This window comes from Castanea sativa, chromosome 9 (assembly GCF_040712315.1).
Source record: "Castanea sativa cultivar Marrone di Chiusa Pesio chromosome 9, ASM4071231v1".
NCBI lineage: Eukaryota > Viridiplantae > Streptophyta > Magnoliopsida > Fagales > Fagaceae > Castanea > Castanea sativa.
Genome location: NC_134021.1, coordinates 12,114,144 through 12,186,072, shown reverse-complemented (window position 1 = coordinate 12,186,072; position 71,929 = coordinate 12,114,144). Strand labels below are relative to the sequence as shown.

The window sequence follows — 71,929 nt, the reverse complement described above, 5'->3', positions numbered from 1 at the left end:
TAAACTTCTTGAATTGCCTTGTGACGTAGGACTTCATCATGGAATTTCATCATCAGAGGACTCATTTGTATCACTGCTTTTGGCCTTTAATGCCATGCTCTTACTCTTGCTTGATTTCCCGTCAAACACAATTCATAGGTTTGCAAGTTGCCAACCAGCTCTGTCAAAATTTTTTTGTCAATTTCCTTTTATTTCTCAATAGCGGTGATCTTGGCATGAAATCTCTTAGGTAGAGATTTGAGTACCTTTCTTACAACGTTGGGTTCGACAATAGTTTCCCCAAGATTAAAAGCAGAGTTAACTATGTCTTTCCACTTGGCATAGAACTCATCAAATGACTCATCGTCCTCCATCTTAGTTTCTTCAAAGCTCGTAGTAAGCCTTTGAAGATTTGAATCCTTGACAACTTTAGTTCCTTCATAGGTTATCTGGAGGATGGTCCATGCTTCCTTAGCAATTTCGTTCGAGGATATTTTCTTGAACTTCTCATTGGTGACCACACTGAATAAGGCATTCAATGTTCTGCTATTAAATTTTGGCACTTTGATCTTGGCATCATCCTAATCAGTCGGTGCTTCCTTTGACTTAGTCTAGCCAATCTCCAAAACTTGTCACACTTTCTCATCTACAGACTACAAGAAAGCTCTCATGTATTTTTTTTAGTATGCATAGTTAGTGTCATCAAATAAAGGAGGTATAATAAGAGATTGTCCTCTATCCATGACAAACAAGGGTTAATGGATCACACAGTAAAGATTAATTTTAATCAGAGTGTGTCTGCTTTGATACCACTTAATAGGCTAAGAATGTATTGACCTCTTTGATAAATTAATCAATTAATTAGCCAAGTTGATTAATTAGATTTAATTACACATGCAATAAGCGTGGTAGCATAAACAAATCACCAACTAAAGTAAATGCAGCAAAAAATAAGTTTGACACAAGTGATTTATTTATGAATGGACAAAACCATCGAGATAAAACCCCACCGGGTGAATTTAAGGTCACTACTCTCAAAAATTCACTATTATCAAAACAAGCGGTTACAAGTAAAGGAATCACAGTACCTTATACCAACCTACAGTTGAATCCTTACCCCAATACACAATTAGACTTATAATGTAGTAACAATCTCTCCTTTTAATGCACGGCTCCAAGTATGTGACTAATCGATTGATGTACAAATCTAAGTATGTGACTAACACACCGACTTAAGAAAGATGTTGGCTATAAAGTTCTTTAGTTCATTCAAACGATGAAGATCAAGAAACTCCTTGGTTACAAAACCCTCGACACAAAGACGCAGTAGCTTCTTCAATGAAAAGAGAAACTAGGGTAAATTGTCTCCGGTCACAATATGCATGAATAATGACTTTGCATCTGCTTGCATCATCTAAGATGGCCCTTAAAATAATCCTTATATAGTCTATGGTTTTGAGAAAAGAAACCCTACACAAATACACTTGGATATGCGTGAAAAACTGAAAAACAAATTTGAAAATCTGAATTTCGTAATTCTCAATAGATATTGTTCTTGTCGAGCAACTGTCGAGATTCGTCATTAAACTTTGATAGATATCTATCTTAGGAATGGCAACGGGTCAGGTTCGGGCCGGGTTTTTACATACCAAAACCCGACTTGCAAGCCAAGACCCACAGCCTGAACCCGGCCCATTTATTAAATGGATTTTTTCCCTGGGGCCTAGACTCGCCCCACCGGGCCCCGCCCAGCCAGCCAGCCAGCCCAATCTTTAGCCCCAAACAGTGGTCCAATCCGTGGAACAATAAAAAAAAAAATTATGTTTTTCTGAGGAAAAAAGAATCACAACAGCATAAACAACAAATCCAAGTAAATCTCAAATCAAATCCACCATACCCATTCAAATTTCCTATTCACAGAAACCAAATACATTTGAAATCAAACTATTTTTTTGTTTTTTTGGGTTAAAAACGACGATATTATTAAACTAAACAACTACATCCAAATTAGTACAAAGTCTTAACAACCAAATCTAAATCTACCATCCAAGAATCAAAATCAAAATTTCAAGATGATGAATGAGCATCACCACCACCGTGACAAAGCCGAAGCCGACAAGGCACAAACCCTAGCCTCCTCACTGTCCAAGCTCTTCGCCTCCTCTCGCGGCGTACCCTCCTGTAAATACTTTAACTTCTCCAACAACTTCGACGACTTCAAGAACCCCATCCGGGAAATCTCCAACAAATCAACGTCGATGCTTCACACTATAAACGATAATGCTTAGGTTTGGAGACAACAAGAAGGACCGCCCAAAGTTGCTACGGCTTTCCCTGAAACTGACATGGACGACGCCTACGATTGGGAAAGGAGAGTGAGCGAGAGTGGGAGGGGCGGCTGGATAGTTGGCTGAGTGAGATAAGACATTAAGTTAGGGTTTATAAGTTTATATATATAGTAGAGTATTTTTTGGTAATTTTAGTTTTAAGCAAGTCAGGCCGAGTCCAGGTTCGGGCTGGGTTATTGTAAAAACCCGAACCCAACTTGGATCCGCTTCGGGTTTTTTTTTTTAAAAAACCCAAACCCGACCCTATTTTTAATTGGACCGGGTAAAACCCGGTCCATTAGGGTCGGGTCGGACCGAGTATCCGCAGGTCGGGTAAAAATTGTCATTCTTAATCTATCTATCAAGCTATCTGTCGAGTTTTAATGAACAACACTTCTTCACTTGTTTCTTGAACAGATTTGCATGGCTTCAATACTAAACTTGAACTCTTATTCTTTAAAGTACTAAATTCATCCTAGATTTACCCAATTACAAGTAAAGTGTGTTTTGTTAAAAGGTTAGCCAATTTACATAACATATGTTCTAACAAGTTCCACATATGTCCTAATAAATATGTGTATAATCTATACATACATACATATATATATATTAAATATATAATAATTTATAAAATAAAAAAAAATTGTAGTTGACCTTGGTACATGTGTGTATATATGTATTCCCATAAATTAAATTTATATTAATATATAAAATAAAAAATGTTTAACTTTTAGTTGACCTTAATAATTAAATTTTCTTTAAATAGTTGAGCATAATTTCATTTACAAATACAATCAAAATAAATTTCATTTAAATTCCCATTATGATTTAATAAAAAAATTTTCCCATTAAGAGATGATGATGCCAAAATCGTCAGTTGGGTCCAATCCAATTCGAAGCATTAAACGATCGTGTAGGACCTACAAGATAAAGGAGAGATAAATCGAAGAGACTATCGAGTTGTGCTCGGTGGGGGAGTCTTCGATTTTTAAATTAGTATCAACCCATATCATTCGCATATAGATAGTGTTTTGTAGTAGTTTTTGACGTACCTTCACAAGTGAGACAGATTTTCCCCTTTATAGGTGATTTGGATAGCTGTTCTACATAATTGGAGGTGATTATTACCCATGTGTAATAGTTATCGTATTGATGGGCATTTAAGACCAATGAGTAATGGTCGCCATTAATGTGTTGAATGTTCTTGAGTGGTTACATCTTTTGGTCTGCTAATGATGCAAAGTCGTCCAATTAATGGATGACCTTAATGGTATTCTAGACTCATCAATTGCCCCTATTCCCAAGTCTGATTTTGTGTTGGTCAGGCTCAGGGAATTTCCTTGAATTGTTTAGATTTAGACTTCTTTGTCTTTCAATCAATTTCTTCTTCAGGATGGTAGTTTATTTATGACGACTTCTTAGTGTCTGCCTTTTGAAGGTCCTTTTGGATGTTTGAATGATCATTGCTTGATCTTGTGAGAAAGCTAATTTCTTTGGATGACTATTTTTTATTACTGCTGAAGAGCAAGATGATTTCTTGGACAACCATTTTTTATCACTATGGAAGAGCAAGCTAAATTTTTTTTTTTTTTTACAACCATTTTTTTATCACCATTGAAGAGTAAGATGATTTTTTTGGACGACCATTTTTTATCACTGCTAAAGAGCAAGGTGATTTATTTGGACGACATTCTGGATGCCCTCTATTGAAGATGACGATTATGTGGATCAATTATTTCGTTGCATGATCCCTTGCCATCAAAATTATTCTTGTATAAAGAATTTTATCCTTATTGTTTTGGACAATTTAATTCTTGCACAAAGAATTTACCGTTGAACACTTTTACTCTTGCATGAAGAATTCATCATTGAACAATTTTACTCTTGCATGAAGAGTTTATCGTTGAATGATTTGATTCTTATATGAAGATTTTTATCATTATTATTTTGGACGATTTAATTCTTGCACAAAGAATTTATCGTTTAACGATTTTACTCTTACATGAAGAATTTATCGTCGAACGATTTTATTCTTATATGAAGAATTTTATTGTTGAATTTTTTGGGATAGTTACTTCTTGAGTAGACTGACAATCACGTGGATCGGTCTTGTAGCTTCTTCAAAAAATTTGTAGCTTTAGGCCTCCTTGAGATAATGCCGCTTTGGATCTTGTTGAGGTCATGCTATTGTCTATAGTAAGTACCATATGCGCTTGCCACAAATTTTTTAAACAAGAATTTCATAACAATCCATACATGAATAATGAGCTACCAATGGCCTAGTTGGCCATTTTTCTTATTGTGCTAATGTTCTTATTGGACCAAATATTCTCTTGTAATCCTATAGCTTTACCTCTTTTGTAATTTGTCTAGTTGTACATACATTTTTGCATGAAACCTTATGACATTTCCAAAAATAAGCTTTGTGACTATAATATTTCATGTGAATGGTTAGCTGTAAAATGATAGGGAGTAAGAGTTACACAGTTGCTAATCGTAGTGCATAAATATAATCAAGAGAATAATTAGCACACTATAATACGTTTCCTCTTGTTGCTTCCCATTTAATTCATTCAAAACTGGACTTCTTGACAATTAATTCTAATCGTCATTATTCCAAGAATATTGATAATCTTAAATATTCCGGTATAGCATTCATCACAATTGTTGTGCTTTATGCATTTGGTGGGTTTTCTGAAAATTTCATGAATTTTGTAAACCCAAAAAACTATATACCTTTTCTATTTATTTATGCAAGATTGGTTTGTACTCAATTTTAATAAGATAATCATTTGCATTTCTAATTGGCATAAATGCATTTTTAGTTTCTACATTTGACCCGATTTTTATTTTGGTCCCTACATTTTATTTTTACCACTTTAAGTCCCTAAACCAATCAACGCGTGACATTTAAGTCCTTACCGTCACTCAACTAACAGAAAATACTGACGTGGCTGACGGCATAGTAAAATAATAATTAAAAAAATCTATTTTAGCATTAAAAAATTTCCATGTCAGCATTTAGATTAATTTTAATTAAATAAAAAAATTAAAAACAAAAAATTACAGATCTAAGAACAAGAACTTGTTCTTCAATGTTCTTCTTAAATCAAGAAATAAACCAGCAATCAAAGAGCATACCTAGATTGAATATCAAAGACATCAAACCCGGCAAACCCAACATGGTCCTTGAACTCGCTTAAGCAAATGGCACCACTGCTATTAGTCTCACTACGTTCATGCCACTACTATCACCACCCTTCATTCTCACTCTCGCTCTCTTGCTCTCACTCAGCTCTCAAAACACTCTCTTCCTTTCTCGTCTCCACAAAACCCTTCTCTTCCGAAAACCCTAGCCTCACAATGTCTAAGCCCCCTTATGCTTTTGACACACTCATGTCCAACGCAGGCACTGCTGCCTCTAAGAAAAAGCCCCAATCTTCTCCCAACAAGCGCAAAACCCTAGATTCCAACCCTCCCCAAAACCACCAAAATCCCCAATTCTTCGCCGCTTGGTAACACCGTTTCCGACGCGAAACCCAAAGAGTCTAGCGGGACCAAGTAGGTTAAAGAGAATGGAAGCTGTGTTCAAGATCCTAATTTGTATGGGTCGAAAAACAAGACAAAGGTGATCGGCATGGAGGAGAGAGTTGCGCAATTGAAGAGCAAAATGCCGGAATTGAAGAAGAAAGCGGGGGATTTTGATCCAAGATCAGTGGCGAGCTAGGGCGAGGGCGAGCGTGTTCCGTTCATGTTTCTTTGTTTGGTTTTCGACATGATTTCGAACGAGTTAGGGCGGATTTTGATTACAGATATTATGTGTAATATGCTGAGGACTGTGATGGTTACAACCCCAGCTGGGTTTGATGTCTTTAGGTTTGCTCTTTGATTCTGGGTTTGATGTCCTAGGTTTATTTCTTGATTGAATAAGAACATTGAAGAACAAGTTCTTAGGTTCTTAGATCTGTAATTTGTTGTTTTTAATTTTAATTAAAATTAATTTAAATGCTGACTACTAAAATAGATTTTTTAATTATTATTTTACTGTGTCGTCAGTCACGTCAGCATTTTCTGTTAGTTGAGTGACGGTAAGGACTTAAATGTCACATGTTAATTGGTTTAGGGACTAAAAGTGATAAAAATAAAATGTAGAGATCAAAATAGAAATTGGGTTAAAATGTAGGGACTAAAAGTGCATTTACACATTTCTAACTAGGTGCACACAAATAAATAAATGTGCTACCTTATGCATCACCAAAGTGTGCATATAGAATCTAGCTCTCTCTTTTGGTTGAGAACAAGTTGATGATTATAACTCATGATCGTTTCCCTTTTTCTTTTACGTCCTAAGGACTTTAAGATATAGGACAAAACGTCATTTTATCAAGTAGAAAACCACTACTGGAAGAGTCAAGCGATTAGATATACCTGAGTGGAAATAGTTAACGGGCGGATTAGTGGGATGAGCCATGTGGACTGCATCCATGGCTTTTTGTCCGTGTGCTTGACTTTTTCATTGAGTGAATTTACCTTTGCTCTTGATTCCTCTTCTAAACCAAGGTTCTTTTTGGCTAAATCAATAAGCACTAGTTCAAGTCCTCGGCAAAATGAACCATATATATCCAGATCGCCGACCCTTGGTAGCATGACAAAATTTTGGCCAAATTTCGTCAAGATGATTCGAATTGGCTTCCAAATCTATTGTGCATGTTCTTTGGAGAAGGGAGAGTCACTGCCAAGACCGCTTCTATGAACCCAAAAACTAAGCTTTTTTTATATGTGAATTGAGAAGATTTTAAACTCATGAGTATTTTGTGAACACAATCATTTAGCATTTTAAGTCTAGGAGACTCAATCGATCTTCTCATATTCATGATAATGAAACATATGCTACCAATAATATAGCCATATTAGCTGTGATAATTGTAACAATATTTTCAACATGTTCTATATATACACATTCGTAATAATCATGCAAGCTTGATATGTATTTAGTTCCAATAAAGAAAGAAAGAAATGAGTTATCTTGATAGAAAACCTTAAATCTTGATGCTATTTTGTACATACCTCAATTTTTTCATTGTTGTAGTCTTCTTGATGGGCTCTCTCTCTTTTAAGATCTCTTTTGCTAGGCTTAACATGTTTGAGGCCTAGATCGTTTTTGTTTTTTTGTTTTTTTTTGTAGGTGCAAGAATTAGGCCACATTGTTGCCCCTATTTAAACATGAAAGGTGCAATTCCTGTTTGTTGACGACTAGAGGAATGACCTTTCATGGATTGAACCTGTTTGCCTTGAGGGCTTTTTCTATAAATTAAATATCCAAGCCCACCTTTGCAAGGACTCTATAACAAGTATGCTTGGTTTAGAACCACTTTGCTCACATGACGAGTGATTTAGATATATGTGTGGTACTTTTGGTACCCTTCTAAGTTGATTTCTTTTCAACAAGCTCTTCTTTGTTGGTTTCAAAGCTACTGGGGCTTGACTCACCATTTGTAATGTCAAAGGAGTTTTCATAACCATTGGTTGTATTCCCCTTTTCCACTTAAGAGTTTTTCATCCCTTTCTTGGCTGGTTCTTCTTGACAAGTTCTTATTCTAAAGTTTATAATCTTAAGAATATAGGTATAGTCAAGCTAGTCTAGTTACACTAGTGAATAGTTTAGTACTTTTCCCGTGTGAAGTGTTAGACTTGGAGTGGCATTGTCAAGTAAGAAATTAATAACCACAAATGTATAAAATTTGTTGTAGCTTATGGGCGGTGGATGCATCCATAAACATAGTCTTTAGCGTAGTATACCTTAGCATGTTTGCATAACACAAATATGTACGTGCATAACATAAAGAATATGTAATTTATTTTATACTGAGCACTAAAATAATGGCTCAATTTGTGAAAGTATGATGCTCAAATATATAGAGACCAGTTTTCATGAAACCATGTGGTGGATTTGTGGAACAATTTTCATGCTCCAAGTCTCAAAGACCGTCTAAGGTTAACACTTTGAAAATTATTATCTTTGCAAGGCCGAATATGCCATCCTTGTATTTTATCTCCAAAGCTTTCTTTATTTTGGATTTTTTAAGCTTAACACGATAGTTTTCACAAAAGCATGTGTAGCAAAAATTAGAATTTTCATTATTCTCAGCTTCCAGCTACCTAATTCTGATTAGACTTGGTCGAGCTTATTGGACTTTCTCCTTTATCCAAATTTAGTGTTTCTAAATTTGGTAAGACAATAAAATTTGACTCTAGCATTTTTAGTGTCTAAACTCTAAAATTATGATATAATTTTGGCAAGACAAAAATATCTTGGCTTCAACTCTCTCTAATGCTGAAAATTAAGATTTATAATCTTTGGTAATCCTAGCAAGATGCATTAGGAGAAAGTAGTGAAATAAAAGCCACAATTAATGGCATAATGCATGAATATCAACCAGGATGCTATAAGTATACCAATTATTTAATACTATAAAGAGACACAAATGATCTCCTCGTGTTATAATAGGAAATGTAGTGAAGGTTTAAAACCCTTTTTATGGCTATAATCAGGATATCAATTAGGCCATAATATATAATTACATTTTGCTTTAATGACCTCAAAGTGACCGGTTTGACTTCTTACTCACTTATCTTCTTTGAAGTGTGCAGCTTATAACAATCAAGGTATTCATTACCTTTTCTTTTTTAATGCCTATATTTAAGATCATAATTTTGGTAAGGCAATTATGTCCTATTGAAGTTTGGTTCCACCTTTCATGCAAACTAAAACAATGGGGAACTGGTGAAACTAAGAATGGAAAGTTCTCATATGGTAATTTCTTTATATTTGACTTGGGTGGCCGGAAATTACATGACCACCTCCAATCATCTCGATATTTTCAACAAAAGGATTTTTAACAGAGTAAACTCCTTTTTATGTTTATATAGCATAAGATGAGGTTATTGTGTTTTTAGACTTCTAGGTCATTTAACAACATGTGATAAAACCATTTAACAGGATGAGAAATGATTCATCTTACCTCAAGACCCAAGAGTTGGGTCATGTTGCTGAGGTTTTTCTTGGTCATCCAAAGTTTGTGTTTGTCTCATGTTCATCTTGAGCCTCACAGTGAGCCACCTTTGGGTGATTTGACGAAAACTTTGAAGTTTTGTTCTTTGAAGATGAAATTGCTAAATGGATTCACTTTATTGGATCTTGAAATAAAGAAGGCTTAGCCTTCTGATCTCCTTTTCACTGCAAATCCAATTGTATACTTCGTTTCTCTTGGAGTCAAGTATTTGCATCATCGTCTATGAGTTTGAACTGAGTGACCCTTTGTTGTAGAGAGAGCTTAATGGCAAATCGGTTCCCTACAAATGGCGCCAAACTGATGATACCAAAATCGTCAGTTGGGTCATTCGTCCAATCCGGAGTATTAAATGATCTTGTAAGACCTGCAAGATAAATGAGAGATAGATCAAAGAGACTACCAGGTTGTGCCTGGTGGGAGAGCCTATGATGCTTAAGTTAGTATCAACTCATATCTTTCGTATATGGATAGTGTTTTGTAGTAGTTTTTGACGTACCTTCACAAGTGAGATGGATTGTCCCTTTTATAGGTGATTTGGATAGCTGTTGTACATAATTGGAAGTTATTATTACCCATGTGTAATGGTTATCGTATTGATGGGTGTTTAAGACTTTGAATAATGGTTGCCATTAATGTGTTGAATGTTCTTGAGCAGTTACATCTTTTAGTCTGCTAATGATGCAATGTCATCCAATTAATGGATGACCTTAATGGTTTTTCTGAATTTATCAGAAGAGTTTGCTGATTTCCTTTTAAAAAGATGAGCCTTTGCGCCAGGTGGTACCATAATCTTTTTTAAGGGAGTCAAGTTAAATATATTGTATATGTTTCTTCTTTTTTATTTTTTCTTTTTACTATAGGGAGCCATTAGTATTTAGTAATATTATACATTTTTGTGAAAATTATAAGAGAGGAGGGAATTTTTAAAAGTCAGGGGGCACCCCCTCATTGTGATCACTCTCTTGACTTGGGAAATTCAATTTTTATTTAAAGTGACAATCATATATATCCTCATTTTTATACCCTTTGACAAACTGAAATATAGGCTTTTCTAGTAAAGTGCTTTGGGCTATGTATTTAATTATTTTCATTTTTTTTTTTATAAAAAATTACGAATTTTTCTACCTGAATTTTTTTTATTTAGAATTTTTTTTACTCATTGAAGAAAGTAATAGATTTTGATTGATAAGGTATGATGTGGTGGAAAATTTTAAAAAAACTAAAAAGAAATCATTATTTTTAATATTGAAGTAAGACTGTTAATGGAAGACTATTAATTTAATATATTGACTAAATTCAAGCTTAATATTATTTTAATTGATTTGTAGAAAGCTACATAAATGTGATGGACATATATTTTACATTGTATTTATAAGCCTAAGAAGCTTTTGGAAGAATAAATAATTTCAATAAAATTTCTAGAAATAAACCAAACATATGAATCTTACATCCTCGAGAATCTTATAAGGTTTTAATCAAACAAAATGAGGATGTTAGATTTTATGAAAAAATTAAGAAATATAAAGAGAAGAAAAAGAATGCAAGAATTACATGGTTTGACTTAAGGACCTACATATACAAGATAAAACTCTGACAGCTATATTTTCATTATATTCTCAAGTTTAATATACCTTAAGCAAAGTATATATAGGAATTGGGAGATAATTTTAGGTATACATCAGTTTAACACTCTGTTTATTTCGATAATGATGTTTTCTAGAAAACAAGTCATTTTCCAATAATTATTTTTTATAAAACTATCTTATTTTTCAATGTTGGGTAATAACTTTAAATGAATTGAAAAGTAACCTCTTAACTTCCCTTGTTGTATATGTTTTTCAAAAAAATGAAGTGGAAAACAATCTCTAAAAATAAGGCATTTTTTATGTTAACCAAAAATAATTTTCCATTGACTTATATTTTTTTATGCTACCTAATACTGAAAAATATAATAAACTATCTTTATATAAGATTTTCTATTGAAACAAAAGAAGCATAACAATATAATTGGGTCTATGAGGCAATACACAAAAATAATAATATGAAAATAACTATATTTTGCATATAAGTTTAATTAAATACCTATAATTTAGATTAATTTACATGAAAAAAACGAGGAAAAGGGGGGCAAAACTGAGAGAGTCTTTTTAAATTATTTTTATTTATACATCCTAGATTTGAAAAGTATGTATGCACAGAATTGCACGATATGGGTTTGAAAAGCGGTTGTCCTCCAAATGACAGTTTACACGTGAACTGCATGGCTAATAAAGGAGACAAACGATGAAAGACATCAAATTATACTTATATTATTCTAAATGATATACGTTAGTCTTTTTTTTTTTTTTATAGAAACACACACACACTTATATATATATATATATATATATATATATATATATATATATATAGAGAGAGAGAGAGAGAGAGAGAGAGAGAGAGAGAGAGAGAGAGAGAGGGGGGGGGGGGGGGAGGGGGAGGAGATATACGTTAGTCTTTGTTTAATGAAAGATTGATATGAGTTAGCTATAAAGATTTTAGATGTGACACTAGATAAAAGTAGTTAATGGTCTTTTCTCAACAACAAAAAATAGTAGTTAATGGTCTTGCAGTATAAAATCTTCTTACTGATCGCATCTTTAATTTCCTACTATACCTCGAGATACATTCCCTCTTTAAATTATATATATTTTGAGATGTTATCTAAAAACCCAAATCTAATCGAGGTATGGCAATATATAAAATAAAAAATCTTGGTCATGTTTATGTTTAACCAGTGCCAGGTCCAACCTTTAAGTCATTTAGGCAATGACTTAGAGCCACCCAGTAGAAGAAGACCTTTTATAAACTATAATATGATATATTTATATGTCTTATATATAGTATGCTCAAAAAATAATAATTTTTTAAAAAAAAGTAAGGGCCCTTATATTAGCTAATAGACTATATTGTTTGTGTTTTACAATGTAAATTTTTTAATAAAGACCCGATAAAATTTATTGAATAAAATTTATTTTTAAATATTTATTATCTTTTTGAATGTTTTGCACTCTATTAATAACTAGTATGCAACCCATGTTACCGCACGGGAATGGATATAATTTAATAAAATAATGAAACAAAATTACATTTTATTATTTAAGTGATACTATTGCTTTTGTTTCATTTATTTATTAATCATGAATTTATTCATGTTTAAAAGGCTTAGTTAAGTCTAAATTCATGTTTAAATATTAAACGGGAATGGATCTCATTTAATAAAACAAAGAAAAAATATTGCATTTTATTATTTAAGTGATACTATTGGTTTTGTTTTTATTTATTTATTTATTAATCATGAGTTTATTTATGTTTAAAAGGCTTAGTTAAGTCCAAATTCATATTATTAACCAGAAAATTTCATTAGCAAAACTTAGCATTATGTAATTTTTTAACAATTGCATGGATATACTTAAAAAATACACCTTAAGATGCATAGTATAATTCTTATATATATAATGTAAATACTATTGATAAATAGTCATTCTTATATTTTGTTAAGTCTTTAAAAAATGTTGTAAGGATATTATTAGGTAGATTTATTCATGTTTAAAAGGCTTAGTTAAGTCTAAATTTATATTATTAACCAGAACATTTTGATTAACAAAACTTTGCATTATGTAATTTTTTTTACAATTGTATGGATATACTGAAAAATACACATTAAGATGCATAGTATAATTCTTATATATATAATTTAAATACTATTGATAACCACATAGGAAAATGGTTAATTGTAGTGATAGTATTGGTCTTTTTTTTCTTTTCTTTTTTTGTCTTTTTGGGTTTATCACAAAGAGGATAGAATTAAATAAAAAATTAAAAATATATATATTGCATTTAATTACAAATTTTTGATAATCACAAGGATAAGGTTTATTACAATTTGAATTTTCCACAATCGATAATTATTGATTTTGGCAAACCACTAAGGAAATCATAATTGTAAAACTTTTGCAAAGCTTAACAAACAATTAACAATGGAACAGGATATTGCATTTTTTGCACGTCACTACAAATTCTTCATAACCGTAAGGATAAAGTTCATCTCGGTTCCAATGTCCCATTCCAATTTTATGGTATGCTTGAAAGTTTGGAATTTTATACATGTCGGTTATTGCAGTAAGTAGTCAAAGCATTTTTCGGCATTTGACAAGTCAATGCTTCCCATGTTCATCATTTAAAATTTCCAAAAGGTTATCAATGCCTTCATTATTTGACTCACAAAGTAGCATGATTCCATAAATATAAGGTGCAATAAAATTGCCACATGGAAGAGTTTTTTCAATTAATTTTTTTCCGACAACAACTTCTTCATTCAAAAAATATTGGTAGCTTTCCACTATCAGTAGCGCATAAGGATTTTCTGCTTCATAACATGAAAATATTAAACTTTTTTCTTTGTCATGTAGTAGAGCTGGATGATTGAAATAGGGAGTCAGCTCAATTTGTTAGAGAACTAATTTCTTTTCTGTTAACTCCTTGAAGCGTTTGCAACTAACTAAGACAAAGAAAAAAATTAAATTAATAGACTGAATTATTTATATAGAGGGAAATGAATAAGTAGATACAAATTGAAGAAATAGTTTTTTTATCTTAACTTAATGTTTCCTTAAGAGTGTTGCCGAATCTTTGCCCACTTTTGAAAAGATTTCAACCCATATGTCATTAGGAAGGTTTTTTAAAGTTTTCATATTGTTGTTTTGTTTGAAATAGTGTTATAACATTTCATCTACTGTTTATAATAAAATCATTTTTTAAGGTTCATAGTATGATATTAAATAACAATACATAATAATCACGTGTTTAAGAATTTTGAAATGATTATACATGAATTTGATGGTGAAATGGTTCAATTCGTATAGAATTTTGTATTGCAGTTGGTTCTTAAGGAATTTCATTGTTTCTATCCGTTAATATTAATACTTTACAGTTAATGTTAGTGGTTAATTAGGTTCATTGAATTGTTGTTTTAGTCCCCTAACGATTCACAGTATTAGAAAGTGGGCAATGATTCGGATCTCAGGAATATAACACAAACCAGTTCAATGAATCAACAAAAATGAAAATCAATATAAAACATAAAGGAATTAAATTTGCTTAGAAGGAAGGGAAAAAAATCGTAACATAGAGAAGAAAATTGATCAAACTTATTAATTATTATTTATTGAATCGTACAATGAGAAGAATCTAGAAACAACTATAAAGATAGATTCAGAATTGGGTTATTGCTTTTTTCAAATTTATATTCAAATATTGGTAAATTATTAAAGAGTGACAAGAAATGTGATTCATTTAAATCACTCAACATATTATGTATTCAATTTTAATTAGTATATATCTAGTCATTATGAGTTTAGTCATGGATGTTTATGTATGATCTTATTATTATATGTTTAAAGTGACAAAAAAAAAGACAATAAATACGAGTTATTATCATGTGATATGGTAAAACCTCCCATCGAAAGTGACTCTTGTCATAGTTTATAGTTTGGAAAAAAAATTATCAAAGACTTTTGGGGTTACTGTTGAATGTGACATGAATTATTAATTGATATGATATAATTCTTGTCATGTATAAGTCAGTATAACCTTGTTAGTTTCTGTTCAAAGTGACAAAAATGAAATGAAAGAAAATAAGAAATCTAGCTTTTTACAATGCAACGTGGCAAACCTAATTAACTACTATGTAACCATGTCATGGTCTAACTTAAAATATAACTACGAAAAAAATGGTGGAGTTATTACTTGATTTGTAATGTTATAGTCCAACATGAAATAGAAAAAAATAAATAAACTGAAAAAGTTGTTTAGTTACCCACTTTATTTAAGGTTATCAGCAAATATAACAAATTAAGTTACGGTTACCTTTTTACTAATTAACTATTTAAATATAATATAATTGGAATATATAATATTTACTTTATAATGATTATTTTTTATCATTAGACCAAGATATTAATGAATAAAAATTATTTATTTATTTATTTAATCGGGGCTTTCATGCACTAAGAAAAATCATAGAAGTACTATCTAATAATGCTACAATTTTATAATTGAAGAATAGGTTTAAACTAACCATTCTTTAAGGTCAATATTTGACCTAACTTAACTCCATTTCATATTTCAAATGAGGAAAAAAATCCATATCATCCTTTTTAAAATGAGGGATCCGTTTGATTCCTCTTCCTCGAATACATAGGAATCCAAACCTTTTTTCCTTACCGTATTTTTTTTTACTCAAGATATCTTTTGCTATACGAAGAGATTTTTTGAAGTAAGGGCTCTCGTCTTACTTTTGGGAGATATCTTGATAGATCTTTAAAAAATCTTGGGCTGAGGAAGCGCCCAAGAGTCCCATAATTCTAAAATATTTGTTCTTCTCCTTTTTCTCCGTTTGCTTTACTCCATCTCAGTTTGTTCATCCATCTTCACTTTCTCTTAGTAATTGAGTTTGATTGAACTTGGGTAGAGGCTCTGTATTCAGGAGTTCCAAAAGCTAAGGTTTTTTTTAAGGATTATGGGAGCAAAGATGTGGATTATGAATGTAGAGGACACTGATGATTATTTTTTTGACTGTTCATTGTTTTTTTTTTTCTTTCATTTTTTGAAATGAGAGGTTCGTTGGTTTTGGCCTCTTTGATTTTAGCAAGAAATCAATTGGCCTCTCTCTCTCTCTCTCTCTCTCTCTCTTAGAGTCTAATTTAATTAAAATATGATCTAGATCTAATGCAATTTCACTCCAACATGGGTTATATTTTAATCATAAAAGAAAATAATCTTTCTACACATAGATCTTTTCCACAATTTTTTTTAAAAATATAACCCATTAAAACAAAAATGTTTAAGGCTCTAACGAAAAGCGTATCAACAGTAAGTCATATAATTTATCGACAATTTAACAACACTATCAGTAAAAAAGTAGCTAACTTTTTTCACAAGAATAAGCAATTATTTATACATTATCAGGGTTAAATACTAACCATATTTTTTTGTAATCACAACATAAATAGGGGGAAAAAAAACTGACCTTTGTTAACAAAATAAGCAAATATTATGGAACATCACAGCTAAATACTTTTCATATTTTTTAATAATTTGTTAATAGATTCAAGGGATAATAGGAAGTTTTGGTACAATTGTGACTACCGTTCAAATAAAAACATCAAAAGCTTTAATAAATAGAAGGACAAAGTTTAGCTACAAAATTAGTTGTAGCTTAAGGCTACAAACTTACCCAATATCTTTTTATTGGAAGTGAATTTTGAGAAATCTACCATTGGATTACATCTTCTTCTTATATCGTCCATGCTTGCAAAATTTCTAAAAAATTAAAAATCAACAGCTATGTCATCAATAAATTATCTAATTTGCAAGTTTTTGTAGTTTAAAATTATGCATAATATATAAACATATAGATCATATAGTAAATAATATCCAATTGACACAAAATTTGGCATGTGTAATAAGAGCATGTAAAACATGCAATTCAACGGTTAAATTTTCAAAATATGAAGTAACATTTATTTTATTGAGTAAAGTTGTAATCTTAGGCTACAATAAGTTTTGTAACTAAACTTTGTCCTAAATAGAATATCAACAGCCTATCAAATAATTCACCAATAATAATAACAATATAAACAATAAAAACAGAGTTGACCTTTGGTAAGGAAATCAGTAGTTTTAAAGCCTCAGTTCGTTGGCAACAAAGTTTCCAATATTATGACAATCTCCTGTGGGGGGAAAAAAGCACAACAAATTAGGACATAAACAGTGAAAACATAAACGACATTTGTCAAGACAATAAACTGTTTACAACATATACTATTACACAATCAAGGGAAACCTGAATAACATAGGCAAACAAAAAAAAATTATGAAACTTGAAATAGGAAATAAACATGTAACATCAAACATAGACAAACAAAAAAACTTTCATAATTAAAGAATAAAAATTGTTCACAAAAAGGACTGAAACAATAGGCAGATGAAAAAAATGAGTAATCAAACCTTAGGAATGGTTGGAATTTGTTTTGCAGACCATAAACCAGGACCATTAAAATTCTGAGTTTCCTTACAACTTGTTATGAAACAGAAAATAAACATGCAACATCAATGATAGGAAAATAAAGAAATTTTATAATTAAACAATAATAATTATTCGCAAAAACAAACGAAAGTATAGGCAGATGAAAGAAAGAAGTAATCAAACCTTAGGAAGCATAAATTAGGACCATGAAAATTGTGAGTAAAATCCGAATCTATGGAAAACCTCTTCTTATATAAGATACAGAAATACCCAAATACATGCATCATTGATAGGAGAGGAAGGTTTTACATTTTGATTATTGGAGAAGGGGAGATAAACCTTGAAATACACAGGTGTGGGAAGATGAACCTTGAAATATGCAGGTGTGGAAAAAAAGAAAAGAAAAAAAGGAGCACACCGGAATTACAACTGATTCACTTAAATTTAGACAAATGGAACCACATGAATCTTGACACATGGCACAAAATTAGGATTCTAATTTAGAATTGCAATTGGAGTTTCTCTCTACTTCACCTATTATATATATAATTATATCACCTATGCATGCACGATAATGCGATCCGGTAGAGGTGAATGTGTCATTAATTGGGACATTTAGCATGATAGACAAGGAAAGAGTGTCGTTATCACGAATTTGGCAAAGAATTGTGTTACCTATCGATGCTGATGAAAGACTCAATGTACGTAAGTGTGGTGGCCGAGCCCCTTTTGAATCAAGCCAAAAAAGGTCTTCCATCAAAGATCTTGAGCACAATGTTCCTAAAGTGCAGGCCCTCATCTCTCTCCACACACACACACACATATATATATTGTGTGTAGTATAAATTCTACAATTAATTTCAAATATATAGTTTCTATAGGGAGCTGAGAGAGGCACCTTTGCCAAAACAGGCTTGAAGAGTGACCGGGCCCAATCCATCATCAAACTAGACCTGGTCCAACCGAGGCACTCAACATGTCTGACAAATCAGAATACCCAAGGAGTATGCCCTATCCGAGGAGGCCCCATAAAGGGTATCTCGTGGGAGACGAGGAGGAAGTCACTCGAACTGAAAGATATATATAGAATTGAAGAAGGCCATAGTGACAAAGGCAGGCGAGAGGGAGAGGAAACTTCCATGTAAAACAACTATCATTTCTACATTAAATACACTACAACAACTCAATCTACCGCATTAATAGTAGAATGACATCTGAACAGTGTTCACACAACCTATATCCTACTCTCCCATTGCCAGCCAAGCAAGGATGAAACAAGTATTTATGAGAAGATTGGTAGCCCTCCAAGTGGAAGACTAAGATGAAAATCAAATGGTTATAAAAGCGGAAAGATCCCACATGAACAGAGATCGGGAGAAAAAGAGAAAAAGGCTTAGAATAGAAATTGTAAAGCTTACTCTAGTATAAAAGTAATCCTTAGCCAGCTCAATGAGAAAGATAAATAATAAATTATGCTTTCATTTAAACTTCATTACTGTTGAGCACATCTTGAACTATTCCTTTCACTTCATTCAACGAGCTACTAGCCTAAGAAGCCCAAGTGTTGACCCGCACACTCATTTCTATAAATTAATTGTATTGGGACCAAGATCCAGCCCAAGCCCATCAATAGAGCTCATATTGGTTTTTGCGTCCCTACAGTTTTGTTAAATTTAATTGTCCTTGAAAAAAATATTATTTGTATCATTGGTTAATGCAACTATATGTTTGAATGCAATTGGAGAGTTTAATGTATTTCACATAAGAAACTATATCGAAATTTTGTTTGTTTATTAGTTTATTTGTTTGTTAAAAGTAAACAAAATAGAATTGCACCTATTACATACAAAAGTGATAATTTTAAAATATTGTACACAATAAATTCAGCTAAATAAAAAATATTTGTTTTTATTTTTAAAACAACTAAACCAAACGGATATGTATCATATATGCAATAAACACAGAAAAAAGGTTTATTTTAAAATTGGGTAAAATACTATTTTGGTTTCTAAACTTTAACAAATGTTTATTTTTCATGCCTAAACTTTAAAAAGTTTTTTTTTCATCCTTAAACTTTGTAAAAAGTTTTTTTTAATAGTTTAGAGACAAAAATAGGGATGAAAAAGGAATTTTTTTCAATAGTTTAGGATAAAAAACAAATTTTTAGTAAAGTTAAAGAACATAAATAAAAAATTTTCAATAGTTTATGGATGAAAGATGAACTTTTTAATAGTTTAAGGACAAAAAATGAACCTCTTAAAATTTAGGGATGGAAAACAAACTTTTAGTAAAACCAAAATAGTATTTTATCCAAAAATTTAAAATCTATTAATCTGTAGCACAATCCATGGTGCCTATGACCATGATAAAAACTTATGACAAAGAAAGGTTTCTCCTCACTTACATAATTTGGTGGGCATTTTTTGTATTTTCTGGGCTAGATTGCTTCCTGCCACGCTGTGGCCCAATAGTTCTGAGGTAAGAGAGTTGGGACTAACTCAATTGAAACTCACCTTAAGCCAACTTGTGCGCAAGCTAGGACCCTCTTGCTAAGATCTTGGTCACGTGCCCACGGCAGAGGATGCTGTCGCAAAAATGTTATAGCAGGAGGAAAATAATATAATAGGATAAAAAAGACATGTTTGTTGTTAACCAAAGATAATATTTAAACCACTTTCTCAATAAGAAAACACAGTAATGCGAATACGGCATAAATATGTTAGCGATAAAAAATAAAAAAAAGGAATAATGTTAATGCTTGATCAATCAACAAAAGGGGGGAGGGGGGGGAGATTAGTTTGCTATGCTTGGTTCCTTAGCAAATGAAGTCCAAGAGAGGAACCAATCTCCAATTGGGGGAATCTCACAAGGAAATCCTGTCATGGAAATTGCCTACTTTGAAAGAATGGACCTAAATGGCTTAATCTCAAGTCCTTTAACTTGTTAGAGAGTAAGCTATTGAGAGGGAGAGAAGGGAGTAGCCTATGCCTTATCACACTTTTATTTCCTCACTTTACTTTTTATCCTCTTTGTTTCTCACTGCCTTCTATTTTCTTTCTTGTTTCTATATTTCCTCTATCCTTCCTTATTTTTTCGTCATTTTCTTTCTTGTTATTTTTCTCACTTGTTCCTCCTTACTCCTCACTACCCTTTACTGTGCATAGCTAAGACCTTTTTATGCTGCCTGTCGTGATAAGTTTTACTGTTTTACCCCTTAACTACTTTTGGCCTGGTGTGGGTGTCCTTCCTAGGCCACCGACTACTCTGCTGGCTGTTCAGCCATCACCACTACCCTGTACTGGCTGCGCTACATGCCATTCCTAGACAAAAGAATTTTGTTTTATTTTCTTGTGCTTCGTGGCATTCCCATCCAGATGAGGGTTGGGTATTCTCTCTTACTAACTCCTATGGCATGCACCTAGTGATTCTAACTCAGCTTTCCCTTTTTTGGATAGTATGTCATCCCAGCATTCCCTTTTTTGGGTAGTATGTCATCGTAGCAGGACATTTCCCTCAAAAGAGCTTGAGTATGAATCCCAAAATAGACTTTTCCCTTCTCTCCACCGCCAGACCATACCTTCTCTTATCTCTGACCTATGGCCCACCGCACCTGTGTTGGCTGGGTACAAGTGGGTAGTGTTTGAGCCTTATGTGTGCTCTACTCCCATTTAAGTCCATGGCTTGTCTGCTGTTTATGCGTTTACCTTTGCCTGTGGATTTGTCTAGTCTTACTGCACGTTCTGTTGCTCATTTTTAACCATTTGTGACGTGAATGAGTCACTGGGTCTTCATTCTTTGCATCTTGCTTCTTCTTCGGGCTGAATATTGCTAGGGTTTGGGCCTTTTCTTCTTTAATTCAACCCCCGTATCCTTTTACTCCTAGTTTGTGGGTCAATTGGTATTCCTACCACGCCACTCCATTGCTTCTGCCATGTTATCACTTGACTTGTGCTTGCTTAGTCTCCTTTGGGCTTGTCATGTACTTTTTCTTTATTTAGTTGACGTTGCCTAGTATTTCTACTGAGTTAATTCTTATACTATCTTGGGCTTCCTTTTGCTAAATCTTTCAGGCTTCCCCAACCCAATTACCATATCCTTTACTTTCAAGGTTTGTTGGCCTTTACACCAACCCCATTTACTAATTCATTTCTTTGAGCTCATCCAACCCATTTTTGTTTGCTTTTCATTTCTTGATTCTCATGAGCTTACTACTTCCTTCTCTGGGCTCCCTTGAGCCCATTTTCTTTCTTTGGAGCCTTTTTACCATTTTATAGGCTTATGGACCATTATTCTTGCCATTCGGGCTTAATTTTTTTTTTCTTACTTTGCTAATTTTTCTTCCTTCTCCCCTTCTATATTGTTGGCTTCTTCTTGTTATTGGGCCTTTTTTGCCAAAGTAGGCATCAACACATAACCGATTCATGATCCGATGCAAGTGATTTTTGGGCTTCATAGCCTTCACTATCTATATTTTAGGTCTTCTACTATTTTAGCATACCTCATGTAAATGCTCTAATGCTATAGACAATGCTTTTCTTAATATTCAGTTTACAATAATTTATAATCAATCATTTATATGAGGAAGCAGTGTCTTGGACACAATAGTTAAGTTGAAAGTTTTTACTGTGATTCACATTTGAGTCTATCACTAACATTATTGTATTATCTATCATTAATAACTTAACACATTATCAAATATGATATATTTTGTATTCTAAAAAAAGAAGATATGTTTTGTGAAAATTATTGTTATTCTAGAGTTACTATGCAATTTATTACCATGATATTTTGTTTGGTATATTTGTTTTCCCAATTTATTTAGTTTATATATATAACATTTAAAATTTTTACATATTTGAATATGTTTATATTTGGAAAAAAAAAATAGATACAATAACTTAGATGTAATGCATTAAGTTTCTCAATTGAATTCAAACATTTGGCTAGATTGACCAATAAGAATAGTATATATTTTTCAAGAATAATTAAATTCAAAACAATAAATGCTTACCTTTATATTAGAACTCATTTCTGTTCAAATTTTTAGGAAGAAGTTTCACACACATATACATTTTTTTTATATATAGAAAATACACATATACAATTATTTTTTTGAGAATCCACGTATATACAATTAGATTAGGTTAGAGTAAAATTTCTACCTTGCATAAAAAATAACAAAAAAGGTCAAAGGTATTTATATAAGTTTTACCCTTTATATTTTTACCTGGCTTATTATTTAATACAAATAAACCAATAAAAATAAAGCAAACCAAAAACACATGGTTAAATGAAATATATTCCAACCGTGGGATGTGGGAACACAATTAATAATTGTCCACAGACCCACTTTCGTCACAAACAACACCATGTTTTCTAACTTTCCATAATCTAAAATAAATTAATATACATTCAACCAAGTGTATCATTTTTTTATTTTTTTATTTTTGGTAATACAAGTGTATCATATTATCCTACATAAAAAAGAAAGTGTAGCATATAACTTACTTGGCCAAGGAGTTAACAAGTCTTGAAAGTGGGTTTGAGAGGATTTTTTTTTTTTTATATATTTAAACAAATACCCACTTTGTTCTCATTCTCAACCTTCCTCCCTTGTTCAAGGAGATCATTATATTCCGAGAGAGAGAGAGAGAGATATGGAAGAGACAAAGTCCAGATTCAATAGGATTTGTGTGTTCTGTGGGAGTAGTTCAGGGAAGAAAGCCAGTTACCAAGAAGCTGCTGTGGAACTTGGAAAGGAACTGGTAACGTTAAAATCTCTCCACCCTCTCTCTCTCTCTCTCTCTCTCTCCCATGGATTTCGCTAAGAGTTTTTCCCAGAAAGATCAGTACTTTATGGAAGTACATGCGTTTATCAACACATTTTTGAACTTCTATTTCTTCTCTGATCCCTTGCTGATTCAAAATGCCATCCGGGTTTTCTATCTCTATCTTCTTTCCTTGTTTTGGTAAATTAGATTCAATGAAGGTGCATTGTCTTGGGACCAAAAAAAGAAAAAAGTTGTTCATCAAGTTGGTGCAATTTCATGGCTTTCTGTCTTCCTGTATATTTGTGTGAATTAGCTTCACATTAATTTTACCTCTTAGTGCATTTATTTCTCTAACCATTTAATTCTTCCCCACAAATTCTTTATTCCCAAGTGAGTGTACTGTATACTATCCAATTCTCCTTATAGAGAGGACTTGGCTTCGAATCCTCTTTCCCTCATTTATTGCAAGAAAAAAAAGTTGGTGTGTTGAAGAAACAATCTTGCCAACGTGGGCTCATGATTGTTGAGGAATTAGGGGAAGGTTTAGGGTTTATGTTTGGCGTGAGAGAGAGAGGTTGAGATTGCTAGCTGTAACCTCACTGTCAGTTGAGCAGCCTTCTTGCATGAATGATCTCTCTCTCTCTCTAGAGTCTCTATGAGTATTATGGTTTTTTATTTTTTATTTAAACCTTGTTAAAATAATAATCTCCTGCTTTTTCCGGGGGAACCAAACGTGCTCCCTTGGTATCATGACTCTTTAAGCGTGTCACAAACCTTGGGTACCTCCACAAGCTTCAATGACCAAAAACCTCCATGATTTTTGTTTATGGGGGGTTTCCTTCAATTATAGTATTTATTATTTTATTTCACTTACACTAGGCTCGGTTTACATTTCAACCGAGGCTTATTATCACTGCTATTATTATTATCTTTTTTATTTTTTCTACTCCTATCTCACTTAGTACCACATAAAAAAAAAAATCTCACTTAGTACTAAATTAATGTTTGTTTTGATGATGGGTTTTGTGACATGTGTTAATGGGTCTGGTTTTCGATGTGTTTTGCAGGTGGAGAGAAGGATTGATTTGGTCTATGGAGGTGGGAGCGTGGGATTGATGGGTCTTGTTTCTCAGGCAGTTCATGATGGTGGGCGCCATGTTCTAGGGTTTGTCTCCCTCTCTCTCTCTCTCTCTCTCTCTCTCTCTCTTGTCTTGGCGTTCCAATGTCAAGTAAGCAGGAATAGGGAGTTTCAAAGCACGGGCACAGACACGGGAATAACTTGGTATTATAATGTCAAATAAATAGGATTAAGGAGTTTAATCCTAAGAAGCACAAAAACGAATACGGCATGAGTAATTATTTGGAAAATTATAACATAAAACCTTTTAAAGCTTAAACATAATAAGGAGAAAACCAAGACACTTGATATATAAATATAACAGAACAGTACTTGAAATGGTTTTTATTGTCAAAAGATGGACATTATTTCTCTTCCCATGACTGCCACTCTTTGTTTTCTTTGCAAGCTATTTGCTTTCTCTCAAATTCTTAAAAGCATGCACGTTTTCCCAATTTACTATGAATTGGGTTCTCCAACCATCTTGAGGCAGACATTATGGGATCAAATGCTGGGCCAGATAATAAAATGGACATTCACTTTTCTTGTCTTTTCTTTTCCTTTGAACAAACTGGCCACATTTTGGAGGGTTGTATAACATAATAATACCCTGACCAAATGAAAATCATAGTTTCAATGCACAGAATGCTAGTTTGTCTTAAGTGTACACAGCAGAATCTAAAAGTGTGCGTTTTTACTAATGTTTCGGAGGCTTTTTGAACAGCTTTGATCAGTTGTATAAAGTTGTATGCCTTTTAGTCCTTGCAGTGTCAGCACACTCGGACTTAAAGTTAAAAAGATTGAGATAGAAAGGTATTAGAAAGTATGAGAAGTTGAGAACTTTTGGACACATTGATTTGAGAATTGCTTTTGTTTCCTTTTAATAAAAGTATCAGTAACTGTCTCTAATGGACCGTCCTGCTCATCTCAGTATCATTGGCCTATGTTATTCTTTATTTTTAAGGGGTGCACAGATCAGTCTGAGTTTTCAAGTTGTTCCAAAATAATATTTAGGGTAGTGGTTATTTAATAATAATAATAATAATAATAATAATGAGAAATGCTATGTTGGAATGGTACTGATTTATGTTGTGGGTTTCTTTTTTCTTTTTTTTTGCAGAGTTATTCCAAGGAGTCTAATGCCTAGGGAGGTACATTAATACACTCCTAGCAAATCTTTACATATGCAATTTCTTCGTTCTTGATAGTAAATACAGCTTTGTCATTTATGGCAACAAAATTTAATTGGACAATGCCTGATGTGACTAACAAATCAAATGCTATCTTCATTTTCTATCATTCTTTAAAATCCAAGGCTTATGACGACACTAGTGGCTACTGAGGTGTAATTGCGCATTGTGTGTTAATTACTACCTTGGTATTGTGTTATTTTTTTCATTTAATTCCAAGCAATACTATTTTTAAATTGGTTTGACGTTTATTGGTTCTTATTCAAATATATTCTTGTTGACATTGTTATTCAAAAATATATTTTTTCCTCTAATAGAGAAAAATATAAATTAATTTAAATATATCTCTTGTGGGCTTTAGGTCCAAGATCGAATACTCCTACTTTTTTTAATTTGATAATCTTATTATCAGTGGGGAAAATGGATTCGAACTGTGGCTCTCTTTCTTAAGGAGATCAACCAATGTTGTTTAGTTACAAAACTCTAGAAAATACCCATACTTTCTCTATAAAAAAAAAGTGATATTCAGCATCTTAAGTTGGTGATATTGTGATATTAATATTACATGTTATCAATTGTTGCAGATAACTGGTGAAACAGTTGGAGAAGTGAGAGCTGTATCTGATATGCACCAAAGGAAAGCTGAGATGGCTCGTCAAGCTGATGCATTCATTGCCCTCCCTGGTATGTATGATTTTCTATTCATTTTTTTAATGGAATCCCATGGTATGAATTGATCCTCAAATCAGTGTGTGTAACCTATTTGGAATATAATAGATAGTCTCAGTCACATGCTATATCTTATGTTAGAAGATTGATCGTGTATATCACATAATCTCAGGTGGATACGGCACAATGGAAGAGTTGCTGGAAGTCATTACGTGGGCTCAACTTGGAATTCACCACAAACCCGTAAGAAAAGTTTCCTTCCGTTCCTCGTGTTATTAAAGGTCAAGATTTTTACAAAACAACTTTGACCAGAGAATTTTCACCACAAAAGTATAATGAAGATATTGAGTAAAATATATAATATAAAGCTAATACAATTGCGGTCAAGTTAATATTGAAACAAATACGTCTTTTATATATATTGTTTGCATTAAATAGCTCTTGTTGCTGCCTTCACATGATAACATGCTTTATGACTAACTTATTAATTTTCTAGATTCACATCAAAATAGTTTTTATTTGTCCCCACGTTTTATGGTCCTATTATGCAAGCATGATTTGTTATGTTTCTTGAGTACACGACTCTTTATGGTGTGGCAAAGTTGAATTTGATATTGGACAATTCAATAAGAGATCTCTTATTGAATCAATGGCGATGGATATATAAGAAAAAAGCTAGTTTACAAAATGAGAATCAATGCATGTGGTACTTAATTTGGATTCACATGGAAAAGATAGCACAAGATTTGGCATTTAGAAGAGTCATGGTTCTTCATGATTTGGAAATTTTAGTGGGGGAAGAGGATCTCCGTTTGAATGGGAAAAAAGGTTCTCTCATATAGTATAAAAATAATAAATAGAGAGAAAAAAAAATTAAAGAACGATAGAATTGTTGGTCAAAAGAAGTTGTTTGTCTATGTTTTTGGTCACAAAATAAAATATTGTTAATATTAGAGATGTTTCGAGTTTGATATTATAATCTATTCTCTCTCACTAATTTTAAGACAATATATTTGCAGGTGGGGCTTTTAAATGTGGATGGGTTCTATAATTCCTTGTTGTCTTTCATAGACAAGGCCGTTGATGAAGGCTTTATCTCGCCAACCGCACGTCGCATTATCGTGTCTGCACCGACTGCCAAACAATTGGTCATAGCACTTGAGGTAAATATAGCTGCTCTTCTCAACATTGTATGACTTAAACATCAGCAAAAATGCCAAAAAGTGACTCCTTTGAAGACTGAACAAAGCTTTCACACCTTGCGGACTAGTTACACGGAAGGGACACGGCTCGGGTCTGGTGCCTCTGCACAGGACACGTGTCCAGTGCACTGATGCGCTGGACACAAGCTCCACCCATGCGGAAAATAGATTGAAATCTAATGCAACAATCTTTCAAGGACTGAGTTTGATCTCAGCTCTTAAGTCAAATATTTTATATAAAAAATATATATATTGCAAGGAATTTTCAGAAAAATAATAATGCTTTTGGGTTTTTATGGATGTATCATTTTTTTTTTTTTTCTTTTGTACCAGGAATATGTTCCAGAACATGATGAGATAACATCGAAGCTGGTTTGGGAAGGAGTGGATAGACTAAATTATGTGCCTGAATCAGGGGTTGCTACGTGATATCTGTTTGAATCAGAATCTTACCAGGCTTTTTTGAGTTACGCAAACCTAGTATATACGGTTATACGGTTTACAAAACCGTACAAGCACGCATCTTTTGGGGGTGTCTTTTTTTTTTTTTTTTTTGGCATATATACAAGTTTGAAGGGAAAGCGAAAATACTGTAACTCTTTTGTGGAACTCAAAGAATCAAATTAATTAAGGCCTTTTTTGCTTCTTATCTCATATAGTAGCCTGTATTTCTAGTACTATTTTTTTTTTCATCACATTTTTTTTTTATGGTTTTTGGTCTATATGTATTTAGTTACTTTAATATTTTTAGGAACCCAAATGGTACGACACGAATATACCTTCTCTTAGATCAGTTAAAAAATATATTTTAAATTATAATAAAATATTTTATATATTTTATATATATATATATATATATATATTTTTTATCTGTTACCTATGGGGCAAATCATAATGCTTCTGAGATAGAACTGAACGACTTGTATTTGGAGTTTTCTTGCTGTGTATGGAAGCTGAAGTGTATATTGTTTATGAGAATCCATTTGATATTCACCTATTTAATTACATGAGATCGAGCTAGCGAGCTTGTACTTAGAGCATTCACAATAGAAAAAATAAAGTTTATTTGTGATATGGATACTGTTCAAACTTATTTGGCAAAATGAGGAGAGAATGTAAATGTCATCTTATTTCATTTTACCATCTTTAAAAGCTATTTTATTAATTGTACCATATCATTTTACAATATACTCAACATCTCAAAATTTTATTATTTTATCATTTTATTAAAATATTATCTTTTAATAGTATCTGTGAGCTAATGGAATGGGAGTCGGTTGGCTAAATATTATAAAAAAAATAAAATTTATTTGTGATATGGGTACTGTTCAAACTTATTTGACAAAATGAGGAGAGAAGTGAATTTTGGCAACATCAATGCCAAAATTTTGAGAAAAAGTAGGAGAGAGAGGAGAGAAATGATGTGACAGATGGGGAGAGAGAAAAAAGAATTTCGGCAATGATATTGTTTTTTTACAAAAACTTTCATAAATTGTTGATGTAACGAGTGATTATTGGTAAATAAAAAAGTGATGTTGGTAGGCACTAATGAGAACCAGTAAAAAATTGGCCGTAACAACAATTTGTAAAAAATATGGTAAAATAGCACGTATCCATAACAGTACTTTGCCACAATTCAATTTTCTTTTCTTTTCTTTTTTTTCTTTTTTTTTAATCTTCCAATTTCGGCAACATCATTGCCGGAATTCTTTTTTCTCTCTCCCCATCCATCACATCATTTCTCTCTCCTCTCTCCTACTTTTTCTCAAAATTCACTTCTCTACTCATTTTTCCAAATAAGTTTGAACAATACCCATATCACAAATAAACTTCATTTTTTACAATATTCAGCCGAAAGACTCAATGGAATAGGCCCTATCGAAAGTGGAGAAGAAAAGAGTGAATTCTGAACATACTGCTGCCATGGACTTTATCGATCAGTGTGAACCCTTAAATTTTTTTTTTTTTTTTGGCATAGTGCTATAGTACCATCATACATTTACGATGGTATTGTAGCACTATGCCAAAAAAATTTACATTTTTCTATGTTTAGTCTTTCGGTTGTTGAGACAAATTGGGCTTGAGTGCTAAATTTTGGTTACATTTGACATATCCCTGACCCATCGTGAATCCTCTTACACTATAGAATTTAAAAGTGCTTATATAATGTGTTAAATTTAATATGACGTGTTACGTTGACGAAAACAAGTAACAACTGAGGTTGATGAGAACGTTTTAACAACAAAGAAGGTTCACATCATCTTTTACTTGTAAGAAAATTGACAAGAAAGTTGACACGCAAAAGTTAAAAAAAAAAGAAAAAAAAAACATTATTTAGCTTAGGTTGGGCAAAGGGAGAGAGAGAGAGAGAGAGAGAGAGAGGGTGAGAGAGTAGGGAACACAATAATAATGAAGAATGGACTTTAACGAAGACCGGGTGCATTTTACATTGTGTTTTTGTTGAACAATAGGCAAAGCAATTTCTTGGTTTCCATGCAAAAGTTTATATTACATTTAACATGTAATATAATTATTAATTATCTAAAAAGAATAGTCCTTTTTTTTTCTTTTTTTTTTGCGTGTATCACTTACAAAATTTCTAACAAAACCAATAGTTTTTTTCCTGCAAAAAGAAAATTTTCAAAATTAAAATTTATAAAATTTTGCATAATATCAATCATTTTCACAAGAAAATTAATTGGATTAGCTATTATCATTTAGAAATATGTATTAATAAAACTTGAAAACAACAACTTAATTAGTAAATTTGCATCTAAGCAAGAACAATTTTTAAACACACACACATATATATAGAGTTAAATAAATATTTTATTTATTTGATATTTAAATATTAAGAAAACCCCACTTAAAATTATCATATTAGGACTCATATTGTATTCAATCGACCCTGCACAAATGACAAATTGTATTATTATAAACAAACTCAATAGTCAGATTTTCAGTCACTCTTACTTTATTCTACTCTCCTTCCGACTCATGTTATGGTTTCAATTCTCACTCCAATCACCTACAAGATTTACAGCTTTTAAGAAAATTCTAAGCTCGCAAATGACTTTAATGTAATGTTAGAGAAAGACCTCTTTATCCGGATAAATAGCTGTAAAAAAAAAAAAAAAAAAGTCTATGGTTGTAAATTGGTGTTAGACCAAAATAACAACAGATTAAAGCTAATGCTTATGTCTCCCGCATTTCAAAAAGACTTTTTGGTAAAGCTTTTGGTGGAAACATTTGAAAGATTACTTTGATTGTGGATTATAGAGACTAATAAAAGTCTCCTTTCCCTCAAAGCTGTTCGGTGCAAACTACAAACCCCACTTTGATATCATCATCTTATTTTCAATTCCTTTTTTACTTAAAAGAATTATAATACAAGTTTCAAAATCAAAGTAGAAACATAATTTTGGTTTTGTATTTTGTCTAGTAGCTGGCAATATGTGTATAAAGTGTGCATGACAATAATCCGGTCGTTGCGGCCCTGTTGATTCGTGGGCCTCTCAATTTACCATTTCGAATCTTAGCTGATGCTGATGCTGAGCCCACCTGCCGGGATTGGGCATTTTGTGTACTACAAAGTGAACACCTTTTTCCTTTAAGTTTGAGATTTGTCGAAGTACTACTAGGCTTAATCCTAAATGTATGAACTTTTAACAAGTTTTTGAAAATTTGGCCCAAAAACTATGTAAACATGAGGTCAGCTACTATGCACTCCTAATTCTCTCTTCTTCTTCTTTTTATTTTTTTATTTTTTAATTTTAAACTTTAAATTGTAACTCTCACACACACACAAAGTCAATTATATGATATAAATCAAACGAACTTTGACCTTCGCCTGATAGGCAGTTTGTCGAACCATGTAAATTTTTTGTGTTATTTGTGTATGCTTGTTATTTATTTCTACTTTTATTGTTATTAATTTGAGTCTTAGGGTGTTATTTGTACAATGACAAAATTTAGCTACAAAATTGGTTGTAACCTTATACTACAACCTTATTCAATATTTTTTTATTGGAGATGGATTTTGACAAGTTTAAATTGCAAGTTTTTATAGTTTAAAATTATGCATAAAATATAAACTTATAAATCATATAGTAAATAATATTCGACTAACACAAAATTTGACATGTGTATTAATAGCGTAAAGAAAATGCAATTTAACAGTTAGACTTTTAAAATATGTAGTAATATTTATTTTATTGAGTAAGATTGCAGTTTTAGATTACAACATATTTTGTAGTTAAACTTTGTCTTTCGCACAACAAGAAGAAATGTGGTTAACATAACCTCAACCCTATAGATAAGAAATTTCACATTTCTCTAATTGCTCTTCCTATTCATGATTGAGGTTTGGGATTTTTTTTTTTTTTTGGCGGGATTCAATAAAGTCCTATTTGTAGCAAATGCAAGACTTGCTTAACGGTCTTTCATTTATTTATTTTAAGAGTTGGTCACCTGTAAGTGCTATTTTAGATTATTATGCTTTGGCATACCAAATCCTGATCTGCTTGTTCAAGTCCTCATTTACCTGATAAGGATAGAATGCATGTGGTTGTTTATCTTCAGGGTTTACCCTAACCCCCTAGCTCCATCAAAGGTGTTCCCTTTATATTTGTGTTTATTATGAAAAAGTGTAGTTTCCTTGAAAAATGAGGTACTTCATAAAATGGAATTTAGGTTGAACCAAAGATGTATTCATATGGTGGGTTCCAGTTAACTCAATTAGTAAAGTCTTTATGGTTGAATAAGAGATCTGAGGTTCAATCCCTACCTACACTAAAAACCGATTGGTGTTTTGGTCTAATGATAAAGTGCATTATTAGGAGTAGACGCCATATGTTGAAACTTTCTTTAAAAAAAAAGTATTCATATGATATTATTATCAACATCTTAGACTTAAATGAATTATTGTTTTGCGGTTCTATTATTCGGTGAATTAAACATATATAAGTAATGGAGTTAATGTATGCTTATATATACAGTGTTCAATCAATCTTATTAATTTATTCACAATCTTCTGCAGAATAATATGTTTGCAACCAGAAATTTCAAACACTATTTCTTTAGTCTTGGAACATGATCTATGTAGAGGTCATGTGAGTAGGTTGAGGATTTTAACTTCTAAATCAAGATAAGGCTATCATATAGTCTCACGGAAACACATTGACCGAGCAATTCCAAGGGAGTGAAGGAATTCATTTTGAGTTTTGGTCTCTTTTTATATGTCATTGAACTATAGCATGAACATAATATAGTACAATTCCACATTCCAAATGCTTCTTTTTCTTTGTTACCCATTAAGGGGGAAGAGAAAAAAAAAACAAAAACAAGTACATCATAAAATATGAAATAATGCCGGCAAGGAATTTTAACTTTTAAGGTATCAAAATGATTCGATAGTTGTCGTGTGATGCTTCCAAAACTTTTTGTAGTTGATAAAATAAGTTTATATATAGGAGTATAATAGATGCAAGATTCCTCAGAAATAGGATTGGATCGTAGAAAAAGAAGCATATATGTTTCTTGTTTTTCAAACTATTATTATGATCATCACAATAATTATTAGAACGTGGTTCTTTATTCATTCTTCAAGGAGAATTGATTGCTTTGCTCGCCACCAGTTACGAGTCCACGGGATATTGTGGGAGATACATGTTACGCACATGATTCGTTTGTAAATGTTCAACTGCATTTGATTATGTAGATCTCATTCGATCCATGATTCCATATATACAAGGCCTAGTAGTCAATAATGTTTCACTACATTTGACTAGATAGATATCATGCGATTCTTTTACGGATTGAGATCGGATGCAATACTCACTGGTGCAATTATCCTTTTTAACTCACAATTTTTTTTTACTCCTAATTCACTTTTTGTTTTTTTTTCTCTCGCTCTATTTATTTAATAGTTGAGATTAAAATTCTTTTTTCCACCCTTTATCTGAGATATTACATCAAGTGCAATCCCCTGATAATGTTTTGACTGCATTTAATTGGATAGACCTCATGTGATCCATATAGGCTGCATAGTAGTCAATCACCCGTATGTCTTAGTCACTTGATTTTATCCATGAGTAATACAATAAAGGCAAAACTTAGGTACAGTACTTAGGTGTTGTTCCATAGGTTCCTTCGTTAAGATTCTGCCGTGTGAATTTTTTCTCATAGGATAGAAGTGTATTTTTTAGTTAAGTAGGTACATAACTGAATCTTAAGAAAAGAATCTAAAGAATAGCACCTAAGGTACAATATTTAAGTTTTGTCCGTACAAAAATAGGAGATTCTAACAACTGACTGGTTTATTATTTCCTATATTGGCATGCTTATTACTATTCGGATCAAATCATTAAAGGCCACCTTACCAAAAGAATATAAGAAGTCTAATATGGACTATCTTCTATTATATGAGAAAAAATAAAATTTTAATACCATATTAAAAAAGGTGTGACATAACTAAGATAGAATGATGAAGTATATGAAAAAATATGAAAAATAAAATAAAGAAGGCAAAGAGAGAAAGTAGAAGAATATAGGAAATAAACGTGATTCGACCTTAAAGACCTATATTCACAATAGAAATTTTTTGATAATTACATATTTACTACTAAATCCTATATTACAATGAACTCATTGAAGGATATTTTTAGTAGTCTAAACCCTAAATAAACCATGTTTACAATACTTGAACTACAAATAGGATTATGATTACTTTATTTGCAATCTAAATAAGGTTAAAATTACTTTACTTATAGGATTAGTTTGTTTTCACTCCAAGTAGGACTTTAAGATTAGATACAATGAACATAGACAATAGACTTGAGCCATGACTTGGATTAAGCGTTGATACGCATAACATCGTCCTTCAAACTCAAGGTGGAAGCTCAAAAATAACTTGAGTTTGGAGAAAAAGTAAGACCATGAGGGAAATCATGACCGACTTGGATGTGAAGTGTACCAAACTAGACCAAATGAAATGCAATTGACAAGCTAGAATGAAAGAAAGATGCACACAATGATTGAGGTTTAAGCGTGGTCTGAAATACTCTACTTGAAGATGATAAAGATGCATTACAAACAAGAAAGCTAATAAAAGAGACTGATTATAGGTGTGATATGAGTAATTTTGCCTGAAAATGATAAAGACGTATGACCAAAGAGAGCCGATTGAGGGCTTTCAATAAAATAAAATAAAATAAGTAAAAAACTAGGTGCAAAAGAAAGATGCATGTGCCCATTAAGTGTAGTTGAAATCACCAAAAGATTGCCTTGTTAGAAAATATCAAATTTATACACTATCCATTATTATAAATAGATCGACTGAGCCTTGTAGAGTGACTAGCAACAATGACAAGAGAAGGATCTTGAATCTTGTTATTGGAGATATGGATAAGTGGAGGTCACAAAATTGCTTTGACACTTAATGGAGGCCACGTGGGGTTGGTTCTTATCTATATTATTATTTAAGGAGTTTTCCTTGTTTGAATTCATCATTTTTTTTAGTTCAAAAATGCCCCTGTACCCCTATGTTTATGTAAAGATAAAACTAAAGGACAATCTAGTAAAAATGCAACTCTAACTCCCACTAAAACATTACCTAAAAAATAAGACAACTTTCCTGTTAATTTTCAAATTACTTTATCCACTTATAAATTAGATTTTCAAAATAAAAGTTATATGGGTAATTCTACAGTACCCCCTCAAAAAAGGGGGGGTACGGTACCCACTAGTAGGTAACCTACTATACCAAGTTACCTTTTTCTCATATTTAATTGTTTCATTCTTACATTGTGCAGTTTCAACATCACATATAATAGTTCTTTTCTCACATTTGGTGGTTCCCTTACTTTTTTCTCATATTTGACGGTTCCATTCTCACATTGTGCAGTTCCAACATCACATGTGACAGTTCTTTTCTCACATTTGGGGATTCCCTTACTTTTTTTCTCACATTTGAAGGTTTCATCCTCACATTGTGCAGTTCCAACATCACACAACATCACATGTGACAGTTTTTTTGTCACATTTGGCGGTTCCCTTACTTTTTTCTGACATTTGACAGTTTCATTCTCACATTGTGCAGTTCCAACATCACATGTGACAGTTCTTTTGTCACATTTGGCAGTTCCCTTACTTTTTTCTCACATTTGACGATTTCATCCTTACATTGTGCAGTTTCAACATCACATTTGACAGTTTTTTTCTCACATTTGGTGGTTCCCTTATTTTTTTTCTCACATTTCGCGGTTCCATTATCACATTATGCAATTTCAATATCACATTTGACAATTCTTTTATTACATATAGTGGTTCTTTTATTTATTTATTTTTTCTCAAATTTGATGGTTCTGTTATCATATTAAGCAGTACCAATATCGCATCTGCTCTATTTTGTCACATGTAACAGTTCTTTTGTCACATGTGATAGTTCTTTTGTCACATGTGATAGTTATTTTATCACATTGGGTGGTTCTTTTACTTTTTTCTCACATATGACGGTTTCATCCTCACATTGTGCGATTCCAACATCACATGTGATAGTTTTTTTCTCACATTTGGTGGTTCCCTTACTTTTTTCTCACATTTCACGGTTTCATTCTCACATTGTGGAGTTTCAACATCACATTTAACAATTCTTTTGTCACATTCGGTGGTTCCCTTATTTGTTTCTCACATTTAACAGTTCCATTTTCACATTATGTAGTTTCAACATCACATTTGACAGTTATTTTGTTACATTTAGTAGTTCCTTTACCTGTTTCTCAAATTTGATAGTTCCATTATTACATTGTGTAGTTCTAATATCAAATTTAACAATTCTTCTGTCACATATAGTGGTTCCTTTATTTTTTCACATTTTGATACACCCTCAAATATTTTTACTGCTTAATATGACAATAGAACCATCATATTTTTAAAAATACGGCTTTAAAAATTTGTATCACTGACTCATTCAAGTAGCTCCTGGAATTCCAAGCTCATAGAAGAATTTCATCAAACACTTTGTATTTCCACTAGTCCAACCTTGAACTCCAAAAAAAAAAAAAAAAATCAACAATTTCTTAACAAAACTAAACCAAACCAGTTCTTATCCTTACAGCAGATACAAACCCACAAAAAATCATAAAAAAATCAAGCATAACCCACAAAAAAATCATAAACAAATCAAACAAAATCCACAAACAATTCTTAAACAAATCGAACGAAACCCACAAAGCACAAATAAACCTAGACAATCCTATCAATATTTTGTGATTCAGATTTACAATTGATGAAAGAGACCGAACCCTTGGCATCCAAACATACCACTAGAGTTTTTGCCTAAAACAAATATAGAGGAAAAAGGTTAAGAATCAAAATCCCTAAATGAATGCTATAAGAAATTTAGAGACTCTAGTTTGTAAAGACATAGGATGGCAAAAAATAGATTCAGTGATTCACCCAACAACATTAGCGATGAAGATTGGAAAGAAGAGACGACGAAAGAGAAGAACCCACGAGAACCTGCTTCGAATTAGATGTGGTGCGAGAGAGAAGAAGAATCGTATTTGTTTTTTGGTTTTATACGCTAACCTGACTGACCAGTAATTGATATTCTATTAAAATTATACAAACGGCTAAGATTAAAACAAGGAAATCTAAAGGCTAAGACTTACGTAGGTATCGTACCCCCTAAAAAAATTGGTGGTACAAGAGAATGACCCAAATTATATATATATATATAAAAAAAAAAAAAAAGCACAATTTTTTTTCTACAAAATATGACTACTAAAAAAAAAGCCTCATCGCACACACTTTGCACGTGTGATGGGGCTAGTCCCATATTAAAGAAGATAATTTGTTTTTTTTTTTTTTGATATTATAGAGAGTGAAAAATTCCAACCAATTACAAGAAGTCATGTGCTACTTAGTAGGTTCCACTAAATTTATTCGGTAGCCAATGGGAAATTTCCAAGTGTCATTGAATAAAAATTACAAAGAATACTTAAGAGTCAATCCTATGTCAACATGTGTTAATATTTTAATTTAAATGATATAAGCAGTCAAATTAAATGTTGTCATGTGTTTTTTATAATTAGAACACTTTGGCTAGTCAAATAATGTCGTGTGTTACTTGTGAAAAAGAAATAGATTCTAAAGAGAATCCAAGAAATAGAAACTTGTGTTATCTCACACACTAACAATTGATTACATGATTTAGATATTTATACACTATTATAACTAAGAGCATTCACAGCAGTGGAGCTAAATAGCTATATTGCTATTTTAGCTCCACTCAAACCACAAAATCCCATACGCAGCAGTGGAGGCAAAGCTAAAAATTTTTAGCTTTGCGCTACAGTGCTCATGTATCAATACATGAGCACTGTAGCTGAAAGTTATAAACAAAAATAGTATTTTATTCGGGTTCGATTAAAAAACATTTATCAGACTCCCTGCTCCCTGGCTTTCATTTCACGCTATCCCTCCTCGCTTCAGTCACTCCGGAAAGCTCATCCATTTCAGTCTCTCCTTCTCTGAAGCTCACCGCCCTCTCTGAAGCTCACCGCCGACGCCGTCTTTCTCTTCACAGCCCTCTCTGAAGCTCACCGCCCTCTCTGAAGCTCACCGCCACCGCCGCCGACGCCGTCTTCTCTCTTCAGTCACTCTGGAAGTCTCTCCATTTCACTCTCTCCTTCACTTTCTCTTCACAGTCGCTCTCTGAAGCTCGCCACCGACCCACGCCGACGCCGTCTCAACTCTCTCAAGCTCACCGCCGATCAACCTCAGCCCACACCATCGAAGCTCTCAACTCTCTCAAGCTCGCTGCCGCCGGCCCTTACCGTCTTCAACGTCACCGTTCCACCGCCGATCAACTGAGACCCACGCCGATCAACCCTCTCGGCCTCAGACCCACGCCGATCAGCCCTCTCAGCTCACCGCCAATCAGCCCTCTCAGCTCACCGCCGATCAGCCCTCTGTTTCACTTCAGGTCAGTTGAACATTTGTGAATTGGCAAAACGAATTTGTATGGGACAGAATGTATTTGGGAATTTTCTGTGTGCAGGGTAATTTTCTGTGTGTATGGAATTTTCTGTGTGTACAGATTCAAGTCAATTGAATATTTGTGAATTGGCAAAACGTATTTGTATTGGACAGAATGTATTGGGAATTTTCTGTGTGCAGGGTAATTTTATGTGTGTATGGAATTTTTTGTGTGTACAGAATGTATTGGATTGAATGTATTTGTGATGAAATGGATTGGAATTTTTCTGTTTGCAGGAATTTATGGATTTCATAACCATGATATTACTAAAAAAAGAACCAAAATGAAGTTTGTAAAAAGAACCACATCCTACACAGTTTCTAGAATACACGTTTATATGGAGAAATGTTGGTTGACTGATTTCATCTCTGTCCATCAACTAGTACTAAAAAAGAATTTAAGTTTTGATATAAAGTTTAGATTGGGAATTGTCTGTGTGCAGGGAACTTTAGCCAATTTTTTTTTCAAATAAAGAGTTTAAGTTTAGATTGTGAATTGTCTGTGTGCAGGGAATTTTAGCCAAATTTTTTTTTTTGGGCTTTTGATTCAGAGCATCTATGAATAGACAAAATATATTTGTATTGGAATGTTGTGGGATTTTTCTATTTGCAGGAATTTGTGGTGTGGTTTTCTTTATTAGTGGGATTAAGCTACTGTCAAATTAAGTATTTATGCATAATCATGTTCTATTGTTATGATTCTAAGTATTTTAAGTTTTGATATAATTATTCGATTGGAAAATTTTTGTGTGCAAGGAACTTTACATTTTTTTTTTTTTTGTCTAATTTTATGTAGTCACGTAGAGACATGGAGTCATGTAGGGACCTACCATATTACACGGGTATCATGAATGGGGATATAGAAATTGACTCACAAATTTTAGGAACATCTCAAAATACTCCTGTGTCAGTTTCTGATTCTCCACCTGAAGTTGAGAATGCCTCTTCTACAAAAGGAAAACGGGGCGCTAACTTTAGTGTAGAGGAAGATCAACTCTTAGTGTCAGCATGGCTTAATACTAGTGTTGATCCCGTAAGCAGTAATGAACAAACACAAGCTACATTTCGTCAAAAAGTTTGGGAATACTTCACGCAGTACAATAAATCCGGTAACACACGTACTATTACCTCCTTGTTAAGTCGTTGGGGATTGATCAGTGAAAGGACAAATAAGTTTGCAGGGTGCATGGCTAAAGTTAACGCACTTCATAAAAGTGGTATAACCGAACAAGATCAAGTATAAATTATATTGCATTAGTGTTAATATACACATTTATCAATAGTTTGAAGATTCTAATCATGTTATATTTTTTTTTTTTTAGATTATCAATGCGAAGGCTTTGTTTTTGGAGATACACCAAAAACCCTTTCTTCTTGAGCATTGTTGGCTCATGTTAAAGGACCAACCAAAGTTTGCCAATCTTAATGGAAGATCAAGAGCATCCGTGCCTCCAACTCCAGAGTCAACATCTATTGGCGAAGGGGGCGAAGGGGATTATGGGTCCGGACTTGGTGACAGTTGCAATCTTGAGAGGCCAATTGGTAAGAAGGCCAAAAAAGCCAACCGAAGGAACAAAGCCACCGGAAAAGATGTAGGGGAATATTTGATTAAGAAAATGAAATTTATTGAGGATGCAACTCGATTGGAAGAGGAAAAATGCTTATTGAGAGGGAAAAACTTACAATTGAGAAGGACAGAAGTGAAGAAAAACTTAAGATTGAGAAGGAAAAAGTCATGATTGAGAAGAAAAAATTTGAGATGCAATAGATGTTAGAGGAGGAGAGAATCATGATGAAAGATACAAGTGGCTTGACCGGAGCACAAAAAGCTTTTTATGAACAACTCCAAAAGGAAATCATGGCAAAACGAAGTTCACGTAATTAATGGGTTTGATTGTATTTTGGATGTAGCTTAGGCCTTTATGTATTTTGTAGTGGCTTATGTAAGCCTTTAAGTATTTGGTTGTAGGCCTTTAAGTATTTTGGTAGTAAACTTTTAAATTTATGGTATTTTGGTAGTATTTTGTAGTGCCTTAAAATTTATAGTATTTTGGTAGTAAACCTTTAAATTTATTGTTTATCTTGTTTTGCTTTGATAGAAATGAGAGCAAGTTGTTGTTGTTTTGCTGAGTTGTTGTTGTTGCTGCTGATGCTTTGATAGAAATTAGAGCAAGTAAAATTTAAAGTATTTTATAGTATTTTGGTTATATTCAATTTGTTGTGGCTTATGCGTAAATTTGTTATATTCAATATGTCACTTGACTTTTTAATCTTGCATCTATAGTAATAATTGTTTTTCAATTGTCTTGAAGGTTGCATCCATGAATCGCTCTTTGTTGTACAAGTTGCTTCTTGATGACTCAAATGAGGATGAGATAATCGAAGAACATGTTATGGAAACATCACAACCTAAACGTCGTCGCTCTATTCGACGTAATCATTTGGCAGGCCATGAGAGGCTTTTTCTTGATTACTTTGCTCCCACGCCAGTATATCCACCCGCTTTATTTCGTAGGAGATTTCGGATGAAGCGTTCTCTTTTTCTCCGTATTCAATCTAAGGTAGAAGCTCATGACTCTTACTTTGTCCAAAAAAGAAATAGTGCCAACAAACTTGGTTTATCTTCATTACAAAAGATAACTGCTGCACTTAGAATGCTTGCGTATGGAGTATCGGGGGATTTGCTAGATGAATATGTGCGGATTGGAGAAACTACTGCATTAGAAAGTTTGAAAAAATTTGTTACTGCGGTAATTGATGTTTTCTCTGAGGAATACTTAAGAAAGCCAAACAATGAAGACATTGCTAGACTGTTAGCTCATGGCGAACGCCGAGGTTTTCCAGGTATGTTAGGTTCAATTGATTGCATGCATTGGAAGTGGAAAAACTGTCCATCTGCATGGAAAGGTCAATATTGTGGTCATATTCGTGAGCCTACTATTGTTTTGGAGGCAGTAGCATCATATGATCTTTGGATATGGCATGCATTTTTTGGGTTACCTAGGTCAAATAATGATATTAATGTGTTGAGCGGTCTCATGTATTTAATGAACTTGCTGAAGGACGTGGTACTGCAGTACATTACTCAATCAATGGTCATGACTACACAATGGGATATTACCTTGCTGATGGCATATATCCAAAGTGGGCAACATTTGTGAAAACAATCCCATCTCCACAAGGACCTAAGCGAAAATTATTTGCAGCAACCCAAGAGGCGCATAGGAAGGATGTTGAGCGTGCATTTGGAGTGCTTCAAGCACGTTTCGCAATTGTCCGTGGACCTGCACGCTTTTTCCATCTTGAAACACTCCAACAGATCATGAAAGCGTGTATAATTCTCCATAACATGATTGTTGAAGATGAACGGGATGATAATGAAGTGGTAAATTTGGATTATGAACAAATTGATGGAGTGGATAATCCTCCTATGCAAGTGTTACATGAACAAAATGATGAATTTCTGTCATGCATTGAGAGGTATGGACGCATTAGAGACCGAGACATTCATTTTCAACTCCAGAAGGACCTTGTTGAACATTTATGGCAATTGCATGGCGAGTCGTAGGAACTTGTGCGAGTGTGTGAGTTTTATTGTAATTTAGTTTGAGTTATGTATGTGAGTAATCTATTGACTACATTGTTCCAGCTATAATATGTGTTTTATTTTATATGTTTTATTATAAAGTTCCTCTATTTCATAATTTAGTTTGAGTTTTGTATATATATAATTTGGAGTTAAAATAAAATATTATTGTTACGTTATCATGATGATTGAGAAATTGTTTTAGTAAAAAAAAAAAAATGTATAAGTATAATTTGGGCGGTGGTGGAAGGGTCGGTGGCGGCGGCAGCCGCGGTGGTGGAAGAATCGGTGTTGGTGGTAGTGGTGGCGGTGGCTGCGGCGGTAGCGACTGCGGTGGCGGTGGCAATTGCGGTGGTGGAAGAATCGGCGGCGGTGGTGGCAGCGGCGGCGATGGCGGCAGCGGTAGCGGTGGCGGTAGCGATTGCGGTGGCGGTGGAAGAGTCGATGGTAGCGGTTGCGGGTAGTTGTGATGGTTGTTTATTGTAGTGGATATATTATTTTCTTGTAGTGGATATATTATTTTATTGTGATGTTTATATTATTTTATTGTGTTAAAAGTTAAAATAGATCCACTGCTGCAGCATGTTTTGTAAAGTGAATAGGTAAAATAGATAAAGTAACTTTTGGTGGAGCTAAAAAGCTAAATTTTTAGCTCCACTGCTGTGGATGCTCTAACCTCCTCTAACTAATTAGCGAGAATTAAGCAGAGACTGACTGACTGTCTAATGAACCAATCACAGCTGTACACATGGCCATTAATCATAACTAACTCAGCCACTAGTGACATACACTAAGCTACAGGTAGTTTTACAGAATTTATACTAAACTACATGCTGTTTTGGCTATTTATGTTGCTCTTCCTTCTGCTCTGCACCTTCTGCCTGTACACCTTAGAGAACAAGGTATAAAGTCCCTTTAATTGAATTATGACATGTGTCATCAATGATAGTCAATCATGTGTCATCACACCTTCTCAAGACTCCTATAAATGGAAACCCTCCTCAGTCTACATGGATACATTCAGAAGTCTCAAAATTCTGCTAGAATCAAACTCCAAAGCATCCAAAGAACTTCAAGAACTTTAACCTTCAAATATGAAGAATATTTGAAGCAAAATCATTTAGATCGTTCTCCTAGATCTCAAAGTTCACTAAAACCAAGCTCAAAACCTTCAGAAACTCCTAAAGACCACAAACTAGTAAAGCTTTACATATTTATAGTGGAAGTTCTTTGGAGCTTTGGGGCTTTAGAGGCTTGAATTCATAGAGTTTCACTAGTTTGTAGTCTATAGGAATTTCTAAAGGCTTTTGAACTTGACTCCAGTGAACTTTGAGATCTAGGAGGATGATCTGAATGATTTTGCTTTCAATGTTCTTTGTATTCGAAGGTAGAAATTCTTTGAAGGCTTTAGAGCTTAATTCTGGCAAAACTTCTAGACTTCTGAATGTGTTCATGTAGACTGAGGAGGGCCTCTACTTATAGGAGTTTTGAGAAGATGTGATGACACATGATTGGCTATCATTAATAACATGTGTCATAATTTAAATGGATGGACTTTACTCCTTGTTCTCCAAGAGACATATGACATTATTTAATTAGCCAAGTGTTCTAATTTAAAATAACACACGATAGTATTTGATTTGACTACTTATGTCATTTAAATTAAAATATTAACACGTGTCGACATATGTTTATTTCTTAGGTATTCTTTACAATTTTTATTTGGTGACACCTGGAAACTTCCCGTTTGTCACTGAACAAATACAATGGAACTTACTAAGTAGCATATGGCGTCTTGTAATTGGTTGGAATTTTCACTCTCTACATATACCTTCTTAGAAAATGCCTAACGTAGCTTTGATAGTACAATGAAGTATTTGAAAAATAACGAAGGTGGAGGGAAAGAAAGAGAACCCAGTGAATTCAAATGGTTTAACCTTACAAGCCTACATTCGTAACAAAAATCCCCTTATAGATTCATCGGCACTATTAAGTTCTATGTTACAATGAACTAACTGAAGAGTATTTATAATAGGATAAATCCTATACAAAGTAGGATTAGATCATTCACATCTGGTCTTCTATATGCCATATGTTGGTATATTTTAGCATCAAGGCATAAAAACAGCCCATTACCCGGTCTGGCAAAATCTTACAACTGCAAAAAAAATTGCAATCGTGCTACAGGTCGGATTAAAAGTATTACAACACTTGAAATACAAGTAGGCTTAAAATTACTTGTATTCCAAATAAGATTAAAGGTACTATACTTGCCCTCCAGGTAGGATTAGATAAAATGAACATAAACAACAGACTCAGGACTCGATATTTTTTAACATCTTCAATTCTTAACCCTCACCCCACCTGACTCCTCCATGTAGTAGAGTGATAAAAGACTGACTTGAGTGGAAGTCTCTTCACTGTAGTGTTTCTTATCATTCTTTTCTGTACTCTTTATCCTTTGTCAATAGAATCTTATTACTAATAAAATATATATATATATATATATATATAAAAAAATCCCATCATTCTTTTGTTGAACACTGCGAATATGAAATTATGACACCCCTAGCTTATTTTAGAAAAGAATTTGACAAAATAGTGTTTCATTGTCATGAACATGAGTTCTCTGATCTTGAAGCAAGAGGAAGAAGAGGTTACCGAACATAATCAAGTTTTCTTAATTGTCAGTGATTGTGAATTAATGATTAAGAATAGTGGCATTTTCTGTGCAGAAAACTTTGGTCATCTGTAGCAGTCAAAATAAGAACTTGGCTAAATTCTTAGGAAACACACTTTCTTTCGTTTCCGGGTTTATGGATTGGATTTTGGCAGCTTATGGTTTCCTTTTATTTAAAATAAATGTCATAATTCTCAGCCTACGTGCCTAAGAATTATTTCCAACTCACAATATTAACAATCCATCTTCTGCATGACATGGAGAATCAGCAGGATTACTAAATCATTGAACAGCAAGGATTTGGATTCAGCCTACTTATTATTTGTTGCTAAGCATAAATCAACAACTCCAAGGTGGTCTATGGATGTAATTTTTACCAAGTGCAAAAACGTTATGAAAGCTAGTCCTGCTTTACTAAAGATGTTGACAAGGGAATGAGAAGGTGGCAATGAGTATGTCCATAGAAATCAAAATCCAAGCCTAATGAGATATCAGAAATACCAAAAAAGGACAACAGCAATGAATGGATGATAATGTGGAATTTGAAAAAAATTAACAGCCAAGCAGGGCCTTACAATATGCTTCATGAAGGTCAAAATGCAAAATGTAAGAAGCAAATGGAACAGAAAGTTCTTATTATTGTAGAATCTGTAATTGGATATTTAATGCACGATATTGGAGCCTCAAAGAAATATTGGTGTTTATACCCAAGGATAGATGCCTGCAGGATTTAGCAAGGCTCCTCAGCAATGGCTTGGTTACTTCAACGAACCTTACTGAACTGGAAGCAGGGTTCAGTTCAATGGCTTGGTCAACACCTTAGTAATTCACTACCAGGAATGCCTCGGAGAAATGTGAATTGGAAAGACTGAGTGAGGCTCATCATTTAAGGCTCATCAAATTCCTCTAAAAATACTCCTGCGCCATACTCAGAACCCAAATACCTTTTGGCAAGACCTGTGCAGGCCAGAAATTTCCTTGTCCCGAACTCCCTTTCTTTGAGACGCTCAAGGAATTCCCAAACTACCATATCTGGTAGTCATACAAGAGGATTCACTCTCCCCTCCTCTTATTCCATTCCTCAAGTCCATTTTATAGTTGATACACCTTCATCTGATTTTCTGAACTCTCTCATAAACAACTTGTTATTTGTTTCAGCAGTTGCACTTTGACATTCTTGCCTCATCTAGCATCCATAGCAAAATAAAATCTGCAAAGATTCTTCTCTTTGGGAGAATCGGGCAATGCCTTTGAGCTACAAGGCTCTTGTCTAAACTATTTCTCAAATTTGTGACTGTCAGCTAGCTATTTACAGGGTGATATATGCAATAGCCTTGTAGTACACTAGAGAATGAAGTTGCTGTTGCAATGAAGAAACTTCCTTTACAGGTTCAAGGCTAAACTTATTTAAACTTTGTAACGTTCTCCTCTGCTAACACTATAAACCGTTTCCATAAGATGGAAAATAGGCAACTAATACAATTGAAGTTATAGTTTGGCACACCATACCTATGTCTATTAAACTATTTCTCAAATTTGTGATCAACAGCCTTATAGTACATTAGAGAATGAAGTTGTTATTGCAATGAAGGAACTTCCTTTACAGGTTCACGGCTAAACTTAGTTAAAATATGTCACGTCCTCCTGTTAACAGTAAACTGTTTCCATAAGATGGAAAATAAGCAACTAATACAATTGAAGTTATAGGTTGCCACACCATACCTATGTCTATTAAATTGTGTAGAAATTCCACAGATCTCTCTCTCTCTCTCTCTCTCTCTCTCACGCACAAAAAGACATTCTAGACAAATTTCAGGAGTGGAGAACGAAAGTGTTTGTAAAATTAATGAATCTCTAAACAAGTTTACTACAAACAAGAGGTGGAGAATATATAATAACTCATTTATTTCTCATTGATTCTTCATGCAACCAGCTTTTTACAGCATTGCTGTTGGGTATGCACTACGCAGCCCTTCTTCACATGCTGTCAAATTACATCTATTTATCTGAACTCTTGCATTACACCAATCCATTTGCAATGCCTTTTAAGCTCAAAAATTATGTGTGATTTTCCATTTTCCTTTTTGTAAATTACTGATTGTCTCAAAAGCTTTAGCTTTTAGGAAATAGTGAATTGAATCATTGAAACATCCCTTATGGACATCGGTTCCACAGGTTTGGCTACAAAGCAGTATATGATGTAGCAAGTTCTTATGGTGCTACAGTTTCTAGTATACTGAGGAACGGTAATTGGTTTTGGAATCATGCTAGGTCAGATGATCTTGTTACCATTCAAAGTAAACGGTGTCTGATTTATTGAACTGCAAGATGAGGATAAGCCAATCTGGCTCCCTGCAAAATCTGGTATGTAGACTTGTGCAAATGCATTGTATTAGATCTAACCACCTGAGGTGAAATAGTGGAGGATGCTTTGGTTTCTCAAAGCAATTCTTAGACACTCTATTATTGGTTGGTTGGTGATTCAAAATAGGCTTACCACTAAAAGTTGGTTGATGCAGTGGGGTATTAAGAATACGATAGAGACCCAATGTGTAATCTGTAAGTAGAGAATTGGAAGTAGAGAGCATTTGTTTTTTGAATGCCCTTTCTCAAGAAGTACTTAGAGATCTATCGTAAATTGGTACCTCATTAAGCATCCCAAATTCTGCTGGGGTGACATATTAGAATGGGGAGAAAATCATCTCAAAGAAAAAGCTTGAAATCTATTGTATGAATACTTGCGGTGCCGGTGTGGGCTTCCATTTATCATATATGGCAGCATAGAAATGTTATAGACATTGAGGGAAAATTAAGGCATTGTGAGACAGATTAGATGGGAGATAAAGGGTAGATTTGAATTTCAAGAAGGAAATTTATTTAACTCTGTTCAGAACCGAGTGCTTTGTAGTTTGTGGGGAATTTCTTACTCAGCTATTAGAGCCAGAGTTTGATAGTGCTCCTTGTGATGTAATCTTATCTGATAAAGTGTATCTTCTTGTATCATGTAGCTTGCTACAGCTAGTTGACTGAGTTTCATCAGTAATTCTTTTTGTTGAAATAAAAGTTTCTCATTCCTCTTAAAAAAAAAAATTCATTTAACCATAATTCTAACATTTCTCAATCTGTCAATAAAACGAGCCATCCATTGATGCACGATTATTATTCGAATTTTGTTTTAATAAAAATATCTACATGTTATAGCTCTTCTAGTTTGCATTCTCATCCATGGAAGTGCCAGAACAATTTTCTAAAAGGACAATGTGAAAAAAAAAAAAAAAAAAAAAAAGAATAGGTAGCCGCTGGTGTACCTCAAAAGCTTTGAGGACTATCATCCAACTGTTTCTCATCTTCTATATCCACCTCCAAGATTTCCTGAGAGAAAAAAACAAGCGCATGCTAAATTCAGCTAACAGTTCTCAGTTATAAAATAAAATAAAATAAACAATTGAAAGTGAAATGACTCACAGGGATCCTCTGCTTCAGATAATTACCGACTCTAGCAACAACAGTACTACGTTTGTGCCAAAACCGACCTTTGAGACTAATCTTCACAAACGGTCCATCTAACTCAGCAAGTTCAACTTGTCCTAAAAACAAAATTCCATACTAAAAAAAGTTCAAAACTTTATTAAAATGTTAGAATTAATGAAAAATAGTAGTGTGTGAAGTGAAGTGTAAATATAGGAGCAAACTAACCTGTCATGCCAACAGAAGTGTCGAAAATCTGAGCCAACTCGACACGAGCATCGACTAAAACCTTTCTAATGTTGTCTTCTGTCAGATCGAGTGGTGGTGGTAATGAACCTGAAAGAGACGATGCTGAAACCCGTAATCTCATACGGCTTGTTGACGATGATGTTAGAGGTGGTACTGATACCATTAGCATTTTCTTACTACTAAGCCGTGGCCTTTGTAGCACAATTGGGGTTCGGACATTTGGGATGGGAAAAGCACTACAGGTCGGTATGGATAATATTGTTGTGTGATTATGGTGGAGAACAACCGCCTCCAGCGACATCCCTTTACTCTTTTCTTCTATCTTCTATTAAAGCCTTTCTATTTTTGTATCTGGTAAAGGGAACCACAGTACTCCAAAATGAGGAGATAGAAGTGGATAGAATAGTGCGACCCTTTATAGGTGGCATATGTAGCATCACTAATCTGAAATATAATTCCGCCGAGCCATTGTTTTAGTACGTCGAATGATTCCAGCATGAACCATGAAGTGGGAGTTTTGTCTTTTGGATGACATTTTTTTAAGGTATAATTTTCTTCTATAAAAAGAAATGCTGATAAATAAGAAATCCGATATTGAATTGATCTCATTACACACACAAAGAAAAAAAAAACATAGTATTTTCATAGAACAGACATTACAAGTTCAAACCTTATCATGTGTATTCAAAACCAAAAAGGAGTTGAGAAGGAAGAAAAAAGAAAGTATATCGGTCACCCTTCCTGTCTCTTCTTACAAGATGCTACATGACACCATCCCACAGGAAGATGATTTCAAAATTCACACTCACATAATCACATAATTCGATCAACTAGACAGGATCGGGTTTATATTAATGAAGATTCATCTAAATTACTAGACCCACTAGTACACATCCAAATCAAGTTTCTTCTCAGCTATAATCCTGAGCCATGCCTAATCCTGGCACCCAGGTTTCAATGCTTGGAGGACTAACATAATTGGATTATGATTGAAACTCTGATAATAATGGATGTAATTCATCAATTATACATAGCTACAACAACACATTCCAAAAATAATAATAATAATAACAGGATTTGTCCCGTCGATAATGCATTTATTCCCACAAACTGCAGCTCAAAATTCATGAAAACTGAAAATACATTACATGAAAAACAAAACTCGAATACACCTCACTAATTTAAATAAACATGCAACTTGGGTCATGATGGTAGCGACCCGATCGTCCCACTCTATATTGCTGAGAAGTACTCTTTGCTGAGCTTGGGGTCTGGCTTCATGGATTTCTCCCCAGGCTTCCATCCAGCAGGGCAAACTTCATCTGGGTTGTCCTGCACATACTGCAAAGCCTGCAGGACAAAAGTGACGATGATCAATTTAGAAGGTGATAAAGAACAAGAAGAAAGTAATGCTATTCTAAACAATAAAAAAATCAATGGATAAGTCTTAAAATTATATAATCTTCCAGTCATTGACTTGTCCTTAATGAATACCTGGAGTGTTCTCTTTGTCTCATCAACACTACGCCCAATGGCAAGATTGTTAATGGTGGAGTGTTGTATAACTCCTTCCTTGTCAATAATGAAAAGTCCCCTCAATGCAATGCCCTAAAAAAGATTGAAAGGAAACTTGTAAGACATAAAATATATGCAAGACATAATGCAAACCAAGTTGTAGCTAATGGAGAAAACAGTCATTTAAATAAGAAAGCATCTACCACATTCTACAAGCACTACATTGTAAATTTTTGGAAGCAAAACGTAGACTTTTATCAGAATTTTTTAATTTTTCCAAACACAAAATAATTATCAAATCGAAATCCAAAAACTCTCATCAATGTTTGCCAATTTCCATGGCTAAAACTCTTAAACAATGGCACATGTTGATTCAATGATACAAAGGAAACCTCAAGTTTCTCAGAAATACATAGGTTACAAAAACCACTCTGCTTTTTATCACAATAAATTAAAACTCCACAACCACCTCCCCTCCCAAAAACAAAACTTATCAGTAGTCAGCAACCATGGAAACACTAAGAATACTTTTGATGTCCTTTTTTCTCCCTGAATCTTGTTAATCCAAAAAATTTACATAAAAATTAAACCAGAGGGAGAGAGTTTGTTAAATCTTGCGGAAAATTGGATGATTATATGACACTAAATTGAGAAGATAAAGAAAACCAACTCTTGTGGAGAGTCAGAAAAGCAGTGACTACTGAAGAATAAGAAGCAGAAAACACTAAATTATGGACCCACTTTCTAGACCTGAGTCCTTACCATCCAACCATAGACTTTCTCAATTGAAGAACAAAAGTTGCTGGTCAAATTACAAAACCAAAGAAACAAAAACATATGCAGAATTAAGCACAACAGGTTTTGAAACAAAGACATATAATACAGCTATTCTGAGATAGGCATGTATCCATATGTGGAGATAATTTAAAATATAAAAAATTAAATAAAATAAAAACACCAAAAACATTATAATAGAAAGCAACACACTAATAGCCATTTCAAGAAAAAATTCATAATTTTTGCCTCATGTGCCACCTTTTCTAATAAAAATTTTGGAAGTCATCATATTTTATCAAGGTTAGATAATTTTTATTTTTTTTACAGCAATGAGTTGGCAAAGATTATCCAGAGCCCACACGCCTCTCTATGAATTAGATCATACCACTTCATAATGTTACAGAACAATTTTTGAAACAACATGAATAACCGTTTTGGCTTCAGTTCACACATAGCGGCATATAATCAAATCATAATGGTATTATTCAACACAATTCAGATAAAAATGGCATGGTCAAAACTCATTGGTATCATTTTATTTTTAATAGGTAAGAAAAATTTTATTGATAAAAAGGACTACTTTATGTAGAAGGATGAAGCAGCCAACAAAGATGAAAAACATTAAAAAAAGAAATTATGTACAAGAAAAGAGAGAATCTATAAACATCTGAATGGAATCACTGGCATCCTGTGTCCACTACAGAACTTAGCATACCATGTTCTTATTAACTCACCCATTATGGTTTGGTTCAATTATTAAAAAAAAAAAAATTTAAATCCCCTCCAATATGCTATTTTAGGACGAGGCTCTAGCCAAAACAAGTTATTCATACCTGATCTGGGATTAGCACACCATAGGATTTCGAGATTGATTTGGTGACATCAGAAATCAGGGGGTACTTCAGATCACCAAGCCCACCAGATTTTCTGTCTGTTTGTACCCATGCAAGGTGCGAGAACTACACCAAAGATAACATAAGACCATCAAGATGGCCAATAATTTCAAAATTTAGGCAAAGCAGTAAGCTAATAAAAAAAAAACTTAATAGTAAGAAAATATAAGAAAACATAAATGGCCACACTTCATCCAGACAAAAAGCCTATAAAATGGCAGCCATCAGTTGACTAAAATTCTTCATTGATAAGAAAATAAGAATTCAGTTCCACAATCTAAACCCCATATTGCAATACACAAACTAAGCCTGCTGATCTAGCAGACAACACCATATAATAATTTTTGTTGAACTGAAATATAAACAATATACACCAACTTATCAAATTCAAATACACTCATTAAGCAGGGGAAAACAAGAGTTTTGCTGGCCACTAGCTTTAAGAGTGTTCAAGATAAATGGAGGAAACAACTTACCACACTGTCTACTGAAACACCCAATATTTCTGTATTTAGCTGCTCAAATTCTGCATGGCGATCGCTGAAAGCAGTGATCTCTGCAAACAAAGGAGAAGTGAGGCAAGAATAAAAGAAAGCTATAGCATCAACTAATATCTAAACTTCAATTTTTAGATTTATTTAGTGTCAAACAAACCTGTGGGACAAACAAATGTGAAGTCCAATGGGTAGAAAAAGAGAACCACATATTTCTTCCCAATGTATTCAGAGAGTTTAACCTGAAATAAGATGCTTTAGTTGAATGAAGATGTGAATTATAATTATCCACGCCAGCAAAACAACATCAATCAGATAATGTTTTAATAGAGCATGAAAAGCAAATTTGGGTCCATGAAGCTATTGCTCAATTAAGCAATCTACCTATTTCCCTCCCACAAAACATGCTATACATTTTCTTCAGATAATTATCTATGAAGAGTGATGCTACAGCTACTATAAATTTTACTATGAAATTAATTTATAATGTTGTTGATGTGACACCAAATGACATTCATTGCCACCTAAATTTGCAAGCCTTTTTGTAGTCAAATTGGCCAAAGATCCACTTAATCAATTAAATATAAATTGTAAATCACAAGAATCAACCATTAGTACTACCGGGATTCTCAGCATTATTTTTTATAAACTACCTTGATGAACTCCTGATCAAAAACAGCCTCAGCCTCGAAATCTGGTGCAATATTTCCAACCAGTGGAAGTTCATTCTGCAAAAAAGAACAACGAAAGCAAAACATACCTCAGAAATTAAAACAGAACAAAAGGAAGTATTTATCTTCAGGAGAATTTTTAAAATCGAGAAAGCTCTTTTAAGCCAGTTTTTTTGCTTTTTAGCTTTTATGTATAGTTATTTAAAACCTCACTTTTTCAAACTACAAATATACTTTAGCAATCTTTCAACAAAAAGTTAAATAAGTTGTTCTCAAACGGATGCTTTAATAAGTTTGGAAAATTACAGTGAATAGTGATTTAAAGGTTTTTTTTTTCAACCATGAACAGTGAACTGTAGAGAATTTTTCCTAAAAGCTCTAAATTTCAGCTTTAGCCCTAAAGTTGTTTTCAGCTTTTAAAGCCCCCATAAAAAGCTCTTTAGCAAAATTGCCAAAAGTTTGGAGATTTAGGCTAATTGAGCTTCATGGCTGGTAAACAATGTCATCAACTGAATAAAACCCTTGTAATAATATCAAATCTTTGAAATTTCCCAGTAGTGGAGCAGAAAATCAATAGCTTATTCAAATTCAATATTCTCCACAATGCAATTGTCATTCAATGAAAAAAAAAAAAATTTGGCATGTAAACATTGTACATTACGAACCCAAGAAATTGAAAGAATCTAGAACAAAACGCAGCGTATAGTTAACAAACAGAATGTACAAGAAAATAGGATATAAAAAGTGACATACAGACACAGAGGCCTTGACAACGAAGCTGGTGGTGCGTCGGGAGTGAGAGCGAGAAGTGAGGGAAATGGAGCGAGAGGGTTGGGATTGCAAGGGTTTGCAAAGGCCATTGAAGGATTTGGGAATGGTTAGGGTTTGAGAGATGGGGTTGGTAGAAGAGAAAGCCTTTGGTGTTGAGGATAAGAGAGTGGTGGAGGTAGCAGAACAAGAAGCCATTTTTGTGTTTCTCTAGCAAAGCAAAAGCTTCACTCACTCACTCAGTATCTGTGGGTTTGGGTTTGGGAAGTCTTGTCTAAATGGTAGGTGAGACTTGAGCGTTGAGAAGATAAAGAAAGGAAAGACGGGTGGAGTTGGTAGCACTTTACTCGATTAACCGGTTCCATACATTTTGGGAAACAGGTAATCTAGGTAATTTTTAGCTGGCATATGATCTGCACCTAATTTTGTGTTGTAAAAAAATTTCAAACTATTTTTAGGTCCGTTTAGATAGAACTTATTTTGTTGAAATTGAAAATTGAAAATTGAAAATATTGTAGCAAAATAATTTTTAAATGTGTGAATAGTGCTGTGGGATCCATTTTTAATGAAAAAGTTGCTGAAAAGTGAAATTTGTGAGACCCCTAAACAATGCATTTGTACACTACTTATTGCTGAAAAGTCAATACATACGGCTGGGTTAAAAAAAAAAAAAAAAAAAAAGCAAAAACCCGGAGGTGGACGCACAACGCGGATCCAAACGCCCTCTCTATATACTTGCACTCAGATGCTTTTTTTATTTTTTAATAAAAATTAATAATTTATATTTATTATAATTTGAAATTTTTACTTTTTCCAATTAAAAAAAAAATTAAGGATGTGATGAATAGGTAGGGTAAGTTTTGTAGATTTAAGGAGTTTTAAAACTAACAAAAGAGTGATTCTATTTTGTAGGGAGTTAGTGAGTAAATGTAAAAATTTAAATCAATGTAAAAGAATGAGTTTATTAGAAATAGGAAGGCATTTCAATGCAGATGTAAGAATTTGTTATTAGGATGCGAACATGTACTCAGTTTTTGACACGTTAGGATGTGGACGTGTCTATATCTCAACATATATGCACTGAACGCAAGTTGTGTCGCTTTTTTTTTTGCTAAAATACAAAACTGACCTTCTAAGTTTCTTCATATTTCATTTTAATCTTCTAACTTTTAAATTTATTCAATTAAGGCATTTTAGTTAATTTTTGTTAAAATTTTTTGAAAAAAAGATTATGAAAAATATTTTTCAATCATTAATTGAATTTTTCTAATTTAAAATTTTTGAAAAAAAAATTGAAAAATTAACCATAAAATATAACAAAAGATGATTAAAAAAAACAGTCTTAATTGAATAAACTTGAAAATTAGAGGACTGAAATAAACGAAAGCAAAGTTAGAAGACTGAAATGAAATCTGAAGATATTTAGAGCAACAATTTTGCATTTTAGATTTTTTTTTATTGTATTTGAATTTTGAAAATCTAACCATTGAATGATATGCTCTTTATATTTTAAACACACATGTCAAATTTCTTTCTAATTGGATGTTAATTACTATTTAATCAATAAATTTATTTTTTATTCATAATTTTAAATTAAAAAACTTGAAATTTAAACACTTGATTGATGATATAACTATTAATCTTTGATTTTCTTGAGATTTTGCAAGCATAAGGGATATAAGAATATTCAATCCAATGGTTAGATTTTTAAAATTCACATTTCAATATAAAAAAATGGTAAAATACTATTTTGGTCCCTAAATTTTAACAAAAGTTTGTTTTCATCCTTAAACTTTTAAAAATTCTTTTTTCATCCCTAAAATTTGTAAAGAGTTTTTTCAATGGCTTAGAAACAAAAATAAGGATAAAAAAGAACTTTTTTCAATAGTTTAGAAATAAAAAAACAAACTTTTAGTAAAATTGAATGACATAAATAAAATATTCTCAATAGTTTAAAGGTGAAAGATGAACTTTTTATTAGTTTAGGATGAAAAATGAACGTCTTAAAGATTAGGGATGAAAAAAAAAAAAAAACTTTTGGTAATGTTTAGGAATTAAAATAATATTTTACAAAAAAAAAAAAAATTGCATCAGGAGTTTGATTTTTTTGTGTTTTGCAATTGCAAACCTTTTATTTTTATTTTTATTTTTTTGGTCAGGAACCTTCAGCTTCGGCCCATTGGGCTTTTTTTGTCCTTTTTTTATTTTTTGGTATTTTAAGCTATAGGAATTAGGATCTGAAGAACCAACTTAGGAAGAAAGAGTTAGCCCTTCTGTATATATCACACGGTAAGTCTCTTTAAAAATCTTTTCCCTTTTTTGTGTGTGTAAGAAAAAAATATTTAGTATTTTTAAAAGAAAAATTGTGGGTTAATTCTACATTGAAAAATAAGTGTGAGTTAAAGAGGTTTAAAGCTTGTGCGGTGTATCCAAGAGTTAGATCATTTTGGATATACATCACTGTAAGTTTTTTTTAAAAACTTTTTGTCACTTTCTCTATCTGTGTTAAAGATATTTAGTATTAAAAAAAAAAAAAAAACTTTAAGAAAAAAGTAACTAAAAAGACACGCACACGCCAGACTCGGCTCATGAAATTGATTAGAGGAAGGTACTAGTTGATTGATGCGGGTTTGAGTTGAAAACCAGAAATGAAAAGCAATGGTTTGAAAAGTGAAGCTTACGAAAATAAGATTGATTTCTTCTCTTCTAACGTTGTCCTGGTACCTCATTAGAAAAATTAAAAGTTAAGGGCCGGCGTGTATCAGTGAGGAATGAGGATACGGGCTCCATCCACATTAGTCGAATTGAACTTATAGATTTGACTTTTTTTTTAAATTAAAAAAAAATCATTAAAAAAACAATTTTTAAAATTTTTTAACACAAATAACAGTAAATTTACTAATCAAACTTAAACATAGCACTAAACTAATCAAACTATTTGATTAGTGCATTAAACCAACACAAATAACAATAAATTTATAATCTTATAAATCTATTTGTAGTTCATCAAACTAATAGAGTAAATAATAAAATTATATATATTTTTTTAAATCTATCTTACCTAACCTACTATAAAATAATAATAATTGATAACCCAGCCCAATCCACTAACCCCTAAAAATTGATCTAACTCTCCAAGTATATTGGATTTGATCAGTTTTGATAGATCGGTGAATTTGTTGTACACCTTTAACTATTAGTAATTCATCAACTTTTTTTCCCTTTATAAAGAAAATGAACGAGATTATTTTTACATTAAAAGATAATATACAATTTTAAAGAATTTTCTTCGCCATTCAAGATTCAAAAAAAAAAATTAAAGAATTTTTTTTAAAAAAATATTAAAATACTTTTACACAATATACAAAATAAACAAATAAAAACATGCTCCTTCAAAGCACACTAACTCATCTCCCCTTTTTTGTTCTTTCTCAAAAAAAAAAAAAAAAAACTCGACTCCCTTTTTCGGTTATGAACTCATACCATATAGCCTTATGGGCTCATGGGCCAATAGGCAATAACTAATCCTGTTAATAGTCTTCTGGCCCAATTTTTCTCTTCTCTCTTGAACAGTGGCCACCCTTATCACCAATGTCCCAAACTTGTTGGTACTCACTTAAAACTTTAGCAATTAGGATTTCAGATAGCACAAAATCTTCAAAATCATAATTTTTGGAGCCTTATCCTCTTCCCCCACACCACCTTCTACATCCCCCCCATCCAAAGAAAAAACAAACAACTTCCCACTCCTCACCAATCAGCCATGTAGCAACCAACCTCCAAAATAATGCAGCAAAAACACACAATCCATTTCCTCTCCTCCTCCACCATCACCACCACCAAACCTCATTTCCTTTCTCCCCTCCACCACCATGACTATTCTCAAAGGAACCTCCACTTCCCTCCTATCTTTTCCCTCAAAGCCACCACCACCACCACAACAACAACACTCTCTCTCCCTCTTAAACCTCCCAAAACCCCTGAAATCCCAACCGTATCCCCACCCTCTCAAACCCACTCTCGCTCTCACTTCCAAGAAAAAATGCTCTACCTCGACTCAATAGGCCTCGACTTCTTATCCTTAATCAACCACCACCCTCCGATCATATCCGCCTCCCTCCCAGACCTCAAATCCACCGTCGATTTAATCACCTCCACGCTCTCCCTCACCTCCGTCGAGTTCCGCCGCATCATCAACATGTGCCCCGAAATCCTCACCTCCCTGGTCACCGACATAGTCCCCATCTTCACCTTCCTCCTCCGCGAGGCCCGCGTCAACGGCTCTGATCTCAAGCGCGTCATCAACCGACGGCCCAGATTGCTCGTCTGCAGCGTCCAGCTCCGGCTCCGCCCCACGCTATACTTCCTCCAGAGCATCGGAATCTCCGAGGTTCACAGACACACGTACTTGCTCTCTTGCAGCGTCGAAGACAAGCTCATTCCCAGAATCGAATACTTCGAAAAAATCGGCTTTTCGCGCCGTGACGCGGTCACAATGTTTCGGAGATTCCCGCAGCTGTTCAATTACAGTGTGAAACAGAACTTCGAGCTCAAATTCGATTACTTTGTGGTGGAAATGGGGAGGGATTTGAAGGAGCTGAAAGAGTTTCCTCAGTACTTTTCGTTTAGCTTAGAGAATAGGATTAAGCCTAGACACCAGTGTTGTGTAGAGAAAGGTGTGTGCTTTCCTCTACCTGTGTTGTTAAAGACGAGCGAGGAGCAATTCCGTGATAGATTGGAGGTATGTTGTAACTCTTCGATACCATTCAGACATTCTCCTTTGTGGTGTACAAATTGTGATACTATTATTCAATCCAATATTATAGAGTAAATTTGGGTTCATTTTTGTTTGCCCATGTTTTTAATTGTTGGGTTTGGTTTGTCATTGCTTTTATTCAGCTCTAGCTATGGTTTTTGATAAATGGGTTGTGAGTTATTGGGGTTTTGGGTTTGGCTTATGTTTGAGAAATTCAGAAAAAACACCTACTAGGAAATGAAAATTTAGGGGGGGGGGGGGGTGTTTTGCCAAATTTTATTTGAATTATTATGATCGACCTTAAGGATTACCCGTAAATTCAAAAGTTTAAGATCATTGAAGTGATACTCATAGTATTCCTGTGTACATACCTTTTATGTTGTCTAAAACCTCATGTCTTAAACGAGGCGAAAAACTATTTTGATGTGATGTTGATGGTTCTATTTCCGACCAGGTAGAAAAGGATTGCTATTTATGTGATACAAGAATTTGAACGTCGTCTGTCATTTCTGTGCTTTGTAGAATATGAACCAATATTCATCTATCTTGTACTAAATGCGATTGAGGAATGTGAGATTGGAAATGTTGCTTTCAGATTAGGCCCAGTCATACTAGTTGAGTGCCAAGTTCTTAGGTCTGAATATCTGATATTTTGACATATTTTAATATCACAGGTACTTGAACCTCACCTGTAACAATACTGAGATTCGTTGCATAGTGTCTTTGTAAGTATGAATTTGAGGCTAGGGAGATTGCCTTGGTGACTAGAGTTCCAACAGTTTGGGGACGCCCAATAAAATTGGAACAATACGAAGAAATTACACAACTCTATCCTGTATTTTTTAGATTTTCTCAAATGATGGAATACGGATATGGTGACATTGAAGTCCAAAAGTTAGGTAGTATAAAGGTTATTGAAAAGGAATCGGAATTTGCCATGTTTCAATATGTAGGCTTGTTTGTCTAGGATGGAAAATTTAGGGGGAGTGTGTGTGTTGCCAAATTTTATTTGGAAGTTTGGCTGCATATTGATTAGCCTAAAATTTGAAGGTTAAGATCACTAAAGTTATATCTTTCCCGTGGACTGAATTTGTGGGTGTTGGAGAATCTAAAAGATTCACACAAGTTTAAACTATTTTGATATGATGATGATAATGGTTCTTCTATAAACCAGGTAAAAAAAAGTATTGGAATCTATGTGTCAATCCAAGTACTATGTAGAATATTAGATAATGTTCATCTGTTCTATCCTTTATCTATGTGACTTAGGAATTTGAGACAGTCTGAGATGTTTGTTTGCAGATAGGGTCCATGCAGGATCCATCATTTTGTATATAGTATACAGGTTGAGTGTCAAGTCCTCAAATCTGAGATAAGATCAATTTTATTCCTATAATCATTTGGCAGTGGAGCCAAGTAATGCCAACAAGACTTTTGGCAGTGGAACACTTATTAGCGTTGTGGTTTATATGTTGTGAGAGGAAAGAGTACATATATTGATGCATAAGATACCTTCTCAAATTTCAATGCAAAGGGCCTTAATTGGTTTTGACCGTATGCTTATTCATGTAAAGATATAGTGTTTCTTACTTGCCTTTACAATTGAGTAAATCTCCACCACGAGGAACGTGATTTATCTTGGAGATAAAAGGAGTTCTGGTTTTACATGAAATAATATTTACATTGCCGGGACAAAAATGTTTACGTTGCATTTCATGCGCATCTAAAACAAATGGACCTTACAATTGTGTAATAGTGTGTTTAGATGAATGGTATGTGAAGTGTTTAATTAAACTTGTTTGAATGTTTGGGAGAAGAGGGTTCAATGGGATCTTACCCCTCCAAACCAAACCTGTCATTTTTACTGTGTGTCTGGGAAAAGGGGTGACTAGGGAGTGGAGGGTGTTGGATGTGTGGTGGTGTTTCATTACCTTTGTTTTGCTTAGGGCGGTAAATGATCCAAACCGATCATGAACAACTTAGGTTCGACTCGATAAAAATTTTGTTCATGTTTGTTTATTTATAAATAAGTCAAGCTTGAGATTTAGTTTTAGGCTCGTTTAATAAATAAGCCGAACCCAATCAAAAAAAATTTGTTCACGAACAAGCTTGTGAGCTATTAGGCTTGATACACAACAATTCAAGCATAGACGCATTTATAAGTTTATATATGTTAGCTAAATATACTCATTACACATATCTTAATAATAACATTGCCAACATGAGACCACTATCTATATTACCTTAATTTTTTCATTTCTTTAAGCTGATAAAAAGCCACTTTAGACTATAGTTAAATTTAGAATTAAATAAATAATTAAGTAGGCCACATATTATTCTTCTTTATCAATCATCCAAAGTAAAGTTATGAAACATGTTAGTATTTTCTCATTTATAATAGTTACAAACAGGTATTTTTATAGTCCTTCACCATCTACCGTGAATGTAAAAATTATATTTTGAACAATTGTTGAAGCTGTAGACAAGTAATGATGAATGAATGAATTTAATTATATAAATTATTAATTTGAATAATGGCTAATCATAAATAGGACTAGATGCATGAGAAAATGAGTATACTATTTTCTTTTCTTTTTTTCTATTTAGAGATTTAAGCATTTAATAATGTAATTTTTTTAGATCTCAAGCTCAAAAACTTGACCTAAGCTTGAGTTTGAGCTTGAGTTTGGCTTGACTAATTATTCAAGTCAAGTCAAGCCAAGCCAAGTTCAAGCTTTTTAACTTTCTCACAAGTTCAAACTTAAGCTCAAACACTATTTTTAGACTTATTACAAGTTCAAGCCAAACTCAAATTTTTTATTTTTCATGACGAGCCAAATTTAAACATGTACTATTCGATAAAGCTTCTAAACTTACAGAACTAGACTTTTTTTTCTTTTTTAAAGGGGAGGGAGGAAAGGATTTAAGGGAACTGAAGGGGTAAAAGATGTCCTTTCAAAGTCCAAACCCATCACTTTTGGAAAAATGATCCTCTCCATTCAAGTTTTGCCTATTTGTCAACTCCAGTTTTGTCTATTTGTCAATTCCACGGTTCAAATAAAAATTTAAAAAATTCAAAGGTGTACGGATTGTCACATCCTTTAAAATTATAATTGACATGACAATTTTTAGCTCAAAAATAAATAAATAAAAAGAACCGTGAATTAGATAAAATGGACGAGACTTGAAATAAGAGGATCTTGTTCCTTATTTTTGTCAAGGCATGCCTTATTTGTGATACTTTTGTTTATTTCATGCTAATTTAGTGTGATATAATTAACCATAAAAAGTTGGAGTGATACAAAATAAATCATATGGGAGCTTCATATTTTAAATGCAAGTCATAAGGGAAATAAATGTAATTTCTATGCACTTAAACATAATGTAATTGTTTAATAAAAGTAATTTTAGAGATATTACAATTTTTACTACATAATTTTTCAAACTGATGTGTTAATTTTTAATTATGTCACAAAAAATTAATTAAGAATTTTTGTTGTTATGATAATAATATGATATCAATCAATTCATTGTCACGAGCATTTTCCTTAATAATTTTTTTTGGCACGTTCAAAATTTTGCATTATCCTTAATAAATTTGTTTTTTTGGCATATTCAAAATTTCATATTTACTTTAAGAGTAAAATTGATTTACAGTATTTTAAATGTTGTATATTATGATCCCTTAAGTATAGTATATTATGTACAATACTTTTAAGTGCATTATATTATGTTTTATCGGTCAATTCAACTATATATTTGAATTAAATTTGGGAATGATAAAGCTTACGAAATCAAGCATAATTTTATTTTTCAATTAAATATGACAATTTTTTTTTTAATACAGAAAAAGGAACATGACAATATTAATTGAACCTACTCTTCCTCACTAACATTATTATTATTATTAGGGTCAAGTCAACAGCCGTTTTTAAGGCAATAATTAATAAAAATCATATTATGAATGTTTTGACATTACTTTCATAAGAAATATATAACAGTTATCAATAAAATTAATTGATTTATCATTTTTTCATAATTTTTTTTAAAAATAGTTCTTAAACCTATGCTCTTGGAACATTTGTTAACATTTCCTTTTTTATTAGTCATACTAACAATCGATCTTTTATTGATGTGCAATGTATTTATCAACGTGCAACCTAAACATTTTGAGAATATTAAGTATTTTAACACACACACAATGAGAGAGAGAATAAGGTTTTAAAGAAATTAACAGTGGCATATATCAAAAAAGGTTTAGCTCTTAGATATACAGTACAGGTTTTAAATCTCTATAACTCGCATTCATTTTCCAATGTAGGATTAACCCACTATTTTTTCTTTTGAGAATACTAAGTATTTTTACACACACACACAAGGAAATAAAGAAGAAGGTTTTAAAGAAACTAACAATGCAACATAAACCTTAAATAAATGAGAGATGCTACGTCCACAACATTTTAACAACAAATCATAGGTGGTTAGTTGTTATTGGTTCAAATTTGAACCTAACACTAAGATTACTTTTTTGCCCCAACAATAACAACTTGCCACCTATGATTTGTTATAAAAATGTTGTAAAAATGTTGTTGAAATATCATTTCTTTAAATAAATTGGAAAAAGTTAAATGCATTTATGTAAGAGAGGTGCTATATCCACAACATTTTTACAACAAATCATTATTCATAGGTGGTTAGTTGTTACTGGTTCAAATTTGAACCTAACACTAAGATTACTTTTTTACCCCAACAATAACAACTTGCCACTTATAATTTGTTGTAAAAATGTTGTGGGCATATCATTTTTCTCTTTGTAAATATGATTTGCCATGATTCATGTCTTATCACTGCTCGTCACATCTCACATAAATGTGATAAAGGTAAATGAAGTTGCATTATAATGTACCATTTTCAAATTGCCACTTTTGATTTGTTGTAAAATATTGTGGACATATTATTTTTCTCTATGTAAATATGATTTACCATGATTCATGTCTTATCACTGCTCTCACATCTCACATAAATGCAATAAAAGTAAATGAAGTTGCATTATAATATACCAATTTTAACTTGTCATTTTTGATTTGTTGTAAAATATTATGAACATATTATTTATCTCTATGTAAATATAATTTACAATGATTCATGCCTCATCACCGCTCGTCACATCTCACGTAAATGCGGTAAATGAAGTTGCATTATAATGTACCATTTTCAACATTGCAAAATTTTCTGAGCTCATCCATTTAAGCCGAAATAATTGCTTACTCCACTCATGTGATGACTTGGTACAGTTGAGAAATCACTCATGAAAAAAAAAAAACATATATAAAAAGGCAAAAGAAGATTCCCTTTGGGTGATAAAAAAAGGTTTGTCATCTATCATTAGAATAAGCAATAAGTTTAAAATAAACAATAACTCTTTTGCTTATCAAAAATCAAGAACTCTTATTTTTATTTTTTTAATAACCGGTTAAGGTTATATATTATAAACAGTAAAGGATTCATTTGAGATTCGTTTATTTTGTTGAAATTGAAATTTTTTTGCTAAAAGTACTATAAATAAAGGTAAACTGTAAAAGTTAGCTGAAATAGTACAGTGAGATCAATGAATAGTACCAAAAAGGGCAGTGTGACTCATAAATAGTTGAAAAAATAAACTAAATAGTAAAATAAGTTGAAAAAAAAAATCTTTACCAAATGGACATAAAGTGTACAATCAAAGTAATATTAATAATATGTACTTATAATGTTATATTGTACTAATCGTAAATTATAAAATTTATAAACGTAATATTTTACTAATCATGAGTTATAAAATTTCTTCAAGTATATTGTATCGCTAATCAATAATCATTGTTCCGAAATAAAAGCAATTGTACGAATTTATGTTTGCTTTGGTGTGGATGCAAGAAGGGTGATGAAAATTAAAAAAATGAGTGTCAAATAATTGATTTCCATTTAAGACAAATAAAGGCGCGTGTATTTTTTAATTTATTACATTTTATTTTTCCTAGTTATCGATTTTATACAAATGCTCCATAATGTTTTAGAAATTTCCAAGTACATCTTTTAACTATTGTTATTATTATTCAGATTCTCATCTGACTATTTTTCATTCATTCACCTAAGCTACCACACAAAACTTTTCTTATTGAGCAATTTAAAAACTAATAATTTTCTAGCAAACTAAAAGAGTTTCTTCCAATACCCCAACAACCAATACTTATTTGCATAGCTATTAATTTGATATTTGTATATTTTTAACAATACTACTGCGCATCTTTGGTGCGATGGTCACTTCACAAGTGTAAATGTTTATGGTGTATTGGGACAAAGGTCGGGGTCCAAATTTCCAGAAGGGAGCTTCACACACATATACACTTAGATTAGGTTAGAGTATAAATTCTACCTACATTTAGATTAGGTTAGAATATAAATTCTATATTGTATAAAATAAAATAAAACAATTTTACACTCAATTAAATTAGGTTCTTTAAACTTATACCACAATGATCATGTCAAAATCATCAAATATTATCCACGTTATTGGTATGTTAAATGCATTTCATGCAAAAATATGGCCACATTGTTATGAAGATTTTTCATATGCATAGAGTATTTTAAATAAAAAATTTAAAAAAAAACTAGTAAACTATAAATTGTATCATTTTTGTCAAATATCTGCTCAGATTTGCAATCTGCAATAATATTTTTAAAAATCATTTTATTAATTCAATTTTTGTGCTTTAATTAAAATATTTATGTTGTAATATAGATAGATAAAACATTCTATTGCCCAATAGAGTGGTTTTTTTCCTAGGCGAGAGAATTTTTTTTTTTTTTTGCAATACAATTAATAGATATAATGTATTATATTTTAGGCGGAATTGCTTAAATAGCCTAATGGTTGATTCGCCCTCAATATCATGTTAATGGACACAAAGTTCACTATCATGCCCTTTTATTCATTTGTGAGTGAAGGATTTGGGTTTTTGTATTATTTTAATGGACACAAAGTTCACTTTTATTCGTTTGAGAGTGAAGGATTTGGATTTTGAATAAAAATTATACCATTTAACCACACAAAAAAAGCCAGAGAAGAATTATATTATTTAATTACTTATTTATTTTTATCCATGTAAATATAATATCTTGCTTATGAGTATTCAAAGACATGAAAATACATTGATATAATAAACAAATCAATCGACAAATCACACGTGATTAGGGATTAGGAGAGCTGCTTAATTATGAATGGCTGGACGAGCATACCAATACCATACATAATTTTCATTAGGACAAAATTTAGGTACAATACCTCAGACACCATATCTAAAGTTTCCCTCTTAAGATTCAAACATATAATTACTTAATTAACAAAATACATTTCCATCTTATGAGAAAAACATGGTAGAATCTTAAGAGGGGAACCTAAGGAACAACCCTTAAAGTTTGTTTGAGAATAACTTATTTATCTGAAATTGAATTTTTTTTGTTGAAAGTACTGTAGATAAAGTTAAAAGGTAGTTGAAATAGTACAGTGAGACCCATAAATATTAGTAAAAATAGCTAAATAGTATAAAAAATCTAGTTTTTTAAGCTAATGTCAAATTCAACATTAAGTACTGTACCTAAGTTTTACATTTTTCATTATTAGAATAAACTAGAGCACATCTTACGGCAAATAAAACACATTGATGAGATCATAATCTTTTGGGAGGAATGAGGATTGATAAAGCCACTGTAGTACTATTCATAAAAGATAATGTTTTTAGGGTTGGAATTCCAAACGTATAAGCATGTGTTAAAATGTCACCTAACAAATTAACAAGTATAAAGGGTTTAGAAATCTTGAAATATAGGTCATAGAAAAAAGGAAATAAAGATGGTTGGACCAGTCATTCCTAATTTTATGTGATCCATGAAATCCTAACCTTGTGTAAGTCTCATTTCCAACACATTCGGATTACTATTAACGGTTCTTTAAGGCAATTATTTGTTTTAACCTTTTATTTAATTTTTAAAAGAAAGATAATTACTCAAAAATGAATCCTCCTTGTTGTACTTGTATGTGTATCATAGCCACGCCATTACTTTTTTTTTTTTTTAATTATGTGGCACTTTGTCCATTGTTGGATTTGAAAATAAAATCTCAATTGTGAAGTCTATTATCTCCATTTCACTACAGATCTTGTTCAGGTGTTTGAAGTGTTCATTTGAAAAAAATCAAAAACACTTTTTTTTTTCTTTTGTTTCTTTTTTTTTAATAAAAGAATTATCTAACTTTTATCTTTTTGTCACATATTGTATAAAAATGATCAAAACCCATATATTTTGTCTCATACTTTGCAAATAAGCTATTAGAAAAACCATGGGACACCCAAAGGAATGCTAAGAAAGTAGTCAATATTGTACCATCCTGGTACGAACATCCCTTGAAACATATGATTAATTAATTAATTTATTTATCAAGGGTGTTTGGCTACTATAAGGAGACAAAATAAAAAGGGATTATAAACATGTTATTTTGGCTAATATATTAAACTAATAAAATACGAAGATTTTTAACTTTTAGGATATATATTAATAATTTTTTTTAGGATTTTTTTTGAGAAATTGAAAAAACTGAAAAAAAAAAAAAAAAGCCAATCACTTTTTTTTCATACATTTTACATATGTCCTTAGGGGCGTTATTTTTAACAATTTTTTCAATTATTTATAAATTTTTTAAAAAAAATAGATGATTAATATAAAGCTGATATCTCATGTGAGACCAGCCTCTTACAGACAGGTAGACCCCACACATGAGAGATTTTTCAAATTAATATATGCATAATGCATTTAGGACGTATATGGCCTAGACGTACAAAAAAAAGTAGACAGATTTTTGGGGGCAAAGATACATAACCCATAAACATAAGGGTAAAAAAGAAGAGAAAAGAAAAAGAGAAGCCCGTTGATAAAATTAGAAATCCGCCGTTGTTCCCTCCACATCTTATATCCGAAACAAAAAATTCCCTCCTTCCCTCGTTTTCTGCTCTCTCCTCTTTCACTCTCACTTTCCCCCAAACCCCTCTTTTCCCTCTCTCTCTCTCTCTCTCTCTTACTACTCACAGATCCCATTTCCCTCTCTCTTTCTCTCTCTAAACCTCTTGCCACTCTCGCCTCTCTCTCTATCTCCGATCCTCTCTCTCTCTCCGCTTCTTCCAACTCCTCTAAACCTCTCTCTCTCTCTCTCTCACACAACCTAAGTTTCGACCGCTTTGCCCCTGTATCCATGTCCGGCGGCGCTCGAGCTCCGAACCGCCCTGCGCCGCCTCCGCCGACCGTCGCGTCACAGATCCTCCCTCCACCGCCGCCGATGAAGCGAAACCTCGCCGTGCTCGCCTCCACCAAGCCGCCGTTCGTCCCTCCCGACGATTACCACCGCTTCTCCTCCGTCGTCGCCGATCGTGAAGCCGAAGCTCTTGTCGTTAGATCTCCCGTAAGTTTGTTATAATATTGTTTTTTTTTTAATTTTTAATTTTTTTTTTTGTTCCTCTTTTATTTGAGTTTATGTTTAGGCGCTTTGCTTGGCATATAATAGCGTAATTATTGGCTGATAATCTGAAATAATTAATAGTTAAATTGCTTTGATTTTGATTTTGTTTTTGATTCTGATTCTGATTTTTGGTGGCTGATAGTGATTGCAACAAATTCAAGCTTGTTTGGCGCGTTTCTCGCTCTATCGGACACTGTCAAATTTTTAGAGCGAGACTTGCTTTTTTTTTTTTTAATTTAAATTTTAATTTTTGCTATGATGTAGACTATTGTAGTTGAATTTAGTTTGGCAGCTTGAAGGGTTTGCTATTAATTCTTCAGCAATTTAGTCAAATTCTATGGTGAGAATGTGTCAATAGGGGATTGTAAAGCTGTCTTTAGACTATGTTGAAGAATTTGTTTGGAGTAAGTCAAACAAAGGGCAGGTTTAAAAAGATATTTCTAATAGAATTGATGGGTACACGAAGTACTGTCTTTTTTAACATCAGGGCGTGTAACTAAAGGCTCGTTTTGAATGTTAACGTTTGCCGTGGAAGATAATGGGGCTGTTGTTTTTAAGAAGCTGCTAATATTGTCACATTTTGTGAAACCTGTAATTTCTGAAAAGCTTTAAGGTGGATGAATAAATGGAACATTAAGTAGCATGTGGTGGTGACTGTATGTAGGTGTGTATTGCTATTATGTATGTGGTGTTTTAGATTGATTCTGATGACTGCGTCCTTGTTGTTTGGCATGAGGTGAGTGGCTGCCTGTTTGTGTTGGGTGGGCTGCTGGTACAAGCAAAAGTTGCCACTGACCTCTAGAAGTTGTTGTGGATATATTGTTTTCACTCATCAACAATTTGAAGAAAGCTCAAATGTTCATGATAGTTCTATATTGTTCACTACAGATGTATATACATTGTTTTTGCTGCAGCAACTACAGTAACCTTTGAAGTTCTTGTGCATGAACATGAAGAGAAGTATAGGCATCTGAAGAAGCTTATTGGCATTTTTTTTTTTGGCTTTGTTTTGGTTAATTTTGATTCATCTGCATTAATGATATCAAAACAGGATTACCACTTGGATGTGGATTGTTTGGAGGTGATATTGAGGATTGACCTTGTGTCCCTATTAGTGAAATTTTCTGTGATCATTTTGAAAAGCTGAAAGTGTAATAGACAATGGTCTTTAGACTAAATTGAATCCCTTTCCCCCATAATTAAGGGGCAAAGGCTGAGGACATGTGTTCAGTTCATAATAATATAGGTGTGAAGGTTGAATTTTCCTATAAAGAAGAAGAAGAAGAAGAAGAAGAAGAAGAAGAACAAAAGAAAAATAAAAAGTAGTGGATTTCATTTTAATTTTCTCCAGCAGCCAGCATAGGGTTCAATATCAGTGATTGAGTTTGTGAACTAGCTTAGTTTATATATGTGTGTGTGTGTGTGTTAAATTATTTTATCTCAATCTTTTATTGCTTTGCTGCCTGTAACAAAAAAAAAGTTAGAAATCTTAATTGGTTATTTATTTCTGGTATGTAATGGATATACATGATGTCATGAACTTAACTGTACTCATGATGAATTGAACTATTGGAAGGGCTTGCAGTTTCTTCAAAGGGTTGCATTATCCAGCCTTCTGCAGACTAAAATTCAAGTGCAATATGTATCTCACTTTAGTTGTTTCCATCATGGAATCAATCATAAACCTACCATAAACATATGTATCTAGTAGTTTCACACTATCACTAACTAAAGGATACATATGGAATAGTATAGTGGTTGGTTAGTCATGTAACTGTCATTGGCATAATTTCACAAAGCTGCTGGTGATTCTCAGCTATTAAAGCGGAAGAATGGAACAGACGACAATGAAGTTCAGTCAATTGACTGGACTAACAGTCCTGGATACACTAGTGTAGTAAACAGCCCCCTCAAGACACCTGTGTCTGCAAAGGGGGGAAGGATATACAACAGGTCAAAGGGTACAAAGGGCAACAGATCTGGGCCTCAGACACCTGCGTCAAATGCTGGTGAGACAACTTTCCCACATTCCCTATGTTAATTTAGACTATCTAATATCAGCTTTGACAAATGATTGTGCTTGAAACTAATTATGTTGGATTGTATATAGGTACTAAATTTGTGGTGAGACATTTTTCCCACATTCCCTTTGTTAATTTAGACTATCTAATATCAGCTTTGACAAATGATTGTGCTTGAAACAAATTATGTTGGATTGTATGGGTAGTAAATTTGCTTCTCATCCTAGATGGCTTTGGTCATAATACGGTCTGTACTTTGCCCAGTGTTGCTAGAAAAATAAGATCTAACAAAATAGTTTTTATTATCATGCAGGTTCCCCATCTCCTCTTACTCCTGGAAGTTGTCGTTACGACAGTTCCCTAGGTAATGTTGAAAGTGTTGGGGTCTGAATGATTTCTTTGTATGTAATAATGTTTGCGTTATATAGCTTTTGAAGCTTTCATATGTGTAAAGAGTGACAAAGTGCCAGAACTTTACAGGATTGTTGACAAAAAAGTTCATCAATTTGCTCAAGCAAGCAGAGGATGGTAATCTAGACCTAAACAAAGCGGCAGAAACTTTGGAGGTGATCATTAAGCTATCTGATTATATGCATTTTTTCTATATTAAATGCTAATTTGAGGGTTTCTAATGATACAGGTGCAAAAGAGGCGAATATATGACATAACAAATGTCTTGGAAGGCATTGGACTCATTGAAAAGAAACTCAAGAACAGAATACATTGGAAGTAATACTTGTTACTTTTGTTCTTAAAACATATGATTTTGCTCTGCTTTTGATTTGAGACTCATTTTAGCATTTGAAGAACATGATTACTTATGCGAAAGTTGGTTGAATGACTGATTAGGGGATTAGATGCATTAAGGCCAGGGGAGGTTGAAGATGACGCCTCTGTACTACAGGTATGCAGATCTGGATATTGCTTTCTTGTGATGCATACACAGGAAAATATGTTTTTTTTACAAGTATCAGCGGTTAGGATGTTTCCATTTACTTTTTTCATGATTTGTAAATGTCCACGAGGCATTGAAGAATTGCTGGATTTACAACCTCTGATGTCCCTTCAGTGACATCCAATAAGTATGGAACGATAACCATACTGTGAATCCAAGAAAGGGTGAAAAGAAAGGAAAGAAAGACAAGCAATTCAATAATTTTTCATGGAAGATGAAAATTTGTCTTTTTCTGCAGGCAGAAGTTGAAAACCTTACCAATCAAGAGCGAAGATTAGATGATCAGATAAGGTTATCTAGCCAATTTCCTTGTCAAAGTAATAAATGATGCTGTCTTCAAATGGTTGAATTTGGCTGATGCTTTAAAGCTGTTGCAGGGAAATGCAGGAAAGATTGAGGGATTTGAGTGAAGATGAAAACAAGAAAAAGTAAATCTTTTGCAGTTATTTTTTTATAGGGGAAAAAAACCCAAATGGTATATAAAAACTGCAACCTAATGAATTTATATTCATCATATTAGGTGGCTTTTTGTAACCAAAGAAGATATTAAGGGCTTACCCTGCCTCCAGGTCAGTTCGTTTGGTGTTATACTGATTTAGAGCAAACGTAACTGTGTCCCACTATTCTACCTATCTTTATGGTGTTTCAGCTATTTAGTTAATCTGGTTAGCGCTTTCTCTGGCAGAACGAAACCCTGTTAGCAATTAAAGCTCCACATGGAACCACACTGGAAGTCCCAGATCCAGATGAGGTAAGTCCAGATCATAAAAATTGAAGCTACATGTTATATTTAACATATGATATGATGCTTGACAGTGCTTCTATATACATCAGGCTGTTGACTATCCACAGAGAAGATATAGGGTTATTCTTAGAAGCGCTATGGGCCCTATTGATGTCTACCTTGTCAGGTGCTAATCTTGCATGTTTTGGAAATTCTTTGTTTTAAATTTTCTTCTCTTTCCTTTCTTTTTTTTTTTTTTAAATAAAAATTTTCTTTTAATTTCCTTTGACCTTGATTGTTTTATAGTCAATTTGAGGAGAAGTTTGAGGAGATGAATAGTGTTGAGCCACCTGTGAGCTTCCCAATGGTTTCAAGCTCAGGGTCCAACGATA

General features: G+C 33.0%; 5 protein-coding genes and 1 pseudogene across 6 annotated transcripts in view; 4 read left to right on the top strand and 2 right to left on the bottom strand.

Moving 5' to 3' along the window:
* The first annotated feature begins 22,971 nt into the window (after positions 1-22,971).
* On the top strand, positions 22,972-28,037 carry LOC142610976 (cytokinin riboside 5'-monophosphate phosphoribohydrolase LOG7). The gene is made up of 7 exons (XM_075782969.1): positions 22,972-23,212; positions 24,286-24,383; positions 25,456-25,486; positions 26,110-26,209; positions 26,367-26,437; positions 27,214-27,357; positions 27,730-28,037. Exons 1-7 carry the CDS (start codon positions 23,105-23,107, stop codon positions 27,823-27,825), a joined length of 648 nt encoding a protein of 215 aa, XP_075639084.1. The 5' UTR covers positions 22,972-23,104; the 3' UTR covers positions 27,826-28,037.
* An 8,312-nt stretch (positions 28,038-36,349) lies between these two features.
* Positions 36,350-48,865, bottom strand: LOC142611327 (uncharacterized). Of its 2 annotated transcripts, XM_075783440.1 has the most exons (4): positions 48,399-48,814; positions 48,168-48,289; positions 48,011-48,074; positions 36,350-36,435 (listed from the first exon to the last, which is right to left on the bottom strand). In XM_075783440.1, exons 1-3 carry the CDS (start codon positions 48,718-48,720, stop codon positions 48,012-48,014), a joined length of 507 nt encoding a protein of 168 aa, XP_075639555.1. In that variant the 5' UTR covers positions 48,721-48,814; the 3' UTR covers positions 36,350-36,435; position 48,011. The 2 variants fall into 2 exon arrangements, with proteins under 2 accessions (XP_075639555.1, XP_075639554.1); XM_075783439.1 differs by lacking the exon at positions 36,350-36,435 and having other exon boundaries at positions 47,826-48,074; positions 48,399-48,865.
* On the top strand, positions 39,245-42,042 carry LOC142608756 (uncharacterized; annotated as a pseudogene).
* Positions 48,866-49,466: 601 nt separating the features above from the next.
* Positions 49,467-53,904, bottom strand: LOC142611326 (2-Cys peroxiredoxin BAS1, chloroplastic). Its single transcript, XM_075783438.1, has 7 exons — positions 53,523-53,904; positions 52,752-52,826; positions 52,259-52,340; positions 52,081-52,160; positions 51,545-51,670; positions 49,914-50,027; positions 49,467-49,769 (listed from the first exon to the last, which is right to left on the bottom strand). Exons 1-7 carry the CDS (start codon positions 53,733-53,735, stop codon positions 49,653-49,655), a joined length of 807 nt encoding a protein of 268 aa, XP_075639553.1. The 5' UTR covers positions 53,736-53,904; the 3' UTR covers positions 49,467-49,652.
* Positions 53,905-57,185: 3,281 nt separating this feature from the next.
* LOC142609804 (protein SEEDLING LETHAL 1, chloroplastic) lies at positions 57,186-59,426 on the top strand. The gene is made up of 2 exons (XM_075781523.1): positions 57,186-58,278; positions 58,968-59,426. The coding sequence occupies exons 1-2, from the start codon at positions 57,325-57,327 to the stop codon at positions 58,986-58,988; spliced, it is 975 nt and encodes a 324-aa protein (XP_075637638.1). The 5' UTR covers positions 57,186-57,324; the 3' UTR covers positions 58,989-59,426.
* A 7,905-nt stretch (positions 59,427-67,331) lies between these two features.
* Positions 67,332-71,929, top strand: part of LOC142611025 (transcription factor E2FA) — a 5,804-nt gene continuing 1,206 nt past the window's right edge. Inside the window, exons 1-12 of the mRNA XM_075783030.1 lie at positions 67,332-67,780; positions 69,654-69,846; positions 70,172-70,222; positions 70,339-70,424; positions 70,499-70,587; positions 70,708-70,762; positions 71,052-71,104; positions 71,191-71,241; positions 71,334-71,382; positions 71,499-71,564; positions 71,648-71,724; positions 71,844-71,929. The exon at positions 71,844-71,929 is cut by the window's right edge and continues 149 nt beyond it. Of these exons, the coding sequence (XP_075639145.1) occupies positions 67,574-67,780; positions 69,654-69,846; positions 70,172-70,222; positions 70,339-70,424; positions 70,499-70,587; positions 70,708-70,762; positions 71,052-71,104; positions 71,191-71,241; positions 71,334-71,382; positions 71,499-71,564; positions 71,648-71,724; positions 71,844-71,929 (1,063 nt within the window). The 5' untranslated portion in view covers positions 67,332-67,573. The remainder of the gene's footprint in view (positions 67,781-69,653; positions 69,847-70,171; positions 70,223-70,338; positions 70,425-70,498; positions 70,588-70,707; positions 70,763-71,051; positions 71,105-71,190; positions 71,242-71,333; positions 71,383-71,498; positions 71,565-71,647; positions 71,725-71,843) is intronic.

What these genes read in the sequence shown, in the direction of transcription:
- LOC142609804 (XM_075781523.1), top strand. Translation starts at nt 57,325, where the DNA reads ATGCAGCAAAAACACACAATCCATTTCCTCTCCTCCTCCACCATCACC. An exon ending in AATTCCGTGATAGATTGGAG is followed by an intron (nt 58,279 to 58,967) that starts GTATGTTGTAAC and finishes TTAATATCACAG; the next exon opens with GTACTTGAACCTCACCTGTA.
- LOC142611326 (XM_075783438.1), bottom strand. Translation starts at nt 53,735, where the DNA reads ATGGCTTCTTGTTCTGCTACCTCCACCACTCTCTTATCCTCAACACCA. An exon ending in TTGATCAGGAGTTCATCAAG is followed by an intron (nt 52,341 to 52,751) that starts GTAGTTTATAAA and finishes ATCTTATTTCAG; the next exon opens with GTTAAACTCTCTGAATACAT. An exon ending in AGACAAAGAGAACACTCCAG is followed by an intron (nt 49,770 to 49,913) that starts GTATTCATTAAG and finishes TTTGTCCTGCAG; the next exon opens with GCTTTGCAGTATGTGCAGGA.
- LOC142610976 (XM_075782969.1), top strand. Translation starts at nt 23,105, where the DNA reads ATGGAAGAGACAAAGTCCAGATTCAATAGGATTTGTGTGTTCTGTGGG. An exon ending in GGTGGGCGCCATGTTCTAGG is followed by an intron (nt 24,384 to 25,455) that starts GTTTGTCTCCCT and finishes TTTTTTTTGCAG; the next exon opens with AGTTATTCCAAGGAGTCTAA. An exon ending in TGCATTCATTGCCCTCCCTG is followed by an intron (nt 26,210 to 26,366) that starts GTATGTATGATT and finishes ACATAATCTCAG; the next exon opens with GTGGATACGGCACAATGGAA.
- LOC142611327 (XM_075783439.1), bottom strand. Translation starts at nt 48,720, where the DNA reads ATGTCGCTGGAGGCGGTTGTTCTCCACCATAATCACACAACAATATTA. An exon ending in CACTTCTGTTGGCATGACAG is followed by an intron (nt 48,290 to 48,398) that starts GTTAGTTTGCTC and finishes TTTTGTTTTTAG; the next exon opens with GACAAGTTGAACTTGCTGAG. An exon ending in ATCTGAAGCAGAGGATCCCT is followed by an intron (nt 48,075 to 48,167) that starts GTGAGTCATTTC and finishes TTTTTCTCTCAG; the next exon opens with GAAATCTTGGAGGTGGATAT.